The sequence below is a fragment of the Amaranthus tricolor genome, chromosome 12, assembly GCF_026212465.1.
Source record: "Amaranthus tricolor cultivar Red isolate AtriRed21 chromosome 12, ASM2621246v1, whole genome shotgun sequence".
Taxonomy (NCBI): Eukaryota; Viridiplantae; Streptophyta; class Magnoliopsida; order Caryophyllales; family Amaranthaceae; genus Amaranthus; species Amaranthus tricolor.
The window spans coordinates 9,388,782-9,460,191 of record NC_080058.1 but is presented as its reverse complement, the minus strand read 5'-3'; the positions used below and the strand labels follow the sequence as shown (position 1 = coordinate 9,460,191).

General features: G+C 34.2%; 7 protein-coding genes and 1 long non-coding RNA gene across 12 annotated transcripts in view; 3 read left to right on the top strand and 5 right to left on the bottom strand.

Moving 5' to 3' along the window:
• LOC130828111 (calmodulin-binding protein 60 G-like) overlaps window positions 1-468 on the top strand; it is a 6,632-nt gene extending 6,164 nt beyond the window's left edge. Inside the window, exon 7 of the mRNA XM_057693915.1 lies at window positions 1-468. This exon is cut by the window's left edge and continues 344 nt beyond it. The gene's annotated coding sequence lies outside the window, so the exon portion shown is untranslated.
• Window positions 469-12,366: 11,898 nt separating this feature from the next.
• LOC130828110 (calmodulin-binding protein 60 B-like) lies at window positions 12,367-19,431 on the top strand. The gene is made up of 7 exons (XM_057693914.1): window positions 12,367-12,502; window positions 13,112-13,181; window positions 15,547-15,590; window positions 16,654-17,150; window positions 17,862-18,022; window positions 18,126-18,294; window positions 18,954-19,431. Exons 1-7 carry the CDS (start codon window positions 12,435-12,437, stop codon window positions 19,214-19,216), a joined length of 1,272 nt encoding a protein of 423 aa, XP_057549897.1. The 5' UTR covers window positions 12,367-12,434; the 3' UTR covers window positions 19,217-19,431.
• A 1,855-nt stretch (window positions 19,432-21,286) lies between these two features.
• LOC130828109 (calmodulin-binding protein 60 B-like) lies at window positions 21,287-25,815 on the top strand. 2 transcript variants are annotated; one of them, XM_057693912.1, is made up of 8 exons: window positions 21,287-21,503; window positions 21,721-21,793; window positions 22,371-22,444; window positions 23,366-23,847; window positions 23,997-24,157; window positions 24,260-24,457; window positions 24,580-24,916; window positions 25,380-25,815. In XM_057693912.1, the coding sequence occupies exons 1-8, from the start codon at window positions 21,433-21,435 to the stop codon at window positions 25,622-25,624; spliced, it is 1,641 nt and encodes a 546-aa protein (XP_057549895.1). In that variant the 5' UTR covers window positions 21,287-21,432; the 3' UTR covers window positions 25,625-25,815. The 2 variants fall into 2 exon arrangements, with proteins under 2 accessions (XP_057549895.1, XP_057549896.1); XM_057693913.1 differs by having other exon boundaries at window positions 21,287-21,549.
• Window positions 25,816-29,282: 3,467 nt separating this feature from the next.
• LOC130828108 (uncharacterized) lies at window positions 29,283-38,069 on the bottom strand. Of its 3 annotated transcripts, XM_057693911.1 has the most exons (4): window positions 37,579-38,069; window positions 36,916-37,367; window positions 36,667-36,757; window positions 29,283-30,171 (listed from the first exon to the last, which is right to left on the bottom strand). In XM_057693911.1, exons 2-4 carry the CDS (start codon window positions 36,982-36,984, stop codon window positions 30,098-30,100), a joined length of 234 nt encoding a protein of 77 aa, XP_057549894.1. In that variant the 5' UTR covers window positions 36,985-37,367; window positions 37,579-38,069; the 3' UTR covers window positions 29,283-30,097. The 3 variants fall into 3 exon arrangements, 1 of the variants encoding a protein (XP_057549894.1); XR_009047320.1 differs by having other exon boundaries at window positions 36,916-38,069; XR_009047321.1 differs by lacking the exon at window positions 36,667-36,757 and having other exon boundaries at window positions 36,916-38,069.
• A 7,859-nt stretch (window positions 38,070-45,928) lies between these two features.
• On the bottom strand, window positions 45,929-47,713 carry LOC130828107 (uncharacterized). Its single transcript, XM_057693909.1, has 5 exons — window positions 47,281-47,713; window positions 47,104-47,197; window positions 46,938-47,008; window positions 46,554-46,610; window positions 45,929-46,255 (listed from the first exon to the last, which is right to left on the bottom strand). The coding sequence occupies exons 1-5, from the start codon at window positions 47,398-47,400 to the stop codon at window positions 46,097-46,099; spliced, it is 501 nt and encodes a 166-aa protein (XP_057549892.1). The 5' UTR covers window positions 47,401-47,713; the 3' UTR covers window positions 45,929-46,096.
• A 1,748-nt stretch (window positions 47,714-49,461) lies between these two features.
• On the bottom strand, window positions 49,462-53,320 carry LOC130828106 (uncharacterized). Its single transcript, XR_009047319.1, has 3 exons — window positions 52,997-53,320; window positions 52,227-52,510; window positions 49,462-49,903 (listed from the first exon to the last, which is right to left on the bottom strand). It is a non-coding gene; the product is annotated as an uncharacterized LOC130828106 (long non-coding RNA).
• Window positions 53,321-54,016: 696 nt separating this feature from the next.
• On the bottom strand, window positions 54,017-55,306 carry LOC130828540 (uncharacterized mitochondrial protein AtMg00810-like). The gene is made up of 3 exons (XM_057694505.1): window positions 54,850-55,306; window positions 54,610-54,808; window positions 54,017-54,164 (listed from the first exon to the last, which is right to left on the bottom strand). Exons 1-3 carry the CDS (start codon window positions 55,304-55,306, stop codon window positions 54,017-54,019), a joined length of 804 nt encoding a protein of 267 aa, XP_057550488.1.
• Window positions 55,307-65,208: 9,902 nt separating this feature from the next.
• On the bottom strand, window positions 65,209-70,687 carry LOC130828105 (exonuclease DPD1, chloroplastic/mitochondrial). 2 transcript variants are annotated; one of them, XM_057693908.1, is made up of 5 exons: window positions 70,481-70,687; window positions 67,280-67,356; window positions 66,445-67,103; window positions 65,822-66,027; window positions 65,209-65,745 (listed from the first exon to the last, which is right to left on the bottom strand). In XM_057693908.1, exons 3-5 carry the CDS (start codon window positions 67,026-67,028, stop codon window positions 65,507-65,509), a joined length of 1,029 nt encoding a protein of 342 aa, XP_057549891.1. In that variant the 5' UTR covers window positions 67,029-67,103; window positions 67,280-67,356; window positions 70,481-70,687; the 3' UTR covers window positions 65,209-65,506. The 2 variants fall into 2 exon arrangements, with proteins under 2 accessions (XP_057549891.1, XP_057549890.1); XM_057693907.1 differs by lacking the exon at window positions 67,280-67,356.
• Window positions 70,688-71,410: the final 723 nt, after the last annotated feature.

Genomic DNA, 71,410 nt, shown 5'->3' with positions numbered 1-71,410 from the left:
TCGAGCTGTTTTGAGGATATTAGTTAAGCATGATGATGCCGCTTTCAGGAAAGGAAAGTTCTCCTGTTATAGTCCGTTGGCAGTGTATCTCCCACGGCCAATAGGAATTGAAAGATGGGAAGCTTTAAAAGGATTTCCCCTTTGATGTTTTTCTTGTTTATAGTTTTTGTATGGTTTGATACATCTTGATGTGCACTTTTTGTATTATAGAATAAAAAACTAAGATAAGCCTAAGCTTCTGGATGTAATAAGGCTTTGTTTGCTGCTACAGCAAGTAAACTACTCTTGTATGAGACCGCCTCTCATTGAGACGCTCAAATAAGGAGTATGTGTTTTCATAATATGTATGAGATGGGCTATTTAACCCATGTATGAGGCTCATCTCTCAGTGAGAGCGTCTCATACAACAATTTGTGATTTGGATTTTGTTAATGAATGTAACACACGTTTGCTTATGTGCTATTATGTACTCGTAATCATCACCGTATGTATTGTGTGTTTGGTAAGTGATGTAAACAAATAAACAATACAACTTATTAAGGCAACTTATTATTCTGTATATTTGGTTAGCTTATTTTAAGGCAAAATATTAGGGGATAATATCATATGATACTTAGAATTATTTTTTAGGATCCTAATGATTCTTTCAGGGTTGTATAAATGGGCTCTTTCTATGCCATTTTCAATACACAGAAAACATTCATCTCTTTGTTAGTATTACTTTATCATGGTATGAAGAGCAAGGTTCTATTTTTTCTTTTTCTTCTAGTTTTGCAGTACTATTAATCACTGCTCTCTTGCTTCTAGCATTTTTTTTCCATGAAATTGAAATTTTGGTCAATTTCTTGAAATCCTGGTACTTAATTTGTTTGTAGCACCATTAACATCATGGTTAACAGTGACTCATCCAAATCTTCATTGCCTCCTTCTACCATTCCTCCAAATTCCCCCTCCTATCTTGGTGCTCAAGATCGTCCTGGAGATTTCATTACTCCGGTTCGTTTGAAGTTAGATAATTTTGAAGATTGGTCTTATGCAATTCGCGTGGCTCTCACGTCTCGCCGCAAATTTGGATTTCTTGATGGCAACATTACTAGTTATGATGCACCAGTCACAAAGGATGATGGCAAACTATCTATTGTATGCTCGTTTCTTGGATCACCAACACCATTCACATTGAGGTATTGAAATAAATATGGTTGTTTCAAGCAAGAACATCAGCCCAAGCCCATATACAAGCTCAGGCTCAGTCAAAGAATCCAGTACTTCCCAAGAAGAGGAAAACAACCTCCTTTCAGAAACAGAACATACTCAGCATAGCCCTTGCCATACCACCTTGCATGGACTGAACACAAGGGGAACAAGAACTCTTCTGATCAATCAAAGGGGGATGGAGATAGACTGCATAGCACACTACAAGGAAGAGAAATAATCAAGGAAAAGGAATGAGGGCACGTGCCAGGAAGCATGGGTAAAGGAACCATGTCAAAACAGAAATCAAAGCCCTTTCTGTTTTCTGTTTTCTGTTTTGTTTGTTAGACCGCGTGTATTAGGCGTGCTGTATGATTTGTGTAACGGCTAGAAATGATCATTAGTCTAAAAATAAGCCTAAACCTTTCATTGTAGGAGTTAGTTAAGTTTGTTAATAAAATTTCAGAATTCATTTCAGAATGAAGTTTTCTTGTGATTAGAAAGTATTGTGTGTGCAACTTTCTTCAAAGGGGTGTGAGTGAAGCATCTCATTGGAGTTCTTCTGATTGTGAGTGAAGCAATCATAAGGATTTCAAGAATCTACACAATACAAGGGAGTGAACATTGGATTGTATAAGAGGGATAGAGGGACGTGGTGAGTGAAGCCAGGCTTATCTAACCCATAAGTAATCAGCCAAGAATCAGTTTCTTGGTCTTGATCGTGACTGACAGAGGCTGTATTGATCAGTCTTAAGAAGAATTCCTTGTGTTCCAAAGTCAGTGATTGGGTTAATACTTTCTATGCAATCTAGAGGATCTGGTTTGTCATAGATTTGCATCAGGTATCTTCTATGCTCTCCAAATATGATAATGCGCAACGTCTTTGGAACAATTTATATGAGCGATTCTCTGTGATAAATGGTCCTAGAATATAACAATTAAAATCTGCCATAAATAAATGTGAACAAACAAAAAGCTTGTCTGTTTCAGTTTATTATAGCAAATTATGTATCTTATGGGATGAGTTGGATCATCATGAGGCTCTTCTATCATGTACTTGTGGGAATTGTAAATGTAACATTGGAAACGCACATGAAAAACGACGTGAGAATGACTATTTGCATTAGTTTTTACTTGGTCTATATACTGAATATTATGGTCCTTTGCGCTCGAATTTGCTTTCTCGTGAACCTTTACCCTCCTTGAATAAAGCTCTTCAACAAGTCATTCAAGAAGAGCCAGTTCGTGGTAATACTCAAGAGCGTGAAGAACCTGCAACTGTTGTGGGCTTTGCCATTAGAGGCCTCGATCAATCACGAGTTGATAAGACAAAAAATTATATTGCACCCACTGTAATCCAAAAGGGCATGATAATAATGGTTGTTTTCTTTTACATGGTTTTCCGGATTGGTATATTGAGAAATTTGGAAAGCAAAAGGGAGGAAATAAAAAACAAAGCACAACCAACTCGTGGCGGCATATCAATGTACATGCTAATAATGCTACCATGAGCACAACCTAAAGTGGTATCTCCTCCTTTTCTGTTGTTTCTATTTCTACAAATTCATCACCAACAGGGAGGGAGATGTTAACAGGTTTTACAAGTGAACAATGAAAGTCTCTTATATCTGATTTTGGTAATACTACTACCTCTTCTCGTTTACATGGTGAGCATTCTTTATCTTGGATTATTGATAGTGGATGTTCTAACCATGTTTTGAAAATTTTGAAGCATGTAAGAGACATTGATTCTTTTCCAGTGGGATTGCCTGATGGAGAAAGTGTACTTGCTACAAAATCGGGAACAGTTTATTTGACTACCACCATTGTTCTTCAAAATGTGTACTATGTTCCGAAGTTAGATTGCAATTTAATTTCTGTTTCACAGTTAAATGATGATTTTAAGTGTTTTGTCCAATTTTCTCATAACATTTGTGCTATTCAGGACCTTCACTCGAGAAAGCTGATTGGAACGGGTGAGAGGCGAGATGGACTTTATTACCTTCAGCAAATGTCAATAGTACAAGCTACGTTAGTCGGTACTTCCCCAACATCATCCCTTGTTCTTTGGCATAATCGATTGGGTCATCCTTCAGAGAAAGTAGTAAAATTACTTCCTTTTCTATGTAATTCTAGGGATAATTTAAATAAAGATTGTGAGACTTGTTTTCGTTCTAAACAACACTGAGACAGCTTTCTTGTTAGTGAGCATAAAGCAACTCATATTTTTGAGCTTGTTCATTGTGATTTGTGGGGACCATATGATACTCCCGCTTCTTGTGGTTCTCATTATTTTTGAGTTTAGTAAATGATTTTTCTCGTGCTTGTTGGGTTTATTTGATGGTTGATAAAATAGAAGTATTCAAGTTATTCATGAAATTCATTGCTATGGTTGAGCAACAATTTTCTCAAACTGTCAAAATTGTCCAAAGTGATAATAGAACTGAATTCAATTGTTTGAAAGAATATTTTCTTGTCAATAGTATTATTTTTCAAACTTCTTGTGTTGGTACTCCACAACAAAATGAGAGGGTAGAACGAAAACACAAACACATTCTCAATGTTGCTAGAGCAGTACGTTTCCAAGGGCATCTTCCTTTAACTTTTTGGGGGGAGTGTATTCTTGCAGCAGCACATCTCATTAATAAAACTCCTTCTCCTCTCCTCAAAAATAAAACCCATTCTGAAATATTGTTCGACAAACCACCTATTTTTGATGAACTTCGTGTTTTTGGGTGTTTATGCTATGCTCACAATCAACAATCCAAAAGGGATAAATTTACTAGTAGGAGCAGAAAATGTGTTTTTTTTGGGATATTTATACGGAAAGAAAGGATGGTTGTTGTATGACCTAGATTCCAAAAAGTACTTTGTTTCTCGGGATGTTACATTCTTTGAGAACAAGTTTCCTTATGCTAAAATTACCTCAAATGACAATATCTTGATACCGAAGCAATGGAGGAACCCACCGAAACAATAGAGGAACCCATCTTTGATTATTTTGACAATTCTTCTATACAATCTTCACCTCCTAGCATTACTACTCCTATGACTAGTGCCATTACTAGTACTTTTCTTTTTACTACTTCTTCTATGGATGTTTCTTTAGCCTTACCTATTATTGAGAATTTTTTACCTCATAATGATGTTACATCACCTACCATTGTGGAAATTTTGGGTCGTGGTCATCGTGAAAAAATTTCACCTGTGAAGCTGTGTGATTTTGTGATCAACACTGTCTTTTCTAAAAGTCCATCTTCCTCTTCTTCCGCTCCGTTATCTTCCTCAGGTACTCCTTTTCCTTTAGCACATTATGTTAATTGTGACAAATTTACTGTGAAGCATAAAATTTTCTTAGCAGCTTTCACTAACGGAGTAGAGCCTCAATCCTTTAAAATTGTTGTTAAAGATGCTGGTTGGAGAGAGGCCATGCAAAAGGAGATTAAGGCTTTAAAAGACAATGACACTTGGGATATGACTATTTTGCCTCAAGAAAAGAAAGATCTTGGTAGCAAATAAGTTTATAAAATCAAGTATAACTTTGATGGTAGTATTGAACGTCTCAAGGCTCGTCTCGTTGTATTTGAAAATCATCAAGTTGAAGGTCTTGATTATAATGAGACATTTGCTCCTGTTGCCAGAGCGTTTCTAGCTATTCTGCTTCTAAAAATTGGAATCTTCACCAGATGGATGTTCATAGTGCTTTTCTTCATGGGGATCTTGTTGAAGAGATCTACATGAAACTCCCTCCTGGTTTTACATGTGATACTTCGAATATGGTTTGTCGCTTGAAAAAAGTCTTTATATGGTCTGAAACAAGCTCCCCGCTGCTGGTTTTTGAAGCTAGTAGCTGTTCTCAAAGCTTATGGTTTTATTTAATCTTATTCAGATTACTCACTCTTCACTTACTCCGAAGCATCTGTTATAATGATTCCGCTGCTCTTATCTCTTTCAAAGATTATTTGAAATCTTGTTTTCACATGAAAGACTTGGGGCCTTTGTAATATTTTTTGGGCATTAAAGTCGCACGTAGTCATTTGGGAATTTTTCAAATGATTCTTTTAGGGTTATATAAATAGGCTCTTTCTATGCCATTTCCAATACACAGAAAACATTCTTCATCTCTTTGTTAGTATTATTTTATCACAACTGCTATGAAATTTGTTCTTCATGTGTTCATGTTCATAGTTTTGTTGTGTTGGTATCATTGATATTCTAATTCAATCCTGGATAATTTTATTTTGTTCCTTGCAAATTGAATTCATAATGATGATTGGTAATTTTATGAAACATGATAGGGATAAAGGATCAAGCTTATAAGAGCGTAGAACCTTGGGATGATTTGGATAGAATGACAGCAAGTTACCTTGGAAACAAAATGATTTAAAAGACACTTAGAGTTGGTAAACGGGCGGGTTGGGCTGGATCAAAAGTGGGCGGGTCAAATGCGATTCAGTAACTGTATTTGCAGGTCGTGGGGCGGGTAAATATCCTTAAAATTCTACAATTACCTCAACAAAAAGGGTCATTATCCCTAAAGTGGGCGGGTAAATATGAAGAGGCGGAACAATTAAAAAATTATGATATTCTAACCACTACAAAAAAATGCACAAACCGACTAACACCAGAAAAGTGGAAAATTTCCGACTGAATGGTGTGAGTTGGAATTTCCGACTAATTTCCTATAAATTCTATGTTAGTAGGAAGTTACGACTGCATTTCCTAGTAAACTCTAAAAAAGTTAGTTGGAACACCACATTCTAATTTTTGACTAGCGCGTTTTAGTCGGAAAATAGTGGGTTAGGAAATTAGTTGGTATTCAGTAGCACATCAGCTGGAAGTTTAAAACTTTCATTTTCCCCACCCACTGATGTGAAATTTTATTTTAACTACAAATGCACGGTGTACGTGTAGATACATGGGTCGAACTCAGGAAAGCGAGTTAATGAATTTGTCTAATTTAATAATCCCGGGATACTGAACACGCAAATATGATTGATGTTAAATCTATTTCTACTGTGACAAACAATTAAAATGCACAATTATATAAATAAAGCAAGAACGATGAATTGATATGAAAATAATAATAAAGCAAGTCTAGGATATCGGGAATCACCTATTTATAGCATGGAAATCAATTGTTCTCCTAATTATATGAAACTAAATCCTTAATATGATTGAAAACGATGTAATTAATTTCAAGCTTCCGCTTTATTGATCAATACTTTTTAAAATCTTACTAATTTTAATCCTGAAACTTTCATTTTATTGGCTAAACTAGCATAAATCTAACCTAAATATACTTTAATCTTAAATTATACATAATTCAAACTTCCGTTTCATTGAAAAGGTTGGTAGAGATACTTATATTAGAGTTCTTTAAGCATAGATTCAATCATAGATTCAAATTTCATATAATCAATCAAATAAAATCATCCCATATGACAACTTAGGATCAATCCCTCGATCTTAGAAGGGAAATCTACTCATTAATCATGGAGAATAACATAAAACAATAATAAATAATATCTAAATGATGATACTAAAGAAGACAATAAGTAAAGAAGACAATTAAATAAATAAATAAAGGACAAGATAGAAAGAAACTTGCAAATTTGAATTGAAACCGAACCTTAAATTGCATAAAAAAATGAAAGTAGCAATGGAAAATAAATACTAAAGGAACTAGGAAAATAATTGATAAAAATAACTTCGGGCTAAAAACTAAAAATAACATCTAACCATATAATTTGCACTTCAATGAGCTTGCGACGAATCGTGGCTTTTTGGGGCGACTCGCCGCCTATCTTTCGAACTCTTCTCTGACTGGCAACAGGTCATAGCTTTTAAATAAAGCTTAGCTACGACTCGTTACTTTTATGGTTTTGGGCGACATTCAGACATATGCGTGACCTATAATAATATTCTGGGTGGTATTTATTGTGGGCGACATTGTTACTTATTCGTGGCCCATGTTGTAATTTTGGACTACACAACCTATATGTGTCGTCTGAACACACCTTTTGTGCTTCGTTCATTGTAGTGACGCCCTAAGTAAGCCTTGTGCCACGCACAACTATGTGACGCCCACAATCTGATAATTTTGTCCCCCAAGACTAATTTTTCTTACAGTGTGAGCTTATTTTCTTTATTTTTTAGGGGTCTTAGGCTATTTCTCCAAACTTTCACCCTCTTATTACTCTGTAAGACCTAATAATACTTCAATTTGTGCCTAAAAATCACATAAAACACAATATTGAGCTTTTAGGACAAAAGTATGAAAGTTACATTATAAAAACACACAAATGGTCCTAAAAACCATCATAAAAGGAGTGTAAATTAGTATTAATAAGTGCAAATAAAAGCACTTATCATCCACCATCATTTTTCATATATAAATAACAAATCACATTATATTTTACAACACATACACTATTCTATGTTTAAAAAAAAAATCATATTTTCTCATTATACTTTAAAAACCACATCATCTCTTCAACATTTAATTAATAAGGTATGTTATTTTTTCATATGTTATTTTTATGATATTTGTATTTTAAATTGTGTTTTATATTATATTAATAGTATATGCTATTTATGATACATGTTAGTTATTTATCTTATATTTAATATATTTGTTATTGTATATTAGATTAAATTTTGTCTCATTAGTGGACTTTTAATTTTAAAATTTTCTTTAGTTATTATATCGTTTATGATATGTTATTATATATTACATTAATTTTATCTTTTTGGTGGAATTTTATTTTTTAAGTTTTTATTTAGTTGACCGCCAGAAGTCTTAAGAGATCATCTATTAAAAAAGAAGGAATTTGTAGAAAACTACTACGCTTGGTGCCTTCGTCTATGAGAATTATTCCTTGTATATTTTCTATTCTAGCCTTAGGTTTAGGTTATTCTTTGTATCTATATACATTCATCAATGAGAATTATTCTTCAAGCCAAATAGGTACTCTGATAATAATCTTTTTAGATTCATTTCGATTTATACAATATTAATATATAATTTATATAATTCTTTATAAAATATATTTAAAGCTATAATTGAGATTCAATTTTTTTAAAAAAAAAATGAAAAAATCGAATGTAAGAAGCAAAATAGATATAAGACGAAATAGATTTTAATTCTATTAGATTTTTCTTCTCCTACTTAAAAAGTCTTAATGTTACATATAGATATTAATTTTAATAGGCTTTTCTTATTTTTAGATCTTTAAATTTAAATGTAATCATACCTAGGTATAACTTAAGAAAAAAGTGCAATATGCTAGTATTAGTATATAGACTTTCTTTCTCACTCTTATTTTGCACCACTTTTTATTTTAATTTGTTTTTATTAATTTTGCACTATTTTCTTTTTTAACAATGGTTTAAAGCACTCTCATTCCTTTAATCAACAAACATATAGTTTCTCTATATATTAACCATTTAACTCTATCTTCCACTTGTTTTCATTTCTACTAAATTTCACCCATTTTGTACTTGCAAAATAAGAGTAACAATGAAACATATTGAGTATCAAATTAAACTAACACACCCCAAAGAGCTAATTAAACAAGACAATATAGTAGATAATATAAAGAATGTTAGAACTATAGTCTTTCTTTTCATTCTTGTGATCATAGGCGGAACTTATAGGGGGTAGGTAGGGGCTTTACCCCCTGAGATTTTCGGTAAATTTTTTTTAGTATAAAACTGTAATTTTATAATTTTTTTGATTTCACCCAACAAATAAAAACAACATAATTATGAAAAGAGAATAACTAAAATAAAATTTTTAAAAAATAAAAAGAATTTTGTATCTTATAAGTTATAATATCAACTAGGAATGAAATTATCATTTAACAACTAAAAAAACAAAACATGAACAAAGCGATTAGGCACACTTTCGTCTTTATCAGAACTTTTTCAATAATTGGTGGAGACAGGAGAGGCAAAGATATAGTTTTTGGTTTGATAGAAAAAACAACAAATACTTTAAATGGGAAACTCACAAAAATATGACACATAAACACAAAGATTATTATTTTAAGTGAAAGAACTCTTTCACCCTTATATTATTATCAAGACAAATAATACAAGACTCCGTTTGAGAACTCTCAAACACTCCCACACTTAATGAGAACACTCATTATAATCCCACATAGGCTCTCTCTTAAATTTGGAGATACACAAATGAGTAATCTTACACCCTTATTTAGAGGAGTCTACCAAAAATCCTAAACTCATAAATTTAGGAAACAAAATATAACTAGGAAACTTTAAGAAACTACATAATTAAGAAAACTATATTTTCCTAATTATATTTGATCTCCAATTTCCTAATTATTATCAAATAATATTAGGAAATCTATTAAACAAAATAATACTGGGTTTACTTCTTAACAAACCTTCTCTTAAACCCAATATGACTACCAACGACGCATTCCCTTGAACGCAAGTCTTTTTTAACATGCTCATAAACATAGAGATATCTCTCGTTTCTTTTACCAACCTTAACCACCGAGAGCCCATAAGTGATTGTAATCCACCCATCCATCATATGGTTATGATACCTCAGTTCTCTACCCTCCCTAAAGAGATTAAATTTTTTCCTAAACTAGGTACATACCTTACCTAACCTAGAGTTACTACTTGGTCGTTGTGAAGCACAATCACTACCTCTACGACCCCTGAAACTTTCGTTTCTTCTTCATTAGGTAAAGTCACCTTTTTATCTTCACACCTCTTTAAAGAAGAAAAGCTTTCCTTCCTCCCACATAGGTGATTAGAACAACCCGAGTCAAAGATTCATTTTATCCTTCACTGACTCGTGTATAAGAAGAAGGTAATCACCTTCATCTTGCGCTATAGCAATAATTCCCTTCTCTTTAGCTTCTTCTAATCCTTCATGTCCTCCTTTGCTTTTGGAAAAGTCTATTGAATATGGCCAATTTTCTTGCAATCACTTTACCTTGGAATGATTTTTGCCACCTTAATTTCTTCTTGTTGTTGTATGCCTTAGCAAGAATCAATGCCCTATCATATGCGTCACCCAATTCTTGCATCATGAGTCTTTTGACTTCTAGAAGACACACGATGGTTGCATCCAAAGCTAGCTCCGTTTTTCTCACCAATAAAGAAGTAATTACATTATTATACTTCTTTGGTAAAGACACCAAAAGGAGAATAGATTTGTCTTCATCCTTGAACCTCTCATTTAAATTGCTTAGTTGGGTGATCAATCGATTAAATTGATTAAGATGATCTCCCAAATCTCCATCTTCTTTAGAAACAACTTACTAGGCCAAGACTTTAACTGATAAGTCTTTGCTAACTGTTCCCATAAAATCTTGGGGTTATTCACCTCAAGAGCATCATACTTGATCTCCGGTGCAAATGCTAATCTGATTGTTGATGATGCACGCAACTTTATGTCAACCCACTTTATAATTTTTCCATCACTACTAACATAAACCTTGATTCTTGATACCACTTTGATAGGATAAACAACAAACACTTTATATGGGATACACAAAAAAATATGGCACATAAACACAAAAGATTTATATTTTTAAGTGAACGAACTCTTTCACCTTTATATTATTATCAATGACAAATAATACTAGACTCCATTTGCGAACTCTCACACTCCCACAATTAATGAGAACACTCATTAATCTTACATAAGCTCTCTTCAAATTTGGCAATACACAAATGAGCAACTTTACACGCTTATATATAGAAGTCTACCAAAAACCCTAAACTCATAAATTCAGGAAACAAAATAATACTAGGTTACTTCAGAAAACTACATAATTAAGAAAACTATATTTTCCTAATTATATTTGATCTCCAATTTCCTAATTATTGTCAACTAATAATAGGAAATCTATCAAATAAATAATATTGGGTTTATTTCTTAACATGGTTGATAGATTAATATGATTAATCATAATTCTTCCTATTTCCGCTGCTATCATGTAACGAGCCTTTTCGGCAATGAAGATAGTGAAGACCAGACTTCGTAAAAGAAAAGGCAACAATTTTCTTGCTAATAGTCAGTGATATACACATTGAGAGACAAATAGCAAAGGCATGTACTGTCAATGAAATTATAGATCATTTTAAAGTATTAAAAGAGTATCGAGCTTCACTTTGATTCAAAATTTAATTTATTATTTTTGGTTGTATTGATTGACTATATATTACTTGAATTTAAAAAAGTTTTTGTTTACTTTGCCCCCTAAAATTTTATTTGAGTTTCGCCACTACTTCCAATAAAATTCGTCGTTCTCCATTTAAATGAAGAATTAATTTCCTTTTTCCTCATCCTTATAGATGTTGAGCGACAGCGGAAGCAAGAATTGATAAACAATAATGAAACAATAAAGAAATTCAATGCGAACAATAAGAAAATGACACAAGAGATTTAACGTGGTTCACTATCAATGTGATAGCTATGTCCACCGGCACCGAGATCAAATAATTTCACAACGAACGCAAAGAACTTACAAGATGAATTACGATCACACTCACAAATTATAATGGCTCTCTTGTGATCTCTCTCAATTTGTGAATCATAAAGCCCTAGCACTAATAAGAGGAGGTATACATAATAAAACCATCTTAAAAGACAACTTGGGGTTCAAATATCCACAAATAACCGTCCAAGAAAAAAGGAAACTTCTCTACGTGAGAAGAAACCGTCATTTCGCGAGCCGTGTACAACTACGCGAGCTGCGACATAAAAACAGAACGCACTCAGCGCCCCGCAAACTCACACTGCAGCTCTTCCATAACTCTTCTCTTGATTCATCTTCTTCACCACTCAATAGTGTTACTAGTTGGAGTCACCATACTCAACAATAGAAATACTCCTAACGTTATCCCATTTTGAAAAAAGTTTTGTATAAGGGATACTAAAAAGTAAATGGACTAATTACACTCAAAAAATATCATAATTTCACTTTGATGGCAATAATCTAACACGCGGTTACACTTGACTTTAATCTGTTTCGTTAGAGATTCTATGCAGCTTCCTAACACGATCCTGGTAGTTTCATGAGAGGTTCCAGGCAGATTCTTAACAGTAACACAGTGACAATTTTTTCCTTCTTAATAGTTGTTAAATGTAGTCGATTTTTAGTTATTAATTAGTTATTGAATCAATCATTACATTCTCTCTAACTAATTATATGCAATTTTATTTTTCCAGTTGATTCTTTAAATTATCACTGATAATGAGGGAGTCAAATAAAGATAATGAGGAGGGCAATCATCAAAGAAATCATCAGCTTAAGATATCTAAGTAAGTAAGATAATGCTTTTTTTTTAATACAAAGTAGGTTGAGGGATGGGCGGGACTAGAGGAATCGAAGCTTGAATCGAATCCAAGTGAAACACCATCTGATTCTTAAAGTATAATATAATAATATTTTAAGGGAGTGTTTGATAAAATAGTTTATTAGACAATTTTAGCTTATTTTGATGTAAATAGAGGGTTGGTGGTCAAACCATCCAATACTAATGTATGGTAAATTAACTGGTTGAAACAAGTTATTGTTGTAATATGAATAAAATATTTTTCAACAAGTTATTCATAACAGGGGTTTAAAATTAACTGATTAATCCAATCAATATTAGCTGGTCAAATCAGCCATTATAATCAACGTAACTATCAGCTATAAGTTATCATTCGTTTGTCACGCCTTTTAAATATGAATATTTTGTTGATTATGAAAAATTAAGTGGTTGAATGCTATTTTAGGTGTGCAGTTTGGATAGCTTGATACTTTAATGCAACCGTCTACTTTTATTCCATGTTCAGTATATAAATAAAGTAGGGTTTTAGTTTTGAATAGAATTTTATTGGGATGTACTTAATTTGATGTACGTTGTTCTAAAATTTGTGTGCCAGGTATTTCTTTAAAGACAACAACTCGGTGCAGAAACATTCTAGTTTCGTGGAGAAGGAAATTCGAAAAATGGTAAAATTTACAATATATATATATATATATATATATATATATATATATATATATATATATATATATATATGATCAAATAAGAAAGATTTTAAAATGAGAATGATGAAAAAGATTTTTGTTTGATTTTGTTTTGTTACTATTTATTAGAGGTGTTCATTCGGGTAATCAGGTCGGTTTTGGATGGGTGTCATTCGATTCGGTTGTATTCGGATCGGTTGTATTCAGATCGGTTATATTTCGGATGCGTGTTGCGACGGGTCATACTCGGGTCGGGTCAGTTAGTAACGATTCGGTTGAAGATTAGTTATTCGAGCTATCGGGTTAGCATCAGTTCGGTGTCGGTTGAAGTACGTGTTGAGTTTCAATCGGTCTCGGGTTGTCATCGGTTAATAATTGGTTCGATTTTATCGGGTACAGATCGTGTTCGGGTATTTTTCAAGTAGAATTCGGCTACGAATTGCGAATTACTAATTACTATTGATCGAGTCAGTATCAGATTAAGTTGTTAGTCATTTTTTAATTGATGATAAGGTTCCTTTACTTAAAGCAAAACAGTGAAAATGCAAATCAATTAGTGATCATTATTATATTGTTACTTTTACTTGTTTAACCAGAAATTAAAATTATAAAGTTCTATCAATTTTCATATAATTCGATTAAAAGTAGTTAAATAAACATTGACCATTGATTATTAACTCTAAATATATGAAACCATGTAATTATAAAATTTATTTTATTAAAATATTTATGACTTTATTAGAATAACTAATAAGATGTTTGAATATGAGTCAATCATACTTCTATGTAAAAAATTGGTTCAGGTTTACAACAATTCGATCTAAACTTCGTTCGGGTTAAGTCTATTTTAGGCTTTTAGCCGGATCGAGTTCGGTTTTGAGCATGATTCGGTCGGACATGACTCAGGTCGGTCATTATTAAGTTCGAGTAATTTCGGTTAACAGTTACGTGTCAGTTAGAATAATCGGTTACAGCTCGGTTTCAGTTTTCCCATTTTCGGTTGTCAACCGGTTCGGGTATAGCTTCGGGTCGGGTAATGTCGATTCGATAAACCTAAAAAAGGAACACATTTTCTGGTCGGTTTACTTTCGGTTTTTGATCGGATTTTCAGGTCGGGTCACTTTTGAACAGCTCTACTATTTATACAAAAAGGATACTATGTTATAAATTAAGAACATTTTAAAAATTATTTCATAGTTACTTTTCTGTGTAACATAGTTACTTTTACAATTATGTGTTTTTGGCTCAATCGTGACCATAGATTTTCTTTTTTTTATTTTAGCTCGCCAATAAACAACTCTACATTTTACTAATACGACTTATAATATACTAATATTACACTAATACGAATAATACTAAATCATTTGAATCATAATAAACTATACTATACTAATTATACTACTAATACTAAACTAATTCCACTAATAATAAACTAAAACTTAACTAATACGACTAAGAATAAACTAATACTACACCAATACAACTAATAACGTAATACTAATAATATTCCACTAACATGAATAGTAATTTAGTAATATTTCACTAATACGACCAATAATATACTTATACGACTCATAATAAACTAATATGACTAAAACTGTACTAATACGTCTAATAATATACTAACACTTTTTTAATATGACTAATATGATACTAATATGACTAATAATTTACTAGTAGAACTAATAATTTACCAATATGACTCATAATGTATTGATAATAAACTAATACAACTAATATTTTACTAATAATACACTAATACAACAATAATGTACTAATACTAATACGATTGATAATATACTAATATGTAATAATACGATTAATATTTTATTGATATAAAACTAATAATAATAATAATAATAATAATAATAATAATAATAATAAACTAATGCTGAGTCCTACGCGGTTAGACCTGAAAGTACCCTTAGGAATGGCCATGAATCAAACAAATCAAAACACAAAATGCATTAGACATTTAGATTGAATCCTATTGAAATAACATTAAAATAAATAAATAAATAAATAAATAAACTTAGTAAACATTAAGAAAATGGTTCTTAGCATTCACCAGTAAGTGGAGATCAACCTTGATCATCATTAAGGGAGCAAGATGGCTATTATAATGTGACCTTTTCTCGTATAATGAACCTATGATTACTCATAAACAAGAGGATCAATCCAATTTTGATATTCTAAGTTTTTAGGTTTTTTGATCTTCAACTTAGCCTAAATTATTAAACTTATCGGATTTATATTTTTTTCACGTAAACTGCTGACGAATAATGTTTTTCGAGAAACTATTTAATTCAAATTAATTGGTGTTAAATATGTTATTTTAAAATAATAGGTTCGATCGGAAGTCGAGCACGCATTTCAACTCTCATCCTTCTGGTTAGTACTTACCATCTACTTTTACTCTTAAGTCTTATACAAATACTATATTTATTTCTCATTATTTTTTGTGAAATTTGACAATTAAAATATTGACAATTTTGACTTGGAAAAACCCACAACCAATCGATCAAAACCATGATTTTCTTATGTACAACATAAAATAATACTTTATGTTCAAAAATAAGTTTATTTGAGCAAAAGTCAGATTTTAAATTATATTTAATAATAATTTCAATAAAAAAGTTCAAATATGAAAAAAAAGTTCAATTTTTAATAGAAAAATATCAGGATATATTAGAGTCTAGAGTGTAACATATTATTATTATACTCATTATATCTCGCTCATTATATATATATACTAAAAAAAATTTTGGAAAATAACAAATATCATCCTTATGAGAGCCTTAACAAATAGAACTATATTAGTGAATGATATTTGATAACATGACAATATTTACCTAATTTAGATTTTAATTTTTTTGATATTAGAGCTAAATTATGTAAAATATTTATATAATTTATTATAGCAATTCTATACATACCAAACCTTGAATTTGATATATGTAATTGAATGAAAAATTAATGTAATCGATAAATACTTTAAACTAAATCAGTATATATTTTTTGCTTTAAAAAAGTCATGTATTATATACATGCATCATTTTTTGAAGTTATATTTTTAAATATTTCAAATTAATAAATTCATGCATTGCACAAATTTCTATACTAATATTCATAAAAAGAGAGCGCGCCAAAGATTTCCTCGGCTCTATAAGTGTAACATATATGGCAATATGTTAATATGACAAGATTTAAAGAATTAAAAATATAAATATAGAGATAATCGGACTAATATTTGGCGAATTGACTCAAATTTAACATTTGGCAAATCAATGAAATTCAATTTTGAATTTGAATCAATTCTACTATTGTTATTTTAAAGGTAGTTACAATACATAATTTGAGAATGACTTTTCAAACCACGCCATTTTCAAATTCTTCTTTTATAATTTTCTGACTAAGATCTACAATTTGAAATGAATTACTTGTTTCCAAACAGGTCACCATTGCAAAGTGATAAGAATGAGCAATCCGAATCAAGACATATTAAGCTACAATTTGAAACCAAACTACCTCGCGAGATCTTCACCGGGAAAAAAGTTGAAGCTGAGGGGCCTTCACCCATTAAAATCCAGTTACTAGATACAATTTCTGGGAAACTAATTACAGATGGTCCATTGTCATCTAAAAAGGTAGAAATTGTAGTTGTTAAGGGTGATTTCGACCCAGAACAACATGAGAGTTGGACAAAAGAAATGTTCTGTAAACAGATGGTATCAAAGAGGTATCAGAAAAGCCCACCATTGTTGAATGGGCATCGTTCCATTTCTTTGCAAAATGGGATTGGGTTTGTTGAGGATATTGTGTTTACTGATAACTCTAGTTGGGGGAGAAGCAAGATGTTTAGGTTAGGTGCTAAAATGAATGGTGAAGAACAACACCTAGTGAGGGAAGGAATTAGCAATCCTTTTAAAGTCAAGGATCGTCGTGGAGAAAGTAAGTGTATCTTCTTTTATATGAAAAATACAGCCCACCTGGATTTTTTGGGATTAAGAGTCTTTAGTTGAGCCAACAACTTCGGCTAATATTCATTTTTATAAGAAATACTTCATGAATTAGTAGGAATTTGCTAATGAAACAACTCAATCGAAAACTTAAACTGATGGTTAAAGTCTTATAATATGTTATATACTTTAACAAGCCTCTTCACACACATAAGAGCCTTTCGGGCTCGAAGTGTGGATGCAACATAGCTCTTTCTCGTACCTAGCGCTAAATATTACACTTTTAATTGAGGGGTGGATGAGATTCAAGTTCGTAATTTTTTGTCACACTGAACTTCAGTTTAAGCTTATGGTTGAAGCTCTAGAATTTTATATGTAATATGATCGAGCATGCAATTTTTTATCAGTCAAGGGCATTAGTGTTGGATGCATTTTGAGGATTATAAACTAGTGATTGATAGAAGTATATGATTGATTGTCTTAAAGTGCACATTACTATTCGCATGTGAGTTGTTCCACATCGAAAAAAAGAAATAAGTTATATCACTTTATAAACTTAGGAATAACTTTCAGTACTACCAATTGTTTTTTGTAATGAATCTCCTTAGAATCTGTTTATGGGTTACTTCTCCTCTTTGTTTGGATTGTCGTCTGTCCGAGGCCTATTTTCTAAATTCTATCAGATTGTTCTTGATATGTATAGACTATCAAAAGTGTAACAACCCATCTCTTGAAGATGAAGTTTGGCGTTTGTCCGGGATAGCAAAAGATGGGAAGATCTGCCAAAGATTGGAAGCACATGAAATTTTCAAAGTGAAGGATTTGATCACATGTCATGACAATGACGAATCTGTACTCCGCAAAGTAAACATACTTTTCTACATATTAAACATCAAACCTAATATATATATTTTTTTCTAAAAAATAAATTCTCAACTGTTTAAGTTTTTTTTGGTATAAATTGCAGATACTGTCACCAACAAAGCTCAAGGCGATAATTCAAAAGGCTACTGCATGTTTGACAGTACCAACATGCATAAATAAGAGTGAATGTGCTCAAGTTAACTTCCCTTGTGGTAGTATTATCAACCAAAATATCAATACATGCTCAGACATGCCACAGTCTTGTTTTAATGGTAAGAAGAATGTAAACTCGATCTGATCATTGGACGATGTAAATTAAGTTTTACGTGCTTCACAGAGTATATAGCATATCATGGAGTTGTCAGTGACCTACCCAACTAAAATTTTAAAACGGGCTAGATCGGGTCGGGTCAAAGTTGAAATGGGTATGGGCAAGGGGGTCATGTCAAATTTAAATGAGCCCAGGCGGGTCAAAGCCTGTTTAAACCCAACCCACTTTGACCATTTTTTAAAAAGTTCATATAATAATATTTTATTCTATTTTATAGCCCGTTGGGTTGACCTATGTATATAATAATATCATATAAAAATATTTTGAAAAAAAGTGGTAAAACTTTTTCTAACCAATTCCTATAATGTTCCGACTTGACCCGACCCGTTAATGACTCGTTAAATGTGACCCGGTGGGTCGACCCGCTCCGTTAAACATACAACATATACTTTTTGAAGTGGATGAGATTCAATTCTGTGATTCTTTAGTCACATTGGCCACTAATACCATGACAAGAAACCAACTCAACCAAAAGCTTGAGCTTATAATAATAGCATAATACCAAAATATGTTGTATACTCTATAGCTATTCATACAAAAACATTGAATAATGAAATCTCTAAATTTTATTAGATTCAATTGTTTTGTTTGTGTATACAGAAGAACAAGAGATTCAAATGCCAGGGATCTATGAACAGAACAATTGCTTGGTTGAAAACATGTTACAAGGATCTTATGATAATGTCCATGTCCCTTCATGCTATCTTGATGATTATTTAGTACCACCATCTCCCGCTACTACATTTCAGGCTCAAACCGCAATGGTGGAACAAGACAACGACTTTTTGGTTAGTTATGGCTATGATTCCAACACAGGAATGTTGCCCTCTAATTCATGGATTCCAAACCCCAAAAGTGGTTGAGAAAAGGTTCCGAAAGAAGAGAAGGTTTCCTTGTTATAGTTAGCTATATGATATTTGATATATTAATTCATATAGATGCTTTCAATCTTTTCAAATTAAGACTTTAAGATTGTTAGTGTAGATCAGTACCTTAGGCATTTGAGCTAAACACTTTCATTTGTAAAATACTACCATAATAAAACTTGCATTACTAATGTAAAACTATATATGAAGACCAACCATGTACATTTTTTATGTTGATAATTTTACGACTTACTTTTCCACTTAGAGTAATGTGTTATTATTTGGAACCTCTTGTAGGTTTGTCTGACTTTACTAGTACATTGTTTGCCATTGTGTGGTGTATCAAGTGAAATGAAAGGATTTTAACCTCACCAAGATGAATAAGGAGAAAGAAAAAACAAGAAAAACAAAGCACGATAATTAAGTAATCAAATAAACCAAAAAAAACATTATAAAAATATGCAAGAATTCAAGTTATGATGGTACCTTGGACACCTCCCCTCAATAGGCATATATTTAAATAACTATTCAACAATATATTAATGAAATATGACTCACAAAGCTTGAACTCTCTTCATAGAGTTTAAATGGAGTTTAATCACTAAAACAAGAAAGATACTCAAAGGCTTTCCTAAACCTATTTCTCTCTATGTATTAGCCACCAACCCACCACAACACACTTCTGCTTCATTTGGCCACTTAGTATTATATGCCCCTATTCAATTTGCTTTTTTTTCGTTTTAATTTGTTTTAATAAATTTATCAATCATATTTCAATTTTTAAGGATGACTTCACAACTTTTTTATTTCTTAAATATTCCATGACTTTAACAAATTATATTTAATTTTTTTGTTTTTATGTAAAAAAAAAAATTGTTGGATTTATAAGGACAGAGGAGTAACCCACAAAAGCAGCGTAAAAACATTCCCGAAGGACAATACAAGTCTTATACCTAAGAGGTCGGTCATATAGTTTTTAAAAACTACCTTTTCCCTCTGTGTACCGCCAGGCGCCAGGCACCATGAGCCAAAGTGCTATCTGAGTGTAGATCATAAGAACATGTACAATGCTATATCCTCTTAAATATATTTTTTTTTTCATTTGACACATTATTATCTCTTTTATTCATATCATATTTTACTATTTTCATTATTTTTCTTTTTAAATTTTTTCCAACATTCAAATATCCTCTTATTTTTTCTCTTTCCTACTTTATATATACCCTACTATACAAATTTTTAATATTTTCATATATTTTAATTTATTATATTAATTTTATGATATTGATTTAGTGATGTTAATTAATCTGTGGGTTGTCAATTATAAAATATATCGATAACTAATTAATTATAAACAATAAATGAAAAATTGACATTATCAATTGGTTATCAATAACAAAATGTAACGATAATTAATAATAAATTAAGACATTAAAAGAAATTATTGAGGATATTTGGATCAAAAGGGCCAATATTTGAGTTATTTTGAGAGTTTGGATAATTAGGAAAATTAAAATTTCCATAATTTAGGTTATTTGGATTCATAATTATTATTATACTAATTATATCTAGTGAGAGAAAATGACAAAATTTGATGTGATGTAAAATATGCAAATTTGGGTTCATTTTATAGAGAAAAAAAAATCTGAACTATTGAATTTTTTTTTATTTTGCTAATTTTTATATATTATCATATGAGTAGTTTTTCTACAAGCCAATAAATACATAACACTTGTCAATATACGCTTGGGTAAAAAAAAGAAAAATAAAATAAAATTCCTAACCTTGTACATTTGTTTTGGGAAACATTGGTATGATGAGTTAAGAGGACATAAACAAAAAAAAATTAAACCATTGTACATGCTCTAAAACACTCTTTCATTTCTTTTCTCTTGACTTTGTCAACTAAAAATAACTGAACAAATTGATGTCTTTTATCACCTCAATTAATCCACCAAAAAAGTTACAATGCATGGTTAATTTGATTATAAAATTTTACAAGAGATATGTACATTTCTATGAAATTTCACGAGATAGTTTTCTCCTATTTATTGTGAAATGAAAAGGCAATATTTTTCATCCCTCAATACACAATTCTCTTTCTCTCTTCTCTCTTCTCTCTTCCCTCTTCTCTCTCTTTCTCATATTGTTCTTCCTCTTCCTTCTTCTTTTCTTTCTATTGCCTAATTTCGAGCTTTTCTACTAGCAATCCCATGGAGTCCAAAAGGTTTTCCAACGACAAACGCCATCACCATCAACCATCTCCACAATTCAATCCTTGTGGGTGAGTTATGCTTCACCTCAATGCTATTAAGTGTCTCCCACCTAAGGTGATTCAGACTTACGCAATTTTATCCCTGTTAATGATAAATCTAACAAATACTCCTAACTTTATATATTGTGTGATTATGGATTATCATATTCATCATCAATCTAATAAGAATTATTCTTGCTACCATGGGTGTTGATTTTGACATTGACTTTGACTTTGTGCTTTGTAGAGTGTGCAGTGTTTGTACAAGTAAAAGTGAGATAATTACTTGGTTGGAGGGGATTAAAGATTCATTAATAAAGGTAGTTCTAGTTCATCTTCTGAACAATTCTCATTATCCTTCTTTCTTTCCTCTATCGACAGCCTTATAACCTTTTTTATTGTGCCAAGTTCGTTGAATAATAATGAAACAATAAGAAAATTCGATGCAAAATAAGAAATTGACACGAGAGATTTAACGTGGTTCACTATGGATGTGATAGCTACATCCACCAGCACTAAGATTAAATAATTTCACTATGATCGCAAACAATTAAAAAATGAATCTCAATCACACTCACAAATTGATGGCTCTTTTGTGATCTCTCCCAATTTTGTGAATGATCATATATTAATCCTAAATTGGGAGTTTATATACTAATGCCCAATAAAAGGAAGTTATTACATAATAAACACAAAGTAACCGTCCAAAAGACACCTCCCGTGAAAAGAAATCGCCATTTCGCGAGCCGTGTACAACTACGCGAGCCGCGAAATGGAGACAGAACGCACTCCGCGCCCCGCGGACCTCCTCTTTGATCCATACTCATCTTCTTAAATGGTGCTTGCTAGTTTGAGTCACCATTAACAATATTTTTTGTGGTTGTTTTTTATAAACAGGTTGAAAATACTATAAACAGAGTACTCCTACCCTGTCTGGCCTTGCAAAAATCTGTCCTGCCTTCCAATCTAAGGTACTGTTGATTCTCTGATTTCCTTTCTGTGCTTAATAGAACTGTATCCTGCTCAGTTGTTGGATGAATCTGGTGTTCACTTGCTCAAAACTAAGATTTAGTGAAACCTAAAACTATACAAGTGTTTGGCCTTCCTTTATTGACCAAAAGCAGATAAAATCTTGCTTTACAACATGTCTTTACCCCAGTCTCATTAAGTGAATCTCAAATTGGAATGATCATATCTACCCAACCTTGCTCGTGTTAGAGATAACAGAGAGGTTGTTTTCGATGCACTCTTGTAGCAAACATCATTTGCAACTTCACAAACACATTAATAAGAAGTACGAGCATTTTAATCCATAATAATCTGAAACTAAAGAATTATAAATGTTAGACACCCATCAAAATAAGGGAGATTAACATCTTACATTACACAAAGAAAATTTAGATGTTCTAAAGCTTGTGGTTGTTCGCCATCTCATAACTAGAATTTGCAACCAAAGTACTAGGAGCTCGCTCAAGATTGGAAGGATTGAATGGATAAAGCTCTGGTTAAAGATTTTTCTTCTCATCTCATCAAAAAATAAATTTGATGACTTGATTGAATAGATCTAAATCTAGGTTACTTACAAGATCTATTCCTCTGATATAAGTAATTTGTTTGATTAGATTAGCTTCTTAGCTATCTGATATTTGGTTTAACAATAAGTTTTGTGTTTTTTATAATTTCTGTGTGTTTTTTCATTCAATTGTAATGGTGTTTATTTATACAAGAGTTCAAAGAAACTGCTTGAAGTAACTGCTTCTAATAAGCAACTGCTATAATACTTACTTATGCTAAATAACCGTAATACATGTAACCGTTATACATAGAGCTGCTATACATAATCTAACACTATCTGTCCCATATTAACAAGTTAAGATTGACCCTTGCCGCAGTCCATTGCCTCATCAGGCTGAGTCATCTGCCTCGAGGAGCTTCCATTTGAGCTTCAAGGGAGAATTACCAGAGACGCTATATACCAACGAGAAAATAGAAGACCTGGGTGCTTCAATCACAATCGAGCTGTGCGATGATTCTGGGAATAAAGTAGAATCTGACCCTAGTTCTCCTTTGAAAGTTAAGATTGAAGTTCTTCAGGGGGACTTTGTGGTTGAGGACTGTAAAAATGATTTAACAGTAGAAATTTACCAAAAGAATGTTGTTAGCCCGAGGAAAGATAAAGGGCCTCTATTGAAGGGAAACTGTGAGGTTTTGCTGAGTGGAGGGTCGGCTAGCCTTTCTGGTATTTTATTCACTGATAACTCAGCATCAATGAGAAATGGAACGTTCAGGCTTGGGGCCAAAGTCATAAATAGCGGAATTGTTGTAAAGCCAGCAGTCAGTAAATCATTCATGGTAAAAGAAGGCCGCCTAAGAGGTAAGTTCACCTCCCTGTAGGTAGCTTGGAGCTTTTCATGTCATCTCCGACTTATGTCGCATAATAGTTATCGTCTGCGTTATTCCATTTTTGCTTCCATATTATTCAATGTTCAATTAATGCTAAATGGTATTCTCCTCTTAATTCAGCTGATCAAAAAAAAGAAATTCCGTCTCTGGAAGATGAATTATGGCGTCTGAAAAATATAGGCAAAACTGGGCCGATTTATAAGAGAGCACTTGAAAAGAACGTGCATACAGTGGAGGATTTCCTACAACTATATCATACAGATGCAGAGAAAATGAAAACTGTAAGGACTATAACTTACCAAATCAATCTTGACTGCTAAGAAAGTCCGAAATCTGAATATGCTAGTGATGGCAACTAATTTTTGGTTCTTGTCAAAATTCAGATTCTAGGTGTTACTGGAAAAAATTGGGATGCAATAGTAAAAAACGCTGAAGCATGCAAGTTACCAAACAAGCGTTTGAGATACTATGATCCTGCATCAGGGAATAGCCTTTCACTAGATTGTGGTTTCAACATTATAAGTGTTTTGTTAAACGGTCAAATGAGCCAGCCATTTGAATCCCTTGATGACCACCTGAAGGTAGTGTTTTTTCTACAATGTTGTCTGAGCTTTTTAATACTTAGATTAGATGACTAAATGAAGAAAGAATTTGCACATGGCCAATCAACGAAAACCTTGACATCGTGATTTTGATTTTTCAGGAAGAAGCATATAAACTAAGGCGTACTGCATACGAAAAACGGAATGAGCTTACATTAGATGATTTCACTAGCAATCAGAGAACAGTTCCTAAAGAACCTGGAAACACATTTAGTGTTCAACTACAAGAAAAAGAGCAACAGAAATCAGGACCAATACCGACATTATCCACTAGTACCGATCCCAATAACAACTTCTTATTTGGACTAGAGTGGAAAGAGATCATGGATCTAACAATTCCTGATGAGCAACAGCAACCAGGACAAACGCTGACATCATCCACTAGTTCCTATTCCAATAGCGCCGACCTTGCTGCACTAATGGATACCGTGAATCTAGGTATGTACTAATTTATTGATTTTACAATGACAAAACACTGCTCAATGATGTTGGAAAATAACCCACATACAATTTCACTTATAAGAATTAGAAAGAGGTTAACTAACGTATAAACGTGATGGATTGATCCTTCTACAACCAATTGGGTTTAAGACAAACCTCATTAAGTGTGTGGGTGTTGTCGTGTACAAACCTAATAACAAATTTTTCAAATGGCATTAAGAAAATGAACTTTTATTTTACAATGAAAAAACAATAGAGGCAGATAAATAAATCTATGGCTATTATTTGCAATATATAATTGAAAATTTGCTAACTGCAAAACCAAAGATATGGCTTCATAGTTCATACTAGTTCAAATCGGTTGAAGCCCCATACATAATATATGTTGCCAATGTAATAATATTGCAAATAAGATTAATATAATTTCTAGAACATTGTGCTAACTCTTATGATTTATCAGGTCTTTATGAATATTTTGGAGGCAGCCAAAGACGGTGCTTAGAGGATACAGAATGGAATACTACCAGTCCAGAGTACATTCAGACAGCACAGATGGAGGAACGGAGGAATGTTGAAGGTTCAGTCCATGACCATGCTACCAGTAAGCTATTAGCTGCATGTTATGTGACCAGAGCTGCTACACTGTTCATGATTACAGTTCAGGAAGATCTTAGTGCCCCAAAAAAGAAGCGCAAGCTTCAATGACTCTCCAGATCTTATGTTTTAGATTTGAGAAACTCAATTAATTGTGGCTAGTTTTGGAAGTACAAGTTTTGCTTTATCTTTTTGATGCTTAAGATCTTGTGTATATTGCAACATGTAAGATAAATAAGTAACCATACAGACTTTTAGTATTTTCTAATTTTTTTGTATCATCATAATTTGGTTAGCTTTAAGCTTTTTGGTTGTTTTTAGCTATTGGTTTTATGGTTTTTTTAGTTGTCTAACAGCCAAAAACTATTAGGTAAATGGCCTTTAAACAAGTTGAAAAACTAACTTATAGGCTAAATCAAAAAATATATAATCCCTCCTATTCACCTTAAGAGTCCCATTTGACTTTTTACGGATTTTAAGGAGAGTCAAAAGTGGAACCCTAAGGGTAGGAAAGAGAGTGGTATTATGGGATTTTAATATAAGGGAGGAAAATTAGTATGGGTGATGGAGGGTATAATTGAAAATAAGATAAAGCTTCTAAGGACATAAAAGTCAAAAACCCATACCAAAAATAAAAATAGGACAATTAAAGTGACTTGACCATAAAAAGAAATAGGACACATAAGCTGAATAGGAGGAAGTATAATTTTTTGATGATTTTTGGATTTTCACTCATTTTCTCTAATAAACAACAAATAACTAACATTTAAGTTCTATTAAACATCTTCGTGACACATGGCTTAAACAGATTGACTATTAGCTAACAAATAAACAGAAAATTTTCAACCAATAATCTGAACAAGAACCAATGTAAGTCTTTGTTAGAACAACAGAACTCTGCATTTTTGAAAACTTTTCAGGGAAAAATAACCCCCAAGAGTTAACACGTAAATATAATAGTTGCTAATCAGTAATACTATCTGAAAGAAATATTCGATCAGCATGATTATTAATAAACACCCTTGTAACCTCAAAAATTTTCTTTATATATACCAAATAAAATAACAGTTTCTGATAAGAAATTTTGATTGTACAGAAAACATAAACATACGAAGAGATAGGAGCAAGAAAAACCTGGTAGCATATAGTGCTTTAATCAGCACAGCTAGTGAAGGCCACGGAACGAGTTACCCGGTTCCGAACCACTTGAAACCGTCCCGGAATCAAAACCGTTCGCGACAGGTTCCGAATTGGCTCGAACCGCAAAACCGTGAAACCGCCGGAAAAAACGTTGTCGGAAAAAACCGCCCGAACCAGACCAAAGAACCGCGGGCCAGTTCTCCCGGACCACAAGTTCCCCGGAACCGGGAACCGGACCGACCGGTTCACCCAGACCAACGGTTCCTTGGAACCGGACCAGGAACCGGGCGGTTCACCCGGCCCAGCGGTTCTTTGGAACCTTTCAAAAACTAGCCGTTGGGGATTTTTTGTATAAATACTCCACACTTTCAATCATTTTCATTCACAATTCATCTCTTCTCCTACTCTCTCTACTTAATTACGCAAATGCAATTATTCTCTTAATTACATAATTAATCTTTTAATTATTTCTTAATTACATAATTAGTCTTTTAATTATTTATTTATTTCTTAATTCCATTATTATTTTAATATTATCATGTTTTCTTTTTTGAAAAAAGCCTCTAAAGTGGCAAAATTATTGGGAGGTTCTAGCTCCAAAAAAAAGGCCACTTCAACTCCGTCGGTATCAACAACACCTTCGGTTAGTAATTATAATTTTGAACCAAATTATCCAGAAGGGTACGACCAAGAATTACATGATTATGCAGAAGAAGTAGAAAGAGAAATACAAATGGAAGAAGAACAAGAACAAGAAGAGGAACCAACGACCTCTATTGGGATACATAGATCTCGACAGTCATCAACGAGATCACATGAAGAACAACTACAACAACAACAACAACAAAGACAAGCTCGTGGTAAACGAGTCAATTTTCAAAGTATCGGTTAGTTTTATAATTTTATTCTTCAAATTGATTAAATTTTAAATTATTATTTATTTATTTATTCTTCAATGCCACCTCCTAGTGGTAGAGTTGTTTCACATGTGTGCTCTTATTTTACAAAAGAACCAACCGATAATCCAGATGTTTTCTTATGCACTTGTCAAATTTTTGAAAGTCAAGGGGTAAAGCCCTTAGTTTCATACAATTTCAGCAGGAATAAGTACATGATATTTATATTTTCTAAATCAAGAATGTATTAAAAATTCATTTATTATGTTTTGTGAATACGTGTTAGGTGGTGGTACGGGATCTTTTAACAAACATTTTTTCATATGTTTACGAATCAAACGTCCACTTAGTAATAAGTGAATGTATTACTATTTTTTATCATCTTCTTAAACATTCTCATGATGATACTAATATATATTTAAAGCCGATTCTTGCAGATATGATGGACAAGTGGAAGACGTATTTTACTGATTTTCCTTTTATTTATAGAATTGCGACAATTTTAGACGCATTTTTTAAGACGAAAATCCTTACTAGAGTAATTGGATTTTACTACAAATCATTAAATCGTCCGCCTAGTGATGTACATAATTATGTTAGAAATTGTAAAAAACTTTTAGCAGAACTTTATGATTACTATTCTAGTGTATATAACCCAAGTCGCAATACGTCTAGACGTGCTAGCGTCTCGGGCACGTCCCACTTATTATAATCCCGTAATAGCTAACATAATAAGCCAAGATGATAGTTTTGTAGGACCATCTTCTTCCTCACTCTCCGCTTCATATTTAGAACTAGATAATTATCTTAAACATCACTTTGAAATTGACCAAGGTAGCTATAATATTTTAGAATGGTGAAAAGAAAAATCCATTAAATTTCCCATATTATCAAGAACTGCAAAGTATATCCTTGCAATTCCTGCTTCTACGATTGCGTCGAATTCTGCTTTTAGTGCAGGTAGAAGAGTTCTAGACGAAAAGAGATCTCGTCTTGCTCCACATACTATTCAAATATGTGTTTGCAAGAAAGATTGGAATCAAGCGGAGCTCCAAACACAAGGACTCAAGAACGATGATGATCAAGACGATGATGATCCATGGATGATGATGGATACATCTGCATCATCGTCAGGAGGAGCAGCGGAAGCATCTAACCAACAAGATGATGATGACGAAGACGAATAGGATCATGAATATCGGACAACGATCAATCAACATTCAACAACTACAAATAAAAGGTATGACAAAGAACTACGTGGGCTTTAATTCCTTCGGGATACTAGGCAGCTTAGTATTCCTTCGACACTAGGTTCAAGTCCATTTTCTCCCTCTTTTTTTATTAATCATTTTTATCGTTTCTTATTAATTTATTTTTTTCCTTCTTTTTAGTAAATATTTTGATAACGATGACAAGCAATGAATTTCGCTTATAATCAAGTAATCATCAAAGGTACGTCCGCATTATTATAGTATTTTTATATTATATTTAAAGGAAAAATAAGAATGGAACCGATTGTCCGACCCACCCGACCCGAGAGTTGGAACCGCCGGAACCGCCTTATGAACTGCCCGGAACCGGAACCGGAACGTTCGAATCAGGTTCCACAAGGAACCGGAACGGAACCGGCCCAACCCGGACCGTGGCCATCACTAAGCAAAGCCATGCGTCAATCTCTCCTAGATCATCCTAATGATCTTGCATTTTATAAGCAGAAGCAGAAGAAGCAAATCTGATAAAATTAGAGTAATCTAAACAAAAATAATTATCTTTCCAAGTGAACAAACAATGGCAATCGACATACTTTGACTACAATCAAACTACGCCAAGGTATTGAATAGAAGTATATTTCTAACAAAGAAATGGGAACTAAAAACTGAACATAACCCAAAAGTAGGTTAATAAATTACTATTGAATTTTTAAGTGAATACATCTGTTGGAAGCGAATGAGAGTTTAAACCTTTCGGAGGCCTCGGATAAAGCAGATGGAGAACTTCGTCAACATTTTTAGACTCGTGATATCCTTTGTTAAGCTGTGCAAAGTGATAACATGATATTTGCAGTCATCTTCTCACATCAAAGCCAATAGCTTTACCACATTGCCCATTTCACCACATGATCAACAACCATTCATTAAGCCTTGTACGAGATGATATTTGGAGTGTGACCTTTCCCAATCATTGATTCAAATTTCAAACAAAGTGCTAGCTTGACTAGCCACTCCTTTGCAATACATATCTATCAACATCATGTGAGCCTGTAAGTCTCCACCTCGGGATTTATGTTTTTCAACATCTATTCACCTCCTACAGTGCACAAATATTGAATTAAGGGGTAACTTACAACTCCCACCCCCCAAAACAAAACTCAAAATTTTGAGTGAAATGAGAAACTCTTGGGAACACAAGTCGAGGCTTTCAATAACAAGTGCAAGCAACCAAGTTGTCTCGGATACAACTAGAACTTTAGAAGAGTACTAACTCTATTATGTTGACCTTTTTGGTTTTGATAGATATCCAGATTCCAGTGCTGATACAAAAAATAACATCAGAGCCCCAATATTAGTGCCGTTTCCTCGTTTGCATCCTCTTCGTGATCTTTATTTGCTCTATGTGAAGCATCTGAAATAGAGGATAAACAAAACTATATCAATAAAATATGCAGGTAAAGTGGTTAGGTTGATGACATTTTAAAGAAAGAGTCAAAGACAGACTTTACACAATACAACTTTTAAAAAACATACGTAAGCTATGCGAAGCTTTTTTCTTCTCGCCAGACTGCGCCTAGCGCATTCGGCGTGCTTTTTTAAACTAGGCTTCATATGCATTGCCAATGATGAAATTGAGGAGAACTTGATGAGAAACTTGTAGCTGTTGGCCTTTACTTTGGTTTAGCCATTGAATAACGTAGAGTTGAAGATGAGGGGTGGATTAATGTTTTAGGTTAGGAAACCAAGGTTTAAGACGTTACATTTGTGCATTTCCCTCCGTCAATAATTAATAAGAACACCTTAAGTTTGATAGTGCATATTGTGAAGAGAACAACTTCATGTGCATCAAAGAAGAAGAAACAAAAGCAATGGAAGGCCGTCAGTGATGAAAGGAAATAAGATGCGTTTGTTTTGAGGATTAAAAATGCCATAAAGGATGAAGAGGTTAGGAAAGGAATGAAGATCTTGTTGATAAGACTTCAGAGACACCACAACAAGAACAAATAGAGTTCTGTTTAAGAGAATGTATGAGAAAATAGTATGGCAAGGCTTTAGTCCTCTCAGATATGACACATCACACACCACAAGAAGAGTCAAAGAATCCTAAGAAAAAAAGCTCACACGGGTAGAGGAACTTTCTACTTTAAATACAACAGTCAAGCACAAAGGTGATTGTTATAAAACTCCAACTTTTTTATGTTTGTCTAAAAAATCATATCTATAATGCAATTAAAGACTTCTAATGGCTAAATACACGCGATTGTTAGTGCCAAAATCAAATTACTTCTTTAAAGATTTAGGCAACTTCCTAAGGACTTAAGTAGCTTCTCCCTCTTGCACGTCCCATTGTAGATTGTTTTTCCTTGTGAACTTCTTAACTTCTCTTATGGAAGGAATGACAATTCATAACTGCCCCCCTTTAAAGATTGTATATGGTATTGATTTTGAACATAAGTGTCTATGCACCGTAAATGGGATTGAGGTATCAAATAAAAGGACATTTTAGGATCGAGCTGATAAAATATAAACATGCTATTGACAAAGAAATTGTATATCGAGAGGAACTGAATAGGCATGTTAGGGTATGTCGTAGTGGCTACGAAAGCACATATGGAAGTTTAAGCTATTGAACTAAGAAAGTAAGAATGCAAAAGTATTGACCATTGTGGATTTTGCACTTTCATACGACTAGTTGGTTGCTTAGATATGGTTTATGAAGAAAGATTTTATTTGGTGACTTTTTAAACAAGAGTATGCAACTCAAATTAAATAATTTTTGACAAGAGGGGTAGATTGAGGTAGTTGTCAAGAGAGTGTACAACCACCTGACACAACCTTCTTGTTTTGGATGTTCACTTACAAGAAAGACCAAGGAAGAGAAAGTCAAAGAAGAATAAAGGATTAGATGGTGGAGATTAAAAGAGGATATTGTGGAAGTTTTAAAAGAGGATATTGTGGAAGTTTTTGGCCGAGAAGATTGTTAAGAAGCTAATTGAGGGATGTTTTCGGATGCAGAGTCTACCAGGACAAAGATGAAAAATTGTATTACTCGAATTACGGGCTAATCGAAATAACTTAACCAACTAATCGAAATGACTTGAGCTAATCGAAATGACTTAACCAACTAATTTATTCAACAAAATTTGGAGGACGTACAAGATGAGCAATTAATGAAGCAGAAGAATTACGGGCCCATTTAGAAGAACAAAGGAGATGTGCAAGATGGTTCCAACTATCAAGAAATAAAACTCATAAGTTGTACACGCGCAATGAAAATGAGGTCGTTATGTTCATAGTTACGCGAAACTAGAAACTTTCCACCGAATCTTATTGCTGAATCTTCAATTCTAAAACTCTAGATTAACATTTCCAAAACTACATTCAACAACTGATTTTTTTCAATCCCAAAAACATATATATAATAAAAATTCACTGAAGCTTTATTCTTTTCGTTTATCCTTATTTTTTCTTTTTAGACATTTTCTTTTCTTACCTTTTTTACTCATTTTATTTTATGTCTTTTTGAATAGTTTGCGAATTACAGCCTTAAAGTTTAGCACTTTTGCGAATTACAGTCTCAACGTTTATTTTTTGCAAATTACAGCCACCAAAGTGTTAGAGTTTACAAGTTTAGGCCAAAATCACAGATTTCTGACCACTTTACCAAAAATTTCGACCACCAAAATGGTCGGAATTTTGTGTTTTGGCTTGAATCTGCAAACTTTGTTACTTTGGTGGCTCTAATTCGCAAAAAATAAAAATTAAGACTACAATTCACAAAATTGCTAAACTTTAAGACTGTAATTCACAAATTATTCTAAATTTGTAAAATAAAATTGTGCCTACTTTTCCTACATTTTTGAATAAAAATTAACGCTTCTCGTTTCAGTTTTCGTTTCTCGTATTGAATTGAATTTCATTTCAAGTAACATTTGTTATGTTACAAAACGGCCGTTTGATAACAACTTTTTTCGTTATGTAACTTGTGATTTAAAATCATGTACTAATCGTCATTATAATCTATTATTCTATATATTAGGCAATCGTGATGACATTCGTGATTTTTTACTATGCACTACAAAGTTATAGAAAAGAGTGATAGAACTACGAATGAGACGATGTACGAGTATATTAAAGAACATATTCAAGCCTAGAAGATCTACAAAAAAAAGCAATTCATCTTATGAGACAAATATAGAAGGGAAAAAAATTTGCCCATGAGTTTCATTGACTTGGATAAGTCATAGAACAGGGTATTAAGAGAAGTATTTTAAGGAGCAACGACAAAGAATATTTTTAAGAGATACATTAATATAGTGCAAAAATATGTTTGGAAAAGCAAAGACAAAATGTCGGGTCAGGTGGTGGCAAACCAGAGGATTTTCCTAGCACAATTGGATTTCACCAAGGTTCGAACCTAAGCCCTTTTCTTTTTGCAACAATCCAACATGAGATACTCAATTGTTCCAAGAAGATGTTCCATAGTGCATATTGTTTTTTGACAACGTTGTTTCGGTAGATGAAAGGTAGATGCTAAGTTAGAAAGACGAAGACAAGAGTTGGAGTCACGAGCGTTAAATTAAGTCGGAGTAAGACAGCAAGCATGAAATGTCACTTAAACACAAATGAGATAAGTTGAAACATCATAAAACTGAAAAAAAAAAAAAAAAAAAAAAAAAAAAAAAAAGAAGAAATCGCTCTAGATGAATGCTTTTTGGGTCGAATATCCATCATTATTTAAAGCAGAGAATTAAGTGTGGGTAGCAAAAATGTAGAGTGGCCACTAAAATATTATGTGATTAAAATGTGCCCCTAAATCTAATGGCAAGTTGTATCGGATGACCATTAAACAAGTGCCACTATATGGATTAAAATGTGGGCTTTTAGAAAGGATGATGCATGAAGATGCCAATAGTGAACAAATATTTAGATAGATCAATGGACATACTGTGAGGGATATAATTCAAAACAAAGATGTAACTTATAAGGAAATTTTTAAGGGCAACAAATATTGAGAAGATGAAAGAGAATCATTTGATATGGGTTTAACAAGTGAAATGATAAGGCATTAGTGAGCTGATAAGGATGATAGATTGTTGAAAAAACTGATAAAATCAAAAAATGGTCACTGGAGACCAAAAACAGAGTAGAGAAAGATACGAAGCATTTAGATTAACAGGTGAAGATGGTAGAAAATTCAAATTGAAAGAGATTGAGAACTCACAAAAAACAACCACTGAAAATAATGAACCGATTCGTGTAGTCAACCTAATCCTTTGGGATTAAGGCTTCGATATTGTTATGGCATGTTCACTAACCAAGTTACCAACAAAAGTAGCACAAAGAAATCTACCCCACTTGTACACCCAGTGAATAAGAATACTTCAAGATTAGTTTAGATGTCTCCTTTGACATGACACTAAGAAAAACGAGTTACGTAGAACAAGAACAAGAGAGTAAGCGAAAGTAATGATAAAATGTATCCTAAGAGCACCCTACACTTCGTTAAACTATTGGTAATATACCATAGAATTAAAACGATCAAAACACACACTTTCATAAGACCTATTAAGATACCATTGTACAAAACGAGGAAGAGCTTGGAAAGAAAACCATAATCACTCCATATTAAAAACACATCTGGAAACTTTTCATATTCAATTGAAGGCCACAATCGGGAAATTACCAGGAGCCACGCTATGTAAGTATGGGCTACAAGCTAAGATAGAAGCAGTTCAAAACTCAATTAAGGTTAAGGAGAGAATTTTGAAGTAAAACAATAGTGAGGTCATGCACAATAGAACTTCGTAAGGAGGTAATACCCCTCGTAAGCTTGCACACTTGTGTTGCACTCCTACAAGATCATGACCTTTTAAATATTGTACTACGGTTGCAAGATGCACGAGAGGGGTAAAGACAAGCTACTCAAGCGAGAGAAAGATCAAACCAAAATTATGACTAATTCCAATTTGGCCTTCATCCTAGTGAAAAAATCTTAGCCGCTTGAGTGAGAGAATAATTAAACCAAAATTTTGACTAATCTAATAGCCCGCAAAACTATAACACTTGACTTTATTCATCCTAATAGAGACTCCCATATACCTTCACCTAAAATGTGTGGTCAACTAGTTATGTTAAAGAAAAGATTACATAAATTCTAAAGTGGGAAATAAATGGGATAAAATGTGGAGTGAATCTAGTAATCATACATATCTATATCTTCCAAACACTCCTCTTAGAATGTCTAACGAAAAGAAGGGCGAAATAGTTGCTAAAGGTGATTCATCCCAAAATGACAAGAGTCCAAACAAGCGTTGCACTATTTAAGAAAATGATAATGTAGTGCAAACAATTGGTGAGAGGAACAACTCATCTAAAGAGCTTCAAATGGAAATAGTTAGCATGATACATGCCATGAGTAATGTTTACCCAATATGTAGCCATTACCAAATTGTGCTCTGTAAGAGCATTTAATTCTACCCATTACCAAATTGCAAATGTTGAAAAGAGGACTTTTACTTTCAAGATGATAGAAGAAAATTTGAATACATCAACTTTATAGATGAACATCATGGAAAATTTAAGTAGTATATGTGACTATAAGATATATAGCTTAGGCAAATATGATATGCCTCATTTGGCCTGTAGTACTGTTTTGAATTTAAACATATCTACTTGTTAGCAAAGCTAACTTTTGATGGATGAGTAAGTTTCATCCTTATATTGTAGACATGACTCTTACATTACACTAATGTTGGGATATTATATTATTAGTTATATGACAATGTTTTAGATCATATTCTTGATTTGTGCTCTTGTAGGTATACATATGGATAATAATATGCAACATAAACAGCTCCTAATTTTATAAATACCAAGAAAGCGATAAATTTTAGGTTATGATCACTTATTCAACAACTTATATTAGTATATACAACACTTCATTATCTAGGTTCTTCCCTAGGCAAGGTTTGGGGTTAGATGATATCCTTAAAAGTTTTATCAAATTGATCCTTGTTAGGAAACAATTACAACTTTACAGGAGCAATTGGGCAAAAAGTGCACATGATTTGATATGTCATCATATTTTAGTATATTATAATCTTAAACCAAAGAAACATAGAACTTTGGCTCTATTGAGAAACGGACAAACTTCTATTAGTATGTATTATTTAAAACATATAACAGGAACCATACATGACAAAAAAGGTGATATTATGAACTTAACGATGATTAAATGTCTAAGTACGTTTCCAACCCATGTTCAAAGATCCAAGTAAATGAAACATTTAAAGTTTTTGCCCAACTTCAAATGTCATTTAAACTAGTAACTAGTTTTCTAATAATGCATGAGCTCATGCTCCAATATGGTGTAATAAAACACAAAGAAACCTCAATAATTAGCTGTCAATAGTCAAGGGATAGGTCACAGCTGTGGTAAACACCTTTGACGACCCTAAATAGAATTTAACTAATGAAGATTGCTCATTGGAAATACTAGGTTCAAAAGAGGTGAAGGCTAACGTCAAACTACATTTCACTTTTAAAATGTTATTTTGTTCCTTTCTATTTTCCAATCAATTATGCATTTACTCCATGTTCTAAATTATCCTAACAGCCAATACCACAATTTGACCATTTACAAACAAGTTTGGAGCAGATTTTTCAGCAAGTCTTTTGGTAACATAATTATAACGTGCAAAGCATGATAGACAAATAAGGTAGTGACAGGAACATCTCCAAAATTCCTAAATCCATTGTCAAGCCAAATAACAAGTTTTGGTTTTGTCATCAATAGAAATAGGTGCAATGCAAAATATCTAAAAAATAACCTTTTACTCAACAGTCTTATCACTTTCATATATTAGCCCTTGAAATTTTGGATATTAAAAATTAGGAGAAAAACCTTTAAATGGGAGATTGGTGAGAACATTTGACATTCTCAGATTCTTGAAGTCACCAAGTCTTACAACAGCCATCCAATAAGATATTAAGGCCTACAGACAATATATGATAGTGCATTATAAAGCTGTCCATTCCACATCAGAAAGAGCATAGATTATAGGAGCATAAACCAAAAATTTCAAGTAAATAACTACACAAGGAATCATCTAAACAGAATAATACATCCAGACAACCAAATTAAAGGTCAAACCTGTAAGAATAGTTCCATAAACGAATTGCTTTTAGCCCATACAAGTGATTCCACTCTTACAACATCCATCAAGCAATGCTTACAAATCGCATCACAGCTTTGAAGCCACCCTTCATTAGCTACGAATCGTCACGCCTTTGATCATAAAAACAATTTCCAGCGAATCAAACAACTTGTGACATTCTCAAGCATCACCATTTATCATTTTATGCGAACCCAGGTTTAGAACTAACATGAAAACAAATCATTGTATATCTCACTCGCGTCTTCCTCCATTGTAACATCCTCGAATTAAAGAACTATATGTGACAACATTAGGCGATAAGCCTTCTCTTTGCATCTCCTCAAAAAGTTCAAGTGCTTTAGATAACAAATTCTCTTTACAAAGACTATCAATGATCAAAGTATATATGATAGCATCAGGCTTGCAAACCTCATCAGACTGCATTTTCCTAAGCAAATTAATAGCACCCACATTATTTCCTGTTCTACAAAGACCTTTAACAATTGCACCATAAGTGACAATATTAGGTTGCATCCCAAATTTGATAATTTTATCCAACATTTTAGCAGCTTGATCAACATAATTAGCATCAATAAGTCCATTGATCAAAGTAGTATAAATCACAATATCAGGCTCAAATCCAAACTTAATACGCTTACCGAGGAGCGAAAAGGCGAAATCAACCCGACCTAAATGGCAATAGCAGTTGGTGAGGATGCCCAAAGAATGCTTATTGGGTCGGAGGCCCGATAACTCCAGCTGCCTGGAAAGAGTAATAATAATGGAATAATGCTGTACTTGTTGAGGTTTTATCTTGGAGATTGCAGTAAAGATTTGATTGAAATCCATGGAAGTAAGAAAAGGATCTATGGATGTCATTTGATTGAAGGTAGAGATTGCTTGGTTGATGTTGGAAAACCCAAATTTACATTGTTGTTTAAGTGAATTGATTAAGAGTAGACGATTAATGGCTTCCCTGATGTTAAACATGTGAAAGATGATTAAATCAGGAGATAATAGATTTCAATAATGGGGAAGATGAATCCACCATTGATAAGAAAGCTCAGAGAAGCTTAGGAATGTAAGACGCCAACCTAGTAGCTTCTCTGGTTTCTGGGTGTAACATCTAGGGGCAAGGCTTGAAACGTGGTTAACGAAGGTCAAAGGCCTCTTTCTTGTGGGCTTTCGTGTCTTGGGCATGCACCACAACTTTCATAAAATTTGAAAACATAAAGTTAAAAAATAAAAAAAATGAACCAAATAATACAAGCGTGAAAATTCCAAATCTAAGATTTGAGCTATTCGCAGTTAGTAACTACGAACAGCCCTTTGACTTTGTTTGACCTGTTTGTAGTTAGTAACTGCGAACAGATAGCTTACATAATTTTTTTTTCTACTTTTTGAGTTCATTATTTGTTGTATTTGCATTAGAGACATTAGAATAAGTAATTACAAGTCAATGTATGTTTCAGGCGGGATGATTCATCGCCAAAACTCCGAACATTCGTAAGTTAAAGCTTGGACTCTATGATAAAGTAAATAAACATATATATAACTAAATATTTATACAAGTGTTTGAAATATATAACTAAATAAACATATATATGTATATACATAGTCGATCTAAATACACAAAAGCGAAACGCTAACGCTCATGACCCTCATCTACCCTATCCAACTGAGTTGGTCTCCTACACTTCCTACAGTAGTAAGAGGCGTTCGAGTGTCGCTCTGGCAGTGGAGGGGACTGGTACTGTGATGGTTGCGATGGCCCAGCCTGCGAGGCCCCCGCAACGTCAACGGGGTATGAAAGGTCAATCTCCTCCAAATGATACTCATAAGCAGGAGATGAGACGTACATATGGGTGGTAGCCGGTGAGGACTCTGCAGTGACTTCCGGTATGAAGTGTTGGAACTGCGTGCCAACGAGCATGCCTTGCGCAATCTCCCTCACTGACTCCTCGTGGCGGTACCGCATCACTGTTGTCGCACCTTGTGCCTGAAATTAATATTTAGTTAAGGTAATATTATATTATGTATACTTAATCATTTAAATGCAAATGAGGACTTACAAATTGGGTCATCGTAGGCGCAACAGGTGCATAATGTGCTGCTGCGATGATGCCACGTGGTGTCATCCATCGGGGAGTGATGGAGAGGAACCACGGCATGTAGTCCGGTGTAGTAGGTGTGCTAAGAACATCGATCGGCGCACCTTGGGCCAACAGCTCAAGTCTACGATCCCAACGAGCGATGTGGCGCCAATTGATCTCCATCCAATTCACCGTACCTTGATTCTTGCGCGAAATCAGGTGCAGCTCGGGTTCAGTGTCGCAAGGCGGTGGAATACCTTATACCAACCCATATTGGCGCAGTACGCGCTCAGGTAGATGTACTTCGACAATGTCGAAGCATAGGAGTGGCATAGAAGCCCTCCACGCGCCTGATTGAATCCCCAAGTGCTCGAGAGCAGCTGCGTACGCTTCCGTAAGGTACGGGTCCCAACAAAACTAAAATACATGTTATGAAAATGTAAGTGATGTGTTAATTAAATTGCAATAACGTTAGTGAATAATGAAATATTTACCTGGTTGGGTCATAGCAAGTCTAACTGATCTTGGTAGAATCCGAGACTGGTCCTAATGTGCTTGTGCGTCCGGCGTGCAAAATTCCACCTTGAACCATACGCAGCATCTGGTGGGGGTTGTTGCGGAGGAGCAGCATCACCATAACCAACGGTTCTGTAAGGTTGGCTGATAAGAATATGCTCCCACGCCCACAACTGAACATTGCAGATGTAATTAGTATGTAATTCAACAAATGTGGAATAGAATTAAATGTTATTGTCATTACCTGTAATATGACTAGTGGTCCCGCAATACTCGGCGATGCGCTCCCATGGTTCGTCAAGTAAAGTCAAATATAGGAGTTGTATTTGGTTGCTTGTTTTATCGGCAAACAAGACAGCTCCTATCAAATATAGGAGGTACGCCTTGGCGTACCTCGCAATTGTGCCTTCATCAGCATGTTCGAGAAGATGCGAGAAGGTCTGAATCAACCATGTGCAGCGCAAACCGCTCCCCCTGATACTTCCGCTGGAGGGCGCACTCCCAGTATGCAGTGCAACATGTCACGCCAGCTTGATAGCTGGCGTCCAGCTGTACACACGGCACGTCCCTCGATGGGAAGCCGTGTTAGTAAGGCTACATCAAGCAGTGAGATGGTAGCTTCACCTAAAGGGAGATGAAATGTGTGTGTCTTCTGACGCCATCTCTCGACCAGTGCTGTGATAATGGCACGGTCAACTCTGCTGTATGCAACGAGGTGAAAGTCATACAACCTCGTGAGCTCCAGGTACGGAATGATCCTATCATCGATCACCCATGGAACGGAATCTGGATGCCTAGTGCCTAACGTGTTTGTATCGGACACCTATGAATATTGACATATAAATAAGTTACTTGTATGTTATCATTAGTAAATTGCAAATCACAACTATTGTACACCTTACCTGGGCATCCCAAAGAGGAGTACTCCTGTGCTCATGCTGCACAGTCAACATTTCAAATATGATACACTCAAGGTAACAATACGCCATGAAGATAAATATGAATCAAACATAGCCCTAAGTCTCCACAAACAGCCCCGCTTACACTTCAAGGTAAGGACAGTTTAGTTTGAGGTCTCAGTTCTATACTCCACATTTCTACGAATATGATACACTCTGATAGCTTCCAACAACGCTTCCTTGCTATCAAACATCATACCCTTCTCCAACTCTCCGTCTTCGGTGTAAGTTGTATCACAAGCCCAAGTCCTCCATGAGTTGTCCTCCTCATACTCGTCTAGAGGTGGACATAGGACATAAGGTGTAGGAGGAATGATTGTAGGAATGTTGCCTAGAGTCATGTCATTTGCTAGCGCATCCTCATCGACATCCAAATCGTCCTCAGAAAGATCGTCAATGAGCTCATTACTCTCATTTCCATCATCCTAAAGTCTCATCTCAGCAGCTCCTCCTAAGTTAACCATTGAATCAATTGGAACTTGATTCGTAGGGGGTTGAGAAAAAGTACAAGATGCGGAAGAAACGACGGGATTTACAGTTTCCTGAGTTAATATAGGCATAGGGGTAGGGGTAGGAGTAGGATTAGAAGGAACTACATTCCCTAAGGGTACTTCTTCTACGTATAACTCTAAAGAGGGAATTCGGGTGGACTTTGAATGCTCCCACATAGCATCTATAGCCTCTTCATCCTCAACAGGAAAGGCAAGCAATTCTCCACTCATGTCATATTTAAAGTTTATATTTACGGTACTTCTAGTGGGGTCCAATCCAATCTTAGAACATATGAAACGTTTAAACTGGTTCAAATCCATGTTCGAGTTGCATGCAAACAACCTACGTCTTCCCCCAACATAATGAACTTTGTCACTACTTTCTCGAATAAAACCATTCCAAAAACATACTATATTGACGCGAAATGATGTCATTTTCTACATTAATACAAACAAAATCAACATCATCAACAACTTCATGCCCATACAAGTACATTATAGTCATTTGATTATAATCTTTTTTGGTCTACAAATTAATAAAGTCCATAATGTAACTAAGTTCATACATATATAATGCACATAAAATCCAAATAATAAATCAATTAATAAGTTCATAAATGAAATTGCTAATACAAACATCAACATTCCTAATAACACATAATGTACATCAAATTTAACTAATTCAATATGCTCATCAACAACAATACTTCAAAAAACAACATAAATTTATGAAAAAAGTTACACATTACCTTGAATAGTTATGGATGATTAAGAAGAGTGTTGATATAAAGAACTAGTAACCTACATTTGCCAAAACAACCAAACTTCATCAAAACCCTAAAAATAGATATATATATATATATATATATATATATATATATATATATATATATATATATATATATATATATATATATATATATATATATATATATATAGATGTATATATATATATATATATATGTATATATATATATGTATATATATATATATGTATATATATATATATATGTGTATATATATATATATATATATATATATATATATATATATATATATATATATATATATATATATATATATGTATATATATATATATATATATATATATATGTATATATATATATATATGTATATATATATATATATATATATATGTATATATATATATATATATATATATGTATATATATATATATATATATGTATATATATATATATATATATATATATATATATATATATATATATATATATATATATATATATATATATATATATATATATATATATATATATATATATACTAAAAAACGCATAAAAATTTACCTTTGTTCGATCTAAAGTATTCGAAACTATTTTTGAAGTGTCAAATTGAAAGAGGAACACAACAATTGATGGATTCAAGCTAGTGTATTTGTGGAGAGTGTCGAGTAGTATTATGCTAGGGTTTTGAGAAATAGGAAAATGAGAAGGGAAGGAAGTTGATGCGTATTTGTGCAGCTATCTATTCGTAGTTACTAACTGCGAACAGGTCAAACAAAGTCAAAGGGCTGTTCGCAGTTAGTAACTGTGAACAGCTATTTTGTCTTTTTTGACTTGTTCGCAGTTACTAACTGCGAACAGCCCAAATCTCAGGTTTGAGATTTTCACGCTTACTTTTGTAATAAGTTTGAAAGTTGTATTATTTGGTTCATTTTTTTGATTTTTTAACTTAATGTTTTTAAATTTTCCAACTTTCATTCAACTGTTCAATAACACTAACACAAATTGTTGTGAAAAACGATTTCTCTAAGAAACGCATTAGATATATAAATTAAATGACTCAATTAATACAAATAGAAGAGAAAAAATAAGGATGGGAACTTCTTGTTTTGAGGTCGTCTCTTTGAGAGACTGTCTCTCACAAAAGTAACTGATAACACAAATTCTGGTGTGAGACGGTCTCAAACGTTCTAGTATATGGATTGAATAACCCAACTAATATAATTGTAGTATATGGCTTATTGTTTTGTGATCGACTTACCGAGAAACGATCTTTTACTAGATTTGCTTTTTAAAGAAAAATAAGCATTTTAGGCCAACAAATTCTCAGGCCAACAAATTCTCAAAGCACAAAATCTTGGGTGAGATCATCTAACGCGTCTTATTTGGCCGACGCAATTAAATATATCTTTTTTGCCAATTTCACAAATTAAAAGGTCAATTCTCAAGGCTTTGAAATTAACACTTTTAAGTCATGAAATTTGACAAATTTAAAACTTAAAAGGCCAATTTTAAAACTTAAAAGACCAATACAAAGACTTAAAAGACCATTTGCAAGGCATAAAACTCTCGTTCTAACTTTAAAGTAGGATGTCTTAAACATTGCAATTGATAATAAAAACTTGAAAATTGATCTTTTAAGTCTTGAAATTAGTTTTTCAAGTACAAGAATTGGCCTTTTAAATCTTGAATTAAAATGTCAAAATTTTAAAAAATTTAAATTTTTAATTGGGTCTAGGACCTCTAGGCCACTCGCACGGCTTAGTTTGTCTCACAGGATAGTTTAAGTTCTCAGAATATGTCTTTTTTGAGAAAGTCCTTCTTAAGATAAGCATCTCTTCATTCAAGAATGTGGTTTGGTAATTTTCCTTATTATTTACAGCGAATATGAGTTGTGTTGAAAGGGTAAACAAAGTTAAGGGACATTTAATCGTTATTACTTGTACAGTGAACAGAGGAGACATGGTCAACAAAGTCAAGTCCTTATTAAGTTATATTAACAGTGAACAGAGACTTGAATTTGTTTGACCAGGAGTTTTCTATTTGTTGTAACTAATAGCAAACAGAATCGAGCTATATGTCTACGAAGTAGCTCTCTTATTTCATTACATTTTTTTAAACCTAGCTCATAACTGCAAAAAACAACTTTCCCCTTTCTAAAAACAATTTAAATATAGGCATCTTTAATCCTCTCTTACATCCTTTATTCAGGTATACTAAAGTGTTATGAGACTTATTTTATTATTTTATTGATATAAAGCATAATTACATATTCTCAATTTGTGGCTCATTTTAGAGTTTATTAGTAATGTATTAGTTCCTCCGGTGTAGGCTACGAATTTGCAAATTAAACTCACTTATTCATCCCTACTTGATAGAAGGTACTTATTTATTGAATTTTATATTCTATTTATTTATATTTTTGAATACTAGTTGATAATGGTGAATTTGAATATTTTTGAATACTAGTTGATAATGGTGAATTTGAATAATGAATTTGATTTTGAGTTTAATTTTTGTTGAAGTTGATGGTGATAGTATATGTACTCGTACCTGTTATTATATCATGTTGATTTTATATAGTTCACTCTAATCTCGACCATATTCAACATTGTAACCATTGTGACAGTACTCTTCGACAATACCAATGTTCGACATCTAACCATAAAGATCATCAACACTAATTAATTAAATTAAATGCCTATATCAAACAACTCAATCAAAGATCATCAAATAATTACATAATTAAAGTAAATTAAAAACACTTTATAAATAATTAATTAACAAATAAAGAAACTAGAGATATATATTTTTACTAAACTTGTAATCACCGTATTTCAAAATACTCCAAATTTAAGAGAATATTGAGACTTTGGATTGAAAATGTGTTTATTATTCGCAGTCAGCAACAACGAACTAATTAAGTAACGACTAATTGGAGCACTCACAACGGTCATAAAAATCTGAAAGACATAAGTTTACTGTTTACTATTATTAACACAACAAACAGAGGTCTTGACTTTTTGACTTTATAAACAGTAATATATTTGTTTGTTGTTATTAACAACGACCAAAGCATAACCTAAGCTCTTTTTCTTAGATTTGGGAATTTTGTAGTAAAAAAGACTTATTGGCTCGGGGCATTTTCTCTACTCCTTCTTACCCTGTAAAACAAGGTCACCTTTCGTGCTTGAACTAATAACCATCTTTCAGCAATTTTGAAAAAGTTCACTTTCTTTCATGATGAAGCCGGAAGCCCACATAGGTTGAATTTGTCGTTCTTGTATCACCACAAATATTTTTTATTTTGTTTAGCTCCTTTAACCATATCACCTCCACAAAGCTCAATCAATGAGACAACCAATGCAATCATCACTCGCAAGAACAATTAAGAGTCATACATACCTCACTATAAGGTACATCATCTTGCCAAAAAAATGGAGAGAAAAGAATTTGATGCAAATTTGATGCGTCTAGACAAACACTTAAAGCTAATTCATATTTTTCTAACCTTAAATTTTTAAAAAAATCGTGACAAATGATCCAATGTTTTCCTTGCGAATTTGCCTCACATTCCAGTCCTTTAACATTGATGTTTTCCGATTCTTTCTAGAAATTTCATGTCAGGTGTAGTGTGTGCTTAAATGTCTTTGTAGGTATTTCAGCTCGAAAAGCACGCCACTGCATCATAGGGTTCATGAGCCGCAAAGATTTGATGGGAATGCTTGCTTAATACTTGAAAATAAGATAGATATCCATCCCATTGCTGCAGCTTAGTCCATAACCAACTAGAAATTAGCAACACAACCAACACTTATGCGTATACTACCCTTGAATGAGGATAAAGAAGATAACAATTATTGTCCAAAAACAATCTTGGTCAAATCTTTCCTAAAAGAAGGCGTACCCACGATACCCTTAGAGAATAAAAAGATGATGAATATTCAAAATTGTAAGAATGACTCGGGTTGTCTTTCTCATTAAGATTAATGTTAATATATATAAGAGTGTCATTATACTTTAAAAAACTAAATATTTTCCTAATATTCTACATAATCACAAAGATATACAAAAATATGCAAAAAATTAAAGAGATATTATTCTAAGATATTTTAATATTCTAATATATTCCAGTTAAACAAGACTCGATTTTTATTGTTTTCTTATTTGATAAGACACAAATAATTAAGATAAACTAAAAAAGATCAGGAAAAAAGTATTTATTTCACTAAATGATCCATTACACAACTCCAGAAACAATAGAGTTGAACTTGAACAAGTCCAAGAAAAATAATGGCCCTCTTTTAAGGCTACTAACAATTTAAAAAAAAAAAAAAACACGACGACATCGTTTCAGCAACGAGAAGAACTTCGTTTGGCTGTTACATTAGCTTTAGGAGCCGCGTTACGTGTCCTTTTAGCCGCCGTTTGATCCTCATGAAAGTCAAAGCACATCCCATCTCCACCGACCATCTCCACGAACAAATTTTGTAGATCTTCTAGACTGTCCTTCTGATAACAAAATATCACATAAATATCCTTCCTTTGATCATAATTTAGATTTTCTTCTCATCATATAATATGATATTTTCAATTCCACGTCCCTCAAATTTAATTTAAAAAAAAAAAAGAATCATTTGCAAATTTTATTTTTTGGAAATTACAACTTGCAGCCAATTCACAAGAGTCGATCACAGGATATTTGGAAATTTTATTTTGGATATTTTGGAAATTATGATAATAAAATTTAAAAATGGTAATTCACAAAAACATTTAAAACAAAAAGAAGATAAAGATTTTTAAATTTTACCTCTCCCCTAACGTTGTCCATCATTGAAAGCATCTCTTGCATAAAATCACAGAATCCCTGTTAGATAAATAAATTGTCAGAATTAAGCTTAAAATGCTTCCATATACGGCGTCGTTTGCACAATATTCCATTTTATTAGCACATTAAACGACGTCGTATTAAACCAAATCGATAAATATTAACATGCATAATAAATAAAATAAAGGTAAAATGCTTCGAATAATTTGTCAAAATTAAGCTAAAAATGCTTCAAAATACGACGTCATTAGGAAAATATTCCAACTTGTTGGAACACTGAACGACGTCGTACTAAACCAAATTGCCAATCATCAACATGCAGAACAATAAAATAAAAAGAAAAAGGAAAATAAGGAAGGAACGAACTTCATCTTCTTCTTCCGTTGGATCATAAAATCCTGCATCGTACATTGATCGCTTACCCTGATCCGACAACACTGTATAATTTCCCAAATATAATTTAATATAAATACAGAAATATGGAGTATTAAAATTTTTTTTCTTTAAAAAAAAGAATCAGTGGAATTAAAACCTGAGTAGGCTTCTTGAATATGCTGAAACTGGCGTTTAGCATCAGCGGCGACGGAAGGATTAGAAGCTCGGGCCCACCTATCAGGATGCCATTTCTTCCGAAAGAGAAATTTGATTTAAGAAATTAAACGAGATTTTTAAAAAAAATTAAATTAGAAGAGAGGAATAGGGAGTATACAAGAGCAAGTTTGCGATAAGCGGCGCGAATATCGGCGGAAGAGGCGTCCTTACCAACTCCAAGAACAGAGTAATAGCAAGATCCATTACTACTTCCGTTGGATCCTCCTGCTCTTTCCATTGTTTGTGAAATTTTGATGGTGAATCGACGAATTGAGTAGATATTTATAGTGATTGGCAATGATTAAGCTAAAAAATCATGGCAATTGACAAATCAGATCAGAATATTAAAAATGGAGGAGAAATGGATGGTGAGGAATGATGGAGAGAGAAAAATATCTCCGGAGATGGGTTTGAATTTGTCTTCTATTTTCCCTTTCTCTACAAAGTAGGAGAGAGAAAGAGAGGAGGGTGGATGATAGCTAATTTCTGGGGACTATGACGATGGAAGAAGGTTCGAGAGTATGAGAAATTGAGAATAAGGGACTAGAAAAAAGAGAAGATATTTTGCTGTGTATGTTTGGATATGACGTTGGCATTTCTTTATCGTAAAAAAAATAAATTGATTTTTTTCGTAAGTTATGGTGGTTTTGGAATTGGATAGTGGTAACTGGTAACTGCCTAAATTGTGGTAACTGGTAACTGCTAACTGGTAAATGACGATGTTAAGTTATGCTGCTTTTCTTATTGAAAAATATCTCTCATTGCCTAAGGTCTTTTCTTATTGAAAAATATCTCTCATTGCCTAAGCTCTTTTGTTAGAAAGTACCTAATATCTAAAAATTATAGTTAATGAAATTCACGCTTAAAAATTTGTAATTTATGATTAATTATATCAGTTAAAAAGTATATAACACATCTATATTTATAATGATAATTACAATATATAGTGTCCATCTCTGTAATTTTTCAAAACATTCGTTTAAGTTCAGAATCGATACTCTGTAGGGAGGGCTTACTTCTTCCAATTTGCCTAGGGCCAATAAAATGCCAACAACGGTACTATTCTAATTGAGTTAGCCTAAACTCTTAAAAATAAAAAATTGCTTCCTAAAGTGTGAATTCAAATATAATTGTTTTTTTTTGCAAACTTTCTATTGAGACCGTTGCACTGTCAAATGACTTCAGTTGGGCCAACTCAAATTATTTTAAAAAAACGTTACATTTATTTTTAAAAAAAAAAAACACTTCCAAGGAGTTTAGTTTTCATTTTTTTTATTAATGGTTTTTTATAATGGACCGTTTCTATAGATTCGTCTCATGGTGAGACGGTTTCATATAAGACTAGTTGTTTTTTTTTTATGTTTTTTTACAATGGTCTGCTTGTATGAGCTCATCTCACAACGAGACGGTCTCATACAAAATGTGCGTTTTGTATAAGACCGTCTTACTGTGAGATGGGTCAATACAAAAGGTCCATCAGTAAAACAACAGAAAAACAATAAACATTGAATTCATGTTTGTATAGAAAACAATTTTTTTAAAAATAATTTGTGCTGATCCAATTATAATCGTCTCATAATAAGACGGTCTAAATAAAGAATTATTGAAAATAAAAATGAAATTGATTAATTAATGCTTACATTTGTAATCTTAGCCTCAAAATTGGTTGTTGGCTTGGCGGCCTTTGAAGTATCTCCATGTTTTACACAATGAAAAACATCTCCTGTGATGGGATTTATCTCAAAAAAAAAAAAAAAAAAAAAAAAAAAAAAAAAAAAAAAAACTCCTATGATGGGATATTTTTGCATTGTATTGGCATTTTTTTACATAATATAATATAATAGTATGTGAGATACATCGTTTTGCATTTAAATAAGTTAATGTACTTGTATATATTGTAGAAGATTACCAAATTGATTTGTTTGATAACTAGTTTATAGTTTGTGTTTTTTTTTTGCAAATCACATATGACTAGTCCAAGGTAGCTTAAAAAATCTCCTTTAATGCTTAAGTCAATAGTTCTAAGCCAAAAAAGATTATCATTTTAGATTCATGTTCTTTATTTTGTATAGATTCCGGTATTATGCATCATAAGTTTTTCTAAATAGAAAATTGAGTTAATGATCATTTAATTTTCCGTGCTTTCCATAATAATGATTGGTTGACCCATATCTAGATGGATATATCCATTGAATTTTATCTCATGTTTGCTCGTTGGATATGTCTCTAGACCTCTCAACTGATGAATCTTTAGCCCTACCAATTAGATTTCTATTTAATGATTTGACACTTGTCAGACAAGTAATAATATACTTCCTATGTTCTGATATTGTTATTACATTTTATATGGGCACAATTCTTAAGAGAAGGAGGCTGGATTATATATTGATATGACTTGATAGCCTCATTACTGTTAATTGAAGAGGGAAAAAAGGAAAATAGAAAAGGTGAGCACATGGCTACAGTGCATCAGAAAGTCCATATACAAAGGGAAATCTGAACTGATTTCACCATAAATTTCACTCCAAAATTAGATTTTCCCCCCAAAACATAACATTCCTACCAAAATTTACAAATTTTACCAAAAGTCAAAAGTTGAGTTACAATACAATAGATCAAAATGCCCATATATAAAGGCATTTTACTTCATTTCTTCAATTCATAGCCTTGTTTTGATATCTTTTCTCCCCTTCTAAATTGTTCATAAGAATTTGGATCCAATCCTATTTCTTTCATCAATTCTACAAAACCAACAAAACTACAACATTAATTAATTTTTTTTTTTGGGAGGGGGGGGGGGGGGGGGAGGGATGCAGTGGGAAAACAATATAAAGCTCAAACAATCAAAAAAGGCAAATAGATGAAGTTCAAGGTCAAGAAGAGGAATTCATCAATCTTGATATTGAGGTATTTATTTCTTACTTTGAAAACCTTAATATAGATTTTGAATTTGACATTTATGAGGAGTACACAAGTGAAAATTATGAATACCGTTAGCTAAAGTTAATCAATCTCACAGGAGAAAACAGTAGCTGAACCAAACCAACAACAAACTTCAACACAATAACCAATAGGTCACAAGAGGGAATTTCCAGTTCAGACCAGAAAGTTAATTGTATAGCAATTAACTTGTTTGTCTAAAGAACCAGATAGACGTTTGCCATGGGTACAATAAAAACAATTGCATTGCAACATAACACATCTAGGTGGACAGTAGCAAGGCTTTAGGAATAAGCCAAAACAACAATGCAAAATGGCATTGTAGTTGATGTTAATAGTAGAAAAGGGGGAAGAGTTGGTAGGAAACCAAGAGTCTTTGACATGACTCTGCTTAATGTTGTTCTAATTGAAAAGAGGATCACAATTAGAGCAATGGCAAGTGCATTAGGCATTGGGCATTCACAAGTTTATAGAATGATGAAATCTGGTAATATTAGAGCACATACAAATTCAATTAAACCAAAAATTTCTCATGACCACAAAATAAGAAGACTCAACTTTATTCTATCCCAAATAATACCACCTACTGTAAACAACCTACCAAGTTCAGTTTGATGTATAATGTCGTACACATCGATGAAAAATGGTTCTACATGAGTAGGAAACCACAAAGGTACTATTTATTCCCTCGGGAAGAGTTTGAACCATATAGATGTGTGCAAAACAAAAATTGCATAGGTAAAGTAATGTTTATAGCAGCTATTGCAAGACCTCAAATTAGTTCTACTGGAGAAGTGTTGTGGGATGGAAAAATAGGTTTTCTTCCATTCACAGAAACTTATTACGCATTGAGAAGGTCAGAAAAAAGACCAGTAGGTACACCACAGCTAAGAGCAATAACAAAAGTTACACGAGATGTTATTCGAGACAAACTAATCAACGAAGTTCTACCAGCAATCAGATTGAAATGGCCAGCAAATGGAGTCAAAGATATTTGGATTCAACAAGATAATGCCAAGCCACATATTTTAACAAATGATCAAGCAGTCAATGAAGAAGCCAACAAACATGGATTTAACATAAGACTAGTTTGTCAACTGGCATCCAGTCCAGATTTGAACATCTTAGATTTGGGTTTTTTCAGTGCACTACAATCAATTCAATTCAATTCATTCCCGAAAGACCTCAAAGATTTGATCAAGGCGATCAATGATGCATACGAAACTTTTGAACCAAAACTTTTGAACTACACGTGGATACAATATCAACTATGTATGATAGAGGTGTTGAAAGCTAGAGGTGGTAATAATTACAATAATCCACATATTGAAAAACAAAGATTGGACAGGTTGGGTATGTTGCCAAGACAATTAGAAATTCCTCAAGAACTTATAGATGCAGCACGTCAATTTTTATGTCATGGTATAATTAATCTCAATAATCTTCCACAAGATGATTGAAATTAATTATCAATATGTAGAAATGGATTAACACCCTTATATTTTTGGATCACAAGGGTTGTTTACTTTAGTTAAGTAGATTTTGTAAATCATTACAATGTTATGTAGACACGGAGCGACATTTTGTAAAGGAAAGAATATTTAAGACAACATTTTGTAACTATGAACTTATGCACACCTCTCCATTTAGTCATTGAGGTGGTTATTACACACAAAAATCTAATCAAGTTAAACGTCATTCATCAATCCAAGTTTCACTTGTGTACGTTTATTTAACTCTCAGATTTAATGTTTAACATCATTTGAAATTGTACAAAAGTAAGTATCTCAGCCTCATCTTAATGCTTGAAACGACATTGAGACAAAACACATTAACTATTGCCAAATCCGTAACTTTATTAAGTTTCAGCCTCATACCAAGAAATTGGTGTGGCAATGAAACAACATCAGATGGCAAGTTATAAATATGTTAATATCTCATGCTCATGTCAAGTAATCTAAGGTGGCAATGAAACACATTACAATATACATATTTCATCAGACAAATAACGATCATCATTGAGAAAGCAGATAAGTATGGGACACACTACATAGCATAGCCAACAAGACAAAATTTTTCATCAGCATAAACTTCATCATAAATAATTAAATAAAGTTAGAATACTCATGTGTGAAGACCACGGATTGTCGTCTTGCGTGGCTGCTTTGGTTTAGGTTCCACCTTCTCAAATAATGCATGATCCTCCTCATCTGGTAAACCGTAGTACCAAGGTGGGGGTTCTTGTTCAAGATCATCAAGAGAATTTAATTTCCCACAATTCAAATAATAATGATCATACCACGAACCAAAGATATTGTCATATTTGATACATTCTCTTTGGACATCAATTAATGAGTCGAGCGATTTTTCCTTTGTTTCCATCTTCAAAGGCAACCAAGCAATGTATTCTTATGTAGCAACAAAAACAGAACAGAGGAAGTAATATACCAAAATCAGAACTACATAGAACCAAAATCAGTACTAAAAACAGAAACATATAAGTGAGTGTAACATAAGCAAAATCTGATCAATATTAATAGACATAGTAAAAGTCTGATCAATATTAATAGACATAATAAAAATCTGATCAATATTAATAGACATAATAAAAATTTGATCAAAATTCAACCATTTACATTAGTGTAACATAACATCAAACTACAACAAAACAAATCAAACTCAATAAACAAAAAAAAAACATTTTAGCCTCAAAAGGATAGTAAAAATCTGATCAATATAAATAGACATAATAAAAATCTGATCAATATTAATAAACATAATAAATATCTGATCAAATAAAAACATAATCAAAAGCAAAATCAGATCAAAAAAACATGACATAAGACTACAACAGAGCAGATCAAAATCAGAAAAATAAGATATCTTGTTCTTACCTCACTTAGCCTTACCTATAATGAATTCTTTTTCATATATGCATCATTTTTCACTTTCAAGACTTTTGTTGTTGGTTCATAATTCAAATGAAGTGGTTCATACTTCACATTTATTGGTTTTTTCGAGCTTACTTGGTGGAAACTGTGAACTTCCTTTTTCCCTTAGAATTCGACAAACATGTGGACTCTGTAGTCCTTTATGCTCCTTCGTCCTTGTAAATCACCTCACGATCTTAACAATAATTGTCGTGCTCCGTTTTATTAGGGTCATTAAGTGATAACCTTTTTTTTCAAATACAAGTTTTCACCCTTAATGCCCTTGTTTCTTAAATTTATCCTCCGTGTCCCATTCTTGTACACTAGCTTATATAACTCTTACTCATGAGTTATGATTAGGGGTGTTCAAAAATATCTGATCCGCTTGACCCGAATCGCATTCTAATGGGCGGGTCAATTTATTAAAAAAATAAAAAGATATGGGTTGGGTACCCGACCCGTCTTAAACGGGTCAGATCATGGGCCGCAAAATATATTTAGTCGGGTACCCGCCGACCCATTATATTAGACAAAAAAATTAGTTTTCTAAAATATTAATGTTTGTTGCCAAGTTACCAAGTATTACTGTGTTATGTGTATTAGTTAAAAAAAATTTATTGTACCGAATCTTAACTCTTTACTGATTGTGCATTAGTCCCTTATTCCCTCTTCATACTTTTTCTTTATCTAATTTTTAAGTGTAACTTGGTTTGATCTAAAATTCTACTATAAAATGCTTATTTTTGGCTATATTAAAAAATTCTATAGCAAATGCTTATTGTGTTTGTCAAAGATTGCGTAGTGGAGCAATCAATCAGTTAGAGAAAACAAGAATGAAACAAAGAGATGTAGAAAATATTCTTTAGTAATTTCATTCCATATATACACGTGCTGATTAAATATTCTTTAGAAATCAATACAGCTGGTAACTAGAATTAGGATCAACCACTGAACTATACACGTGCTGATTTACATGCTAAGGAGCTAACATGGATACGTGTTTAATGAAGACTTAGGTGTAGTTACAAATACTGTTGCATTGAACCAAACAGTAGTTTTTGCTGATGAATCTGCTTCCTTCCCATGCTTGTACACACCTTCTAATAACAAGAGCCTTCTATCTTCTAACAATCTGAAGCATCAACCTTCATCCTGCTATGCTATCTTCAACAGTGTTAGTTGCGTGACATTTCAACTTATGATTCTTAGCCATGTTTTTGTAAGAATGACTCGGGTTGCCTTTCTCATTAAGATTAATGTCAATATATACAAGATTGCCATTATACGTTAGGAAACTAAATATTTTCCTAATATTCTACATAATCACAAAGATATACAAAAATATGCAAGAAATCAAAGAGACATTATTCTAAGATATTCTAATATTTTAATACACCTCCGCAGTCAAATCGGGAGGTTTGGAGACACTGAGACTGGAACGAAAATCATCAAATAATACTTGAGGAAGGCCTTTGGTGAAAATGTCAGCAATCTGATAACGAGATGGAACATGAAGTACCCGAACATCACCACGTTTGACTTTTTCACGAACAAAGTGAATGTCGATCTCAATATGCTTAGTGCGCTGATGATGGACTGGATTACCAGCTAAGTAAACGGCACTAATATTGTCACAATAGACAAGAGTAGCTGTCGTAATAGGACAGTGCAGCTCAAGAAGTAAATTGCGAATCCAACAAGTTTCAGAAACAACATTAGCAACTCCACGATATTCAGCTCCAGCACTAGACTTGGAAACAGTAGGTTGGCGTTTAGCTGACCAGGAAATTAAATTATCACCCAGAAAACACAGTAACCAGAAGTGGAGCGGCGAGTGTCATGACAGCCACCCCAATCAGCATCGGTATAGGACAAAAGAGTTGAAATATTAGAACGATATAACTGCAGACCATAGTGAAGAGTGCCCTTGACATGGCGAAGAATGCGGTGAATAGCAGCCATATGTTCAATGCGAGGATCATGCATATAAAGGCAAACTTGCTGAACGGCATATGAAATATCGGGGCGGGTGAAAGTAAGATACTGCAAAGCTCCAGCTAAGCTACGATACAAGGTAGGATCGTCACAAGAAGAACCAGCATTAGCACAAAGTTTGTCGGAGGTAGCAACAGGAGTAGCAACAGGATTACATTGAGACATGCCAGCTTTTTCAAGAATTTCTGAGGCATACTGTTGTTGAGAGAAAAAGAGGCCTGTAGAAGTGCGATTAACAGCAATACCCAAGAAATAATTAAGAGGACCCAAATCCTTCATGGCAAACTCAGAGCAAATGAAGGGGAATATTTGTATCTAAAAATTGGTAGTTTGGGGAAGAAGAGGAAGGTGATTGAGAGAAAGGAAAGGTGGCCTCATTGAAGAGGACATGCCGAGATATAATGATTTTTCGGGATGAGAGATCATAGCACTTGTAAACCCTATGAGAAGAGGGATATCCTAAAAATACACATGGAGCGGAGCGTGGTTGAAGCTTGTGGATAGTAGTAGATTGAAAAAGAGGAAAACATAAACACCCAAAAACCCGTAAGTGAGTATATGTAGGAGATTTGCGATATAGAACATGAGTGGGAGTAAGATTACCAAGAAGTTTAGACGGAAGGATATTGATGAGGTAAGTGGCCGTGTTTAAGGCGTGAGGCCAAAAAGACGGGGGAAGAGAAGCATGACACAAAAGAGTGCGAATGATGTTATTGATGGAGCGAATTTTGCGTTCGGATTTGCCATTTTGAGAACATGTGTAAGGACAAGAAAAACGAAGTGAAATGCCCCAACTATTACAAAATTGACGAAACATATTATTGTTAAATTCACCCATGTTATCGCATTGGAAAGATTTGATGTTAAGCTCAAATTGGGTGTTAACAAAAGCATTGAAATTCACAAAGACATCATAAACTTGAGATTTGCAAAATAAAGGAAAGTCCACAAAAAATTAGTATAATGATCAAGAAAAAGAACATAGTATTTATAACCCGATGGACTAGAAATAGGAGATGTCCACAAATCACTATGAATAATATCAAATGGTTTAGTACTCATAGACATAGAATTAACAAAAGGTAATTGAATGTGTTTCCCTAAAGGACAAGAATGACAAACAAAATGAGAATTTTTATTACATTGAATTAAACGGGAAGAATACAAGGAACTTAAAATCGCATTGCCCGGATATCCTAAACAGGAATGCCAAATACTAGAAGAAATAGCGGAAAAGGTCGATGATGTGGAAGACGAAGGAGAAGCTCCATGAGTAGAAGGAAAAGGATAAAGATCACCCGTGCTATTAGATCTCAGAACGATGCTCCCTGTGGCCAAAATCCTTCACAGAGAAGCCAAAAGGATCAAACTCAACAGAAACCATATTATCATGAGTGAATTTAGGAACAGAAATAAGGTTTTTAATAAGTTTAGGTGCATGTAAAACATTTTTAAGGGTAAGGGATTTTTGGGAGGAAGGAAAAGAAATATGCCCGTGACCATGAACTGGAATTAAATTACCATTACCGACAACAATAGCATTATTGAATTGATGCGTTAAAGGAAAATAGGGAAGTAAAGTACCTTGAGAGCGAGTCATGTGGGATGTAGTACCGGTATCCATATAAAATTGCTCATCCGGAGTAGACAAAGAGAGATTATTCATAGCTTGATCGATGTCCATAGGAATATAATTCATAGAAGCATTAGTCCCGGTGTGATAATTTTGTGCCGGTCGTGGACCAAGAAGACCATCAGAACACCCATGAGTTGAAGAATTAGGAGGAGCCCATGATGTAATGGGAAAAGGGGCAGCAGGCTGGGCCCAATTGTGGCTGGCCCAATTTTGCCAATTAGGAGAAGGAGAAGAGGGAAAGGAGGGTGGGCCTGAGTAATTTCTGTTGGGCCGAAAAGGAGTAAATGAATGTGGCCTGTGTTGCTGTGGCTGCCAGGGACCAGAATTATTGGCGGAGCCATGGTGGCTACCACGGAGGGTCCGGCCACCACGACGAGAGTGGCGGTGGCCACCACGATGGTGGGAAGGGCCGCGGTTGTTACACGGAGCAGAGTTTTCAGAAACAGTACCTTTGTTTGAAGTAAGAAGAGCCGAATCTTGAGCGGGAGAAGTATGCTTATGATTAGAGTGTTCTTCCAATTCCAACATAGAGCGAAGAGTATCAAAAGAGAGAATAGGATTCATATGTTGAACCAAGGACCGAAAAGTTTTGTACTCCGAACTCAACCCATGAAGAACTTGAAGAGCAAGGCGATTGTCGGTGATGGAAGTGCCAAGATTATTAAGAGAAATGGAAATACTTTCAATTTCATTGCAATAAGACTTTACATTGGAAAAAGTGGATAAAGAAATGTCATGTTAATAATGGTGACTCAAACATGGCAAACACCATTTAGAAGAAGATGAATTGTGGGTCAAAAAGGAGTCCGCGGGGCGCGGAGCAAGACAGCATGATCTCCGCGGGGCGCGGAGTCATCTCTGGTCCAGCTTCGCGACTCGCGTAGTTTTACGCGGGTCGCGCAATTGAAGTTTCTTTTCACGGGAACCGTCTTTTAGAACGGTTACCTTGATTTGTGATCGGTTATCTGTGGTTACTTAGGCCCTAAAACCATCTTTCAAGTTTTTTTATTATAAATACATCTCCTTGTTAGCATAGGGCGGTATGATTCACAAATTGAAAGAGAGATCACAAGAGAGCCATCGTAATTTGTGAGCGTGATTGTAATTCATCTTGTATTCTTTGCGATCATAGTGAAATTGTTTGTTCTCGGTGCCGGTGGACGTAGCTATCACGTTGATAGTGAACCACGTTAATTTCTTGTGTCATTTTCTTGTTGTTTGCATTGAATTTCTTGTTGTTTCATTGTTGTCCATCTACTTTGCTTCCGCTGTCGCACAACAATTGGTATCAGAGCTTAGGTTTTAATTCCTTGGAGAGTTTTTGAGTGAAACAATGGCCGGAGATTCGACAATAAGAATTAAGAAATTTACCGGGAAAAATAGCTTCGGGCTATGGCAAATCAAGATGAAGGCTCTGTTGAAACAGCAGCAAATCTGGCGTCCGTTGGCTTTATGGAGTACCACTGCGGGGTCGAATGATGGATTAACTGATGCACAATTAGCAGTAATGGAGGAAAAGGCTCATTCTACCATTTTGCTAAGTCTGGATGATCATATCATCACGGAGGTCGCTGATCAGGCTACAGCGGCGGAACTTTGGATGAAGTTGGAGTCATTGTATATGACTAAGTCGCTGATCAACAAATTATTGCTGAAGCAGCGGTTGTTCAGCCTCCGAATGCAGTCAAGTACTCCCTTACGGGAACATCTTGAAAAACTTAACTCTATTTTACTAGATTTGCGTAACTTAGATGTTAAAGTAGATGATGAGGATGCTGCATTGATTTTACTTGTGTCTCTACCGTCTAGCTATGAGAATTTTGTGGAGTCGTTTGTTGTTGGTAAAGACTCCCTGACTCTAGAAGAAGTGAAGGCAGCACTTCATACTAGGGAACTTCGTCAAAAGGCTATAGGTGATAACGGGGATAGTGGCAGTGGGTTGTTTGTTAAGTCCGGGAAGTCTAAAAAGAAGAAGGGGGTTAACAAGGGCAACAATACTGGGTCGGGTGCTGGAAACGGCAATGAGGGATCTGGTAAGACTGCGGGGAAAACCTGTTATTACTGTAAAGAACCGGGTCACTTTAGGGCTAATTGCCCGGTGAGGAAGGGCAAGTCCCAAGCTGCTGTAATTGAAGTAAAACCGAAGGAGAACTATAATTCGGAGGAAGACTTGGCATTAGTGAGTTTTGCTAAGTCTGGGGATCTTTCTGATGATTGGGTCCTAGATTCGGGGTGTTCGTTCCATATGAGTCCACGTCGAGATTGGTTAAACACGTATGAGCCTTGCAATGAGGGTAATGTTATTGTAGGTAACAACGCACCTTGTAAGGTTACGGGTATTGGATCCATGAGATTGAGGACTAGTGATGGGCGAAAGTTGACATTGACTAGGGTGCGGCATGTCCCTGCTTTGGGGAAAAATCTGATTTCATTGGGTGCCTTGGATGATTTGGGGTACAATGGAGCATTTTCAGATGGGGAGTTGTCCATTTATCGAGGTTCGGAGTTGGTACTTAAGGGTATCAAGAGGAACACCCTCTATGTCTTTGAGGGTGTCACACTGTCTAGTTCTGCGGTTTGCGCATCAGTATCTCACCAGGAGATGACCAAGATTTGGCACATGAGGCTCGGTCATATGGGGGAGAAGGGGATGCAGCTTTTGTCTAAGAGGGGTCTACTATCCGGGATCAAGGTTGCCAACCTTGAATTTTGTGAGCATTGTGTGTTTGGGAAGAAACACAGGTCAAAGTTCAGCAAGGGTGCTCACATTACTGATGAAGTGCTCGATTACATCCATTCAGATTGCTGGGGTCCATCTAGGGTTGAAGGTATGGGAGGTTTTCGCTATTTAGTGTCGTTTGTAGATGACAAATCCCGATACACATGGCTTAGGTTGCTTAAGTCAAAGGATGAGGCCTTCAAAGCTTTTAAGCAATGGAAAGCTTTAGTGGAAAATCGACAGGGTAGGAAGATCAAGAAGCTACGAACAGACAATGGGCTAGAGTTTTGCAAAGAGGAGTTTAACCAGTTCTGTGCAAATGAGGGTATTAGTCGGCATCATACCGTCAGGATGACACCACAGCAGAACGGTGTTGTAGAACGGGTTAATCAGACACTGCTTGAGAGAGTTCGATGCATGCTTTCTAATGCAGGGTTTGGGAGGAAGTATTGGAGTGAAGCTGTGATGACAGCTTGTTATATCATCAATAGGGGTCCTCATTCGGGAATTGACTTCAAAATCCCGTTTGAAATCTGGAGTGGTAAGTTGCCTAGTTTCTCTAATTTGAAGATCTTTGGTTGTGTTGCTTATTATCATGTTAGTGAGGGTAAGCTGGATCCACGAGCCAAGACGGGGTGTTTTGTTGGGTACGATGATGGTGTGAAGGGGTTTAGGATCTATTCGCCTTCGGAGCATCGGGTCATTCTTAGTAGGGATGTCACTTTTGATGAGAGCACCATGTATTCCCAGAAGCGCTCGGAGTCTTCTGATTTAGGGAAGGAAAGGGTGAACATACTACGGACAGATGGGGTGCTTGAGGTACATCAGTCATCCATTGTTGATTTACCTCGAGTGCAATTTATTGATGATGATGCTGAGGTTCCAGTGCCGAGTACTCTTGAACCTGAGGTTGTCCCATCTTCTCCTAACTCTGGGGAGGAGGTGGAGCAGTCTAATCAGAGGTCATCTAGTCAATCTGACACCATTCTTGAGAGACCTAGACGAGTTATCAAGAAGCCTGTTAGGTTGATTGAAGAGATGGAAGGAAGGAATTGCTTTATTGAGAATTTGACAGGTTATGCATTGAGTGTAGCTGATGATGTAGAGTCATATGAACCTGCCACGTATAAACAAGCAATTAGTTGTAGTGAGTCTGCGCAATGGCTTGCTGCAATGGGTGAAGAGATGCAATCTCTTTACAAGAACAGAGTGTGGGAACTTGTGAAGGTACCAGAGGGGAGAAAACTTGTAGGGTGTAAGTGGATCTTTAAGAAGAAAGAAGGGTCATCTGAATTTGAGAAAGTTCGTTTTAAGGCTAGGCTAGTTGCAAAGGGGTTCAGTCAGGTAGAAGGGGTTGACTTTGTGGAGATATTCTCACCGGTGGTTCGACATACTTCTATTCGTGTGCTATTGTCAATTGTAGCACATTATGACCTTGAGTTGGAGCAGCTGGATGTTAAGACGGCTTTCCTTCATGGCGATTTGGAGGAGGAGATTTTGATGAAGCAGCCCGAGGGATTTGAGATTCCAGGGAAAGAGCACTATGCATGCAGATTGCTAAAGTCATTGTATGGACTTAAGCAATCCCCTCGGCAGTGGTACAAGAGGTTTGATTCTTTTATGGTTTCGCATGGTTTTGATAGGAATTCGTATGATTGTTGTGTGTATCATAGTAAGCTGGATGACGGTTCCATGATTTATTTGTTATTATATGTTGATGACATGCTTGTTGCCACAAAGAATATCGGACATTGCTAGACTTAAAGAGTTGCTTAACTCGGAATTTGACATGAAAGATTTTGGTCCAGCTAAGAAGATTTTGGGTATGGAGATCTATAGGGATCGGGCTAGAGGTAAGCTTTTCTTGACTCAGAAAAGTTACATCGAAAGGATTTTGTCTTGTTTTGGGATGGAGAAATCAAAGCCTATAAGTACACCAACATCTGTGAGCTGCAAATTGTCTTTGTCTATGTCACCTCAAACTGAGGAGGAGTTGGCATATATGACTAGAGTTCCTTATGCCAACGCTGTTGGTTGTTTGATGTATGCTATGGTCTGTACTAGGCCGGATATTGCGCACGCTGTCAGTGTTGTGAGTAGGTTCATGGCTCGACCTGGGAGAGAGCACTGGCAGGGGGTGAAAAGGATTTTTCGCTACTTGAGAGGAACAGCTGACATTGGTCTTGTGTATGGAAATGGTAAGGAGTGTTTGGTAACTGGATATAGTGACTCTGATTATGCAGCTAATGTGGATACCAGGAGGTCGGTGACCGGATACGTGTTTACTTTGGGTGGTTCTGTGGTGAGTTGGAAGTCTACATTGCAGTCTTCGGTTACATTGTCTACTACTGAAGCTGAGTACATGGCTTTAACTTCTGCAGCTAAGGATTCTATATGGCTCAAAGGCCTTGTAGGTGAATTGGGTATCGCACAGGATTTTGCTACGGTGTATTGTGATAGTCTAAGTGCCATTTGCTTAGCTAAAGACCAAGTACACCATGATCGGACAAAGCACATTGACGTCAGGTATCATTTCTTGCGTACTGACAAGAGGGTAAAGGTAAAGAAGATCGGGACCGCTGACAACCCAGCTGATTTCTTTACTAAGTCTGTTCCATTTAGTAAGTTTAAACATTGCTTGGACATACTAAATATTGATTACTATGTGATGTAGTAGGCCCTTAGGGGCGGTGTTGGGGAGCTCCTGTTGTAGGCATGTTGGCCTTAAGGTGGAACTTGCCCGGGGCTTGTGATGCAAGTGGAGCGTTATGAGTTGTTATACTTGGTGACAAGTATGTGATAGGTCTTGGTTGAAGACTTGTCGGGATAAGTCTTGGTTGAGGACTTACCGGGATGTACGGTTTATGCATGAGCTTTACATTGGGGTTTTGGTTTGAGATATGTTCACTATGTATTGATGAGTTCGTTTGCTGAATATGAGTTTTCGTCAAGGTGGAGATTGTTAATAATGGTGACTCAAACATGGCAAACACCATTTAGAAGAAGATGAATTGTGGGTCAAAAAGAAGTCTGCGGTGCGCGTAGAAGGTCGCGGGGCGCGGAGCAAGACAGCATGATCTTCGCGGGGCGCGGAGTCGCCTCTGGTCCAGCTTCGCGGCTCGCGTAATTTTACGCGGGTCGCGCAATTGAAGTTTCTTTTCACGGGAACCGTCTTTTGGAACGGTTACCTTGATTTGTGATCGGTTATTTGTGGTTACTTAGGCCCTAAAACCGTCTTTCAAGTTGTTTTATTATAAATACATCTCCTTGTTAGCATAGAGCGGTATGATTCACAAATTGAAAGAGAGATCACAAGAGAGCCATCGTAATTTGTGAGCGTGATTGTAATTCATCTTGTATTCTTTGCGATCATAGTGAAATTGTTTGTTCTCGGTGCCGGTGGACGTAGCTATCACGTTGATAGTGAACCACGTTAATTTCTTGTGTCATTTTCTTGTTGTTTGCATTGAATTTCTTGTTGTTTCATTGTTGTCCATCGACTTTGCTTCCGCTGTCGCACAACATGTCATTAAATTGAGATTCAAGATGAAGGATTCGGGATGTCTAATTATTTTGGAAATTGTTCTCAAGACGAGTCCAAGCATCAAAAGCACAATCATCGGGACGAACTATAGTTTGAAGAAGAGAGGGACTAATAGAGCCATAAATCCATGTGCGAACAATCGGAATCTTTAGGAACTAAAACTTTAGAGGAGTCATCGGGAAGAATATGAGAATCCACAAGGTGAGCACGACAATGAAGCTTGAATAAAGTGACCCAAGTATGGAAATTGGAACCATCTTCATTAAGTTGAATAGGAATACTTGTTTTAATGTTAGTAATCAAAGTAGCGGGATGAATTTTGGTGGGAGAAGCCATGGAGAAGAAAAGATTAAAGAAAAGAAGGAAGAAGAGAAAGACAATTGATGCCGGCAACTTGTGGAGTAAGGAAAAAAGAGTCTGGATCAAAAACCGAAGCTTCTGATACCATGTAAGAATGACTCGGGTTGCCTTTCTCATTAAGATTAATGTCAATATATATACAAGATTGCCATTATACTTTAGGAAACTAAATATTTTCCTAATATTCTACATAATCACAAAGATATACAAAAACATGCAAGAAATCAAAGAGATATTATTCTAAGATATTCTAATATTCTAATAGAATAGACATGGTATATATAATTATGAGTTCGATTTTCATTTATTACTTTTTTTTTTTATCAACATAACTTATGATAAAAAAAATTAAATTAAAAGTGGCAATAGTGCATTCACAATCCATTTTGGTAGACTATTGGCAATGCAGTAAACTACTAGAAATTTCAAACTATAATGGATTTTTCTTGCAAGTTGTAGATTGCATTATTTTGCACACACTTTCTTTTTGTTTCATATGCCGCTAGTTCCGCTCAGTTAGTAGCATTTATATGTTGAGAAAAATTGAATAAAATAATTAAAAAGATTCCAAAAAAAGCTTGGGAAATTTTAGTTTTCGAAATAAATATCTCTGTGTTCGAGCCTAAGGTCCGACTTAATTCGCAGCTATTAATAACGAACAAGAGAAATAAAAATTTACTACGAGTTTGTTTATTGTTACTAACAATGAACAAAAAAGATAAAGACAATATGATAAGATTTAAAGGGGCAAAAAGATTACATGTTTTTGCTATTGAAAACAGCGAACAAACATTGTTTTTATTTTTCTATCCCTTCAAATGTTAGGATTAGGGGTGTTCAATGAGTCGGGCCCCCATTTTAAGCCTTTATCCAGTCCGTGTTTTGAAGGGCTTTGTAAGGGTCGGGCCGAAAATGGACTCTACTATAATTCAAAAGAAGCGGGCTGTAAAGTGCTCAGTAAGGGTCGAAAACAGGCTTTTATAAATAGTATAATTAATGGATATTTTTTAAATATTATAAATGAAAGTGTCAATGGGGATTGTTAATATTTTTTCAATTTAATTATTATTAATGATAATTTAATTGTTATAAATTGATAAATGGGGATTAAAATATCTTTTGGTAATAAATATGGGCCTCGGGTTTTCAAATCCTGGCCCATTTAAATTCCATATTAAATTTAAAGGGCCTATATCCAATCCGGCCCATATTTACTTAAATTCAGTTCGACCTTTGTCCGGCCCATTGAATACCACAATTATGACATTGTCTTTATCTGTTCGTTGTTAATAACATTCAACAAATAATTTTAACTTTTTTTACCAGTTACTTTGTTTGCTATTAGAAAATAAAAGCAGTGAATAAATACCTAATCTTAGCTCTAGCATGAAACGCATATTTTGGAAATTGACATTTCATGAAGCTTATTTGGAATTTTTTTTTAAATAAGTTTATTTTATTCAGATTTTCTAATATCAATCCCCAAAGTTTCACAAATTCTTAAAAGAGACGGTCTCACATGCCTTATACTTGAGTTAAATAGCTCAATAATAGTATTATTTTAGCTTATAGGCTTCTTATTTTGAGGTTCCATCACTATAAAACAGTCTCATACAAGACGGGCTGCTAAAGTTTTGATGAAATGCTTATTTTACGGCTTAACCACTTCATAGTTGAGCTTAATTTTTTTTTTGACAAGCAGTAAAGCTTAATTAATTCCCTGTTCGTTGTTCCATATTTTATCACCTTCAATAAACATGTGTGCTCAAAACACTAAAAAAAAAAAAAAACAAGCGATGACAAAAAAAAAAATGGCAGAAAAAAGCCTCCATCGCTAGCTAGCAACAAAAGCTAAAGGAAAAGGAGCGATTGTCGGGGCGACAAAATTGGAGTTCAATGTGAAGCAAGTAGAACAAACAATAGACCAACCAGAAAAGGAAACACCAAAAGGGTTATACTTTCTATCAAATTTAGATCAAAACCTAGTAGTGAATCTACATACAATTTATTATCCTTTGGCTAACCTTTAGCCCTTCTTCAAGGAGTTACCCTTAATATTGTCATTTATGCTTCAATTACTAATGATCTATGTAAAAATGGACAGATAAATGAAGCAATGCGCTTGTTTAAGGACATAAAGAAGAAGGGAACACAATGAATGACATTGCAAGAATTACATCTTAGTTTAAGGAATAAGGAATGACAATAATGAAGAAAGAATCAAGTTTTCTTTTTCTTGTTCGTTTCTTTCGGTTTCTTCTTTGCGTTGCCTGTTGTCAACTCATCGGCTTTGAATGCTCTCTGTACTAATTCGGATATTGGAAGCTTAAGATCAAATGTGAGTCTCTGAAGCACCAGGGATAAAGAATGCACGTCCGACATGGCTCTGTGGGCTGAGCCTACTAACTCGATCCCATAATACTCGCGAAGCGTTTGCAATGCTTTCCCGTTTTTTATTCCTGAAAAGCAAACAATTTAAACTTTAGATGTCAAGATTACAACCAAAGGAAGGGAGGATAATGAAAAAGAAAATACCTGCTGATTTCATCACTTGAGCACTTAAAGGAATAGTATCCAGAAAATACCAATTTGAAGGGATTTCGAAATCATTGCGTCTAAATTCATGAACCAAAAATGGTACGTCAAAACCTCGACCATTATGTGCAACAAGCACCACGTATCCCCCCGGCTTCTGGCGGCTTCGTACAAACTCAAGTAATATCGGAATTAGCTCCACCATCCTACATTGGAGCGCAAACGAAAGCAAATCATTGCACCAAAAAATTAAGTATCTCAGTTTCATATATTTAGTTGATTGAGATGGGGTGACTGGAAGCGACATAGCACTATTGAACGTAGAGGTGTTCATTCGGGTCATCAGGTTCACAGGTTGATTTTGGATTAGGTGTTTCGGTCGGTTTGAAATCGAGTTTTGTTAAGTATTTTGACTGGTGATATCCGAGCATTAGTAGATCACTGCCATAATAACTTCAACTGCAGGGGCAGAAGAAAGTTTATAACACATCTAGACTAGCTCCTAACATCTAACATAGCTTGATGATGGAAACGAACCTCAAGCCAATTTTGGAAACATTACAATTTATAACTTTCGTACTTATGATAATCAAGTATTTAAGAACATCCTGAATTAAAATTACCTCGGTACACCTGGCCTTTGGACCATACTGGTTGTAATATTATGGAATTGAGTATTGGTGACTTCATGTTCAGGATTAACCAGCGTGTGGAATGTGCTGTTTTCACCGCCCTGAAGGTCCTGAAGTGCAATCTCTATTACTCTTGCTGATTTTCTATCAAGCCCAGTTGTCTCAAGATCAAAGACGATAAAAGTTGCAAGATTGGACAAACTTTTATTCTCAGCTATCAATTGTCGAACATCTGCATACTGAATTTTTTCATAACTGTGGCCGTCAATTTTGTTTATAGTCACGTCAGCATTTGTTGCCACCACTACTTTATCCGATAAGTTATGCCTGACAATGCTTGCACTGCTCAAGGAGTTTTTCCTTCTTCCTTCACTTGCTGTGGTTATGAGTCGTCTACTCCAACTTCCACCTATTCGTGCGTTCTTGTCAACATGAGAGCTTAACGACGTAAAACTATACCCCTTTTTACATGTTGGACCTACTGTGTCAAAGACCTCCCACCATGTGGTAACCAAAGAGTAAAGCCTGCATTTAGGAACTCGTAGAACTGAGAAGTACATGGGTGCAGTTCTCATTCGAACATTAAGAGTTTGTACAAGGGAAAAACTAGAAAACCAAGGTATCTTGCTTCCGAATTGGATAGTTCAGACCTGATGACAAAAGTATAAATGTCAGTTATGGTTCTATGACCTAAAAGGGTCAGCAACTTCAACAAACTACAGTTCACAATTATAGAATAGGCAAATAAAATTGTGCTCCATCAACGACATTCCTTTTATACAGTAAGAAAATATTTGAAAGCTATTTATGTTCATATATGTACAACCTGAGACCGAAAAAGCAATAATCCCATCTTCAAGATTATGGCCTAGAAGCTATTCTTTCCTCAAACATCCACCATATCTGACCAAACAAATGAAGAAAATCTCCCTTGTTAGAGTATTCTATGTTTTTGTAATATATAACCAGAGCTCTTCTGTGAAATCTGTGAATCATAACTGGCATGGTTCTCAAGCAAAGTAAACCATGTTATCATTGCTTGTAGAATGAAGAGTGTTATCATTGCTTGTGCTTGATTATTTGATGAATAAAGAACATGTATGGTGTTGGGTTACTCATTGGTGCAATATTCAGTAGCGCTTGCAAAGTGTATTTTCGAGCTTGTGTAAATTTAGCAAGTTTAAAAAAGAACAAAGCTAGGAGAACAGGGAAGTACTATGGGACGACACAATGCTAATAGTGCACCGATTCAATGGTGTAATTTGTAAGTAATAGTCCAATTAATTTTGGGTTCATAGTTGAAGAGCACAAAGGTAAATAGAGCAACAAATCAGCATTGATGATGCAAGAATTTTTGGGCACTGTTGCACCGCAATTGTTTAAAAGTTATGTGCACCATCAATGATCGTATCGATAGTTCATAGGCAAGAGTTAGGTTGTTATAGGAACAATCATTAGCAAAAGACACTAATAATACTCGAGTTATTGTTGAAAAAATCATGAACGTTTGGATGATCGAATAGGGTTAGGATATTACACTTGGAAAAAAGTTCTACATGAGTATTTTGCTTCTTGAACACATAAGGGACCAAATGGTATACCACAGCTAAATCTAAGCCAGAATATCTTTAGCGTAAGCAACAAGATAAAGGTAAAGCATGCATATCTACTTGCTCAAAGCTCAAGTACCATGGAAATTTGATATATTATATTATCAAAAGCGTCGTGTCACTTGTGAAAACTACAAAGCAAGGACAAGTACCAAATCAATGTGTGTAAGTTATTGTCCAAGAAAAGTTGTCAAAGAGATGATTGAGCAAGACTTGGTTGAAGTAGGTTTGAAGATGTTCATGACTAAGGTGTTTTGATTCATAATGCTTCCATTGATGTAATTCATGACAATCATGGGTTACACATGCTACACCATTGAGCAAGTCTTTTGATACTAATATACCAAATTATTTTTCCTAACTTTCAAATGATTTACAACATTGAGGAGGAATATATTCAATCTACTACACAAGAAAAGTTTAACTTCAATGCTAGGCAAACATGGAACACTCGGTCTGACGAAGGAGACTCGAGAAGGAGATTCAACTTTCTCATATTGCTAGCGATCAACTTAACAAAAATTGGAGATAAAATTGTTTTCTAGGAGGGAGAGCATGCATAATTATGTGTGGGTACATGGCATGGGATTGAAGACAAATTTTTTAGTATATCTTTACAAGTACAACATATGGGCTTAGCTATTAGTTCATATGAAGTTAACATTCAGTGAGTCATCCAATAAACAATAAGAGTTAAAAAGTGGAACGAAGAGAACAATGTCTCAACGTTGTTGTGTATCTAAGCTATGAGTAAGCTGCTAAATCTGCTAGCATGTTCAGCGGGTATAAAACACAACTCTGCATATTGGTACTTTAGCAATAATATCAGTGTAGTTGCTGAGGAATTATAGTGTATACAGGTTCAAAGCTGTTAGAGGAGTATAAACTCTTCAATTCATTAGTTGCAACTCTTATGCTTTAAGGATGCTTATCTCAATAGATTTAGAGATAAGCTAAGATAAAAAGTGCCATGATACCCTATTATATGCAACAAATAAAGGGAGGTTAATTGAAGTATAATTTTCTAGAACATTTGTTCATGATATCTGTTTATCCTAGGCGAGTGAAACCTAGAATATAAAAATCATTATTTAGCATTGTGACTGAAGCAACATCACTCGACATCCAATATCTAAGTATGAAGATGTGTGAGGGTGTACTGTAGAGGTTGTGAGTTGAGAGAGAGTCCATGACACAACAAAACATCTACATCATTCAAATATTTGCTCATACGCACATTTTCGAACTCCCAATATAGAAGTTGAGTATTCCTTTTCCAAATATCTTTAAGCCAATTATTCTTACCGGGTTTCCTAGGAAATAGGGATTATAGTGCACCTCATTACATAAAGATAAAAAAAAAACACATCACAAAGCATTAAATGATACTACATGAAAAACACATACTTTTTTAAGCAATTATATAGTAAGTCAACACCTGGTTAAGCTAATCAACAGATAATTTGTAACAAAATTGAGCATTGAAGTTGAATGCATTTTCAGAGTCAGATCACAAAAACACAACATTCTTCATGATGGAAAACAACAAACACAAGTGTATAACCTTTGTGGACATGAAACAAAAATACGGTCCATTTGTTGTGAATATGGCACACAATTAGAGACAGGAGATCGGATGAAGAAGAAGAAACAAAGCGCTACACACAACACATAAAGCATGAACACTCCCCTTCCTTCCCTTCTCCTTCCTTTCCTTCCTTTTCTCTCCTAATTTGCTATTCAAACATTGCATAAGCCTCTCACACTCTAGAGCTAGATTCACCAAAAAAAGATTTTTCACTCATACAAACACTCCTACATTATCTCTAAGAATTCAACAATCCATAATACAGTAGAAGACCTTCTACATGTGAGTCTTTTTGCTTCCTCAACATTGCCCTCTTCAATGCAAACTAGACCATGCCTAACTCCTAAGTACCCAAATCCATCATCATCAATAGATGATTTGGTAACAAAACTGACGGTCTCATTCTTGAAAAAATAGATCAATATTCAAAAGAAAATACATCAACAAATATAGGTAGATATGATTTAAACAAACTTTTGCCAAAAGTCAAGCCATTATACAAAAATGCTAACCACTTTCGCATCAAATAAATAGAAAAATCAACAAAATGTTCTCCATTTAACAAGCTGATCCGCTGAAACTAATAGAAAAAGAAAAGGCAATTTATTTTGACCTGAGACAAACCCAAAATGACAAATATGATACCAATCAAGCAAAATTCAAACACCCAGTATATATTAATGATATGGGATTAAAAACACGAATCAAAAGAACAACTTAGGCATGAGTATTGAGCACTCAAATCTAAGCATCATTTTAAAACACACTAATCAATAGAGAAATGAAACGGAAAGAGAGAAAGAGAGAGAGAGAGAGAGAGAAAACGTGCCTTGAAATTAACTGAAATGAGAATCTGCATTTGTTGAATCATTAAAGGAATTAACAATGATTATATAGCAAGAAGAGCAAGAAGAGCAAGAAGAGAAGCTATGCGGGGTAAGCAAATGTTTTCAGAAACCAGGACTTAGAAACAAGCAAAGAATTCCTCAGCGATTGGATTGCCGGATTAGCCCCACCGTTAAGAGTTAGTTTGATAGGAATTTCTACATGTATTTCATTTTTCAAGTTCTACAATATTTTTTAGTTGAAATATAGAGAAAAATAATTACATTTCTACGTTTTGTGATAATTTGCACTTTTAAAGGAAATTTAAAATTTTGTGATAATTGGTTTAATTTTAAAAAATAAGAAAATAAAGATTCATTTTTTAGAATACGCGTTGTCTTCAAATAATATAGTAACTGTCTATATTTCTTAACTTCTCTATTTCCTTCAAATCATTGTAAAATTCTCTGTCATTTTCTTATTTTAACACAATTCCGTCATTTTCATGAAATCATTAAGATAAGTTTTTTGTCGATTTTTCTTCAAATCATCAGTCGAATTTCATTTCTTTAAAGAAGTTGCGGGTTAGTGTAATCTCTTGTTATTTCAGCATAATAAGTTGTTATGTTGTAAATAATACTTATAATAAAAATATTTTAATATGCAAAAGTTGGTGTTCTAGTAAGCTGAAGTTGGTGTTTAGTATATTGAAGTTTGTATTTTAAAGTTGATGTTTTTATATGCTGAAATTGGTGTTTTATTATGCTCAAGTTGGTGTTTTAATTTGCTAAAGTTGGTAATTTAGTATGCTGAAGCCTGAAGTTGATGTTCTAGTTTGATGATGTTGGTGTTTTAGTATGCTGAAGTTGTTGTTTTAATTAGATGAAGTGGTTTTTAGTATGCTTAAATGAATAAATGGTATAGATATTAATAG

Coding starts and splice junctions, on each gene's coding strand:
- LOC130828110 (XM_057693914.1), top strand. CDS start 12,435: ATGAGGGAGTCAAATAAAGATAATGAGGAGGGCAATCATCAAAGAAAT. Junction 12,503..13,111: donor CATCAGCTTAAGATATCTAA/GTAAGTAAGATA, acceptor TTTGTGTGCCAG/GTATTTCTTTAAAGACAACA. Junction 13,182..15,546: donor AGAAGGAAATTCGAAAAATG/GTAAAATTTACA, acceptor TTAAAATAATAG/GTTCGATCGGAAGTCGAGCA.
- LOC130828109 (XM_057693912.1), top strand. CDS start 21,433: ATGGAGTCCAAAAGGTTTTCCAACGACAAACGCCATCACCATCAACCA. Junction 21,504..21,720: donor CCACAATTCAATCCTTGTGG/GTGAGTTATGCT, acceptor TGTGCTTTGTAG/AGTGTGCAGTGTTTGTACAA. Junction 24,458..24,579: donor CCCTTGATGACCACCTGAAG/GTAGTGTTTTTT, acceptor TTGATTTTTCAG/GAAGAAGCATATAAACTAAG.
- LOC130828108 (XM_057693911.1), bottom strand. CDS start 36,984: ATGGATGTTGTAAGAGTGGAATCACTTGTATGGGCTAAAAGCAATTCG. Junction 36,758..36,915: donor TTATGGAACTATTCTTACAG/GTTTGACCTTTA, acceptor TATTGTCTGTAG/GCCTTAATATCTTATTGGAT. Junction 30,172..36,666: donor CACCAATCTCCCATTTAAAG/GTTTTTCTCCTA, acceptor CCTCTATTTCAG/ATGCTTCACATAGAGCAAAT.
- LOC130828107 (XM_057693909.1), bottom strand. CDS start 47,400: ATGGAAAGAGCAGGAGGATCCAACGGAAGTAGTAATGGATCTTGCTAT. Junction 47,198..47,280: donor CTTATCGCAAACTTGCTCTT/GTATACTCCCTA, acceptor CTCTTTCGGAAG/AAATGGCATCCTGATAGGTG. Junction 46,611..46,937: donor CAACGGAAGAAGAAGATGAA/GTTCGTTCCTTC, acceptor TTTATCTAACAG/GGATTCTGTGATTTTATGCA.
- LOC130828540 (XM_057694505.1), bottom strand. CDS start 55,306: ATGAAGGATTTGGGTCCTCTTAATTATTTCTTGGGTATTGCTGTTAAT. Junction 54,809..54,849: donor CACTCGCCGCTCCACTTCTG/GTTACTGTGTTT, acceptor TTTCCTGGTCAG/CTAAACGCCAACCTACTGTT. Junction 54,165..54,609: donor GTCCATCATCAGCGCACTAA/GCATATTGAGAT, acceptor TTGATGCTTCAG/ATTGTTAGAAGATAGAAGGC.
- LOC130828105 (XM_057693908.1), bottom strand. CDS start 67,028: ATGAGAACTGCACCCATGTACTTCTCAGTTCTACGAGTTCCTAAATGC. Junction 66,028..66,444: donor CAAAGGCCAGGTGTACCGAG/GTAATTTTAATT, acceptor GCTCCAATGTAG/GATGGTGGAGCTAATTCCGA. Junction 65,746..65,821: donor TCAAGTGATGAAATCAGCAG/GTATTTTCTTTT, acceptor TTTGCTTTTCAG/GAATAAAAAACGGGAAAGCA.